Source organism: Ciconia boyciana, chromosome 7, assembly GCF_034638445.1.
Source record: "Ciconia boyciana chromosome 7, ASM3463844v1, whole genome shotgun sequence".
Taxonomy (NCBI): Eukaryota; Metazoa; Chordata; class Aves; order Ciconiiformes; family Ciconiidae; genus Ciconia; species Ciconia boyciana.
Window position 1 is genome coordinate 44875379 of NC_132940.1, and position 72089 is coordinate 44947467.

The 72089-nt window shown below is 37.2% G+C and overlaps 1 protein-coding gene across 1 annotated transcript; it reads left to right on the forward strand.

Annotated features, from left to right (window-relative positions):
- Positions 1–24934: 24934 nt before the first annotated feature.
- Positions 24935–34147, forward strand: TRIM42 (tripartite motif containing 42). Its single transcript, XM_072868490.1, has 5 exons — positions 24935–25290; positions 27290–27996; positions 29331–30151; positions 30860–31087; positions 34058–34147. The coding sequence occupies exons 1-5, from the start codon at positions 24935–24937 to the stop codon at positions 34145–34147; spliced, it is 2202 nt and encodes a 733-aa protein (XP_072724591.1).
- The last annotated feature ends 37942 nt before the right edge of the window (positions 34148–72089 follow it).

Consider the following 72089-nt stretch of genomic DNA (forward strand, 5'->3'; position numbering starts at 1 on the left):
TGATAAGCAAGAAAAATAGTTTCTTCCTACACTGCATTAGATGCACATTTTAATGCAGCTGGATGCTTTTTTCCCCTTACTTTCTTATTTAAGCAGTTTCTTTAGTTTTTGATGACATTACGAATTTTCGAAAGGGAAAACTTAAAAATGCCATGACAAACAGATGATGGCTTTTGGGCTTTATTTAAATCCATTTCATCAGGTTAAAAACAAAACAAAATCAGGATGGAAAAAACCTCACTTTCCTCAAGATCAGTGTATCTCATTCTGGCATCCTTACAGGTTTCCCTCGCCGCCTTCTGAACCATTTGATGTCGGTCACTGCTGGCAAGGGCGTGCTGTGGTAGACAAATGACTGGTTTGATGCAATATGGCAGTTCCTATGCTCCCAAGTGATACAGTCAAGAAAGGAGCAGGAGCTCTTGCGCTCACAAATGAGATTTTACTCAAATAAAAAATTCATTTTAATCCTACTGTCAACTTCTCACTGCTAAAAAACACTTCCTCCCCTCAGCCTGCCCCGAAAAGTTACACATTTATGACAATTTTAATAATTCTTTTCATATCACAAAGCTCCAATTGTACTAGATGATTTTAAATGGAGCTGTATGCCTCTCCTTAAATTAACAAATACTGCTGTTTGAGAAGAGGGATGAACATACAAGTAAGCCCAGTCTCACTTTAGGCTCAGTGTAGAGTAAAAATTTCCTGTTTCTATGTAGCTGCAGGCAGGTGAGCTCACTCAGTACTGCTGCTGCAACGTTGTCGTTACTGCTCCCAGCAGTACACAAATCACCCTCTTGTGCCTTAACTCTGCACGATCAAGCCCCTGTAGATTGCCATTGGCTCAGCTTCACTCATGCATGGCAGTGCTGCATCCAGCTCTAGAAATATATCCCTGCTTTACACGTGAAGAAAAGAGAATAGTGAGGAGGGTAGAGGTCTAGATGCAAGATAACTTAGCTTGAAAAGCAAAGGAGGAACGCATGATACTCCACTGTACTATGCTGCTGTCACCTGTAACCAACATTTATTTCTCTGCCGAATGACTGCTGCAAGATAATTTTATCCCAGTGTTCACTGCAATTATGCCAAAGCATCCTTGACATAGGAAGGTGTCTGGTTTATAAAACACTGTGACGGGGACCTGTTTTTAACTGCCTAAAACAATCTAGAGCTTACCAAAACAACAACAACAAAAAAGTCCTGCAAACATCTTGTCTGAAAGGTTTCATCCTAATAGCGAGAATTGGAGCTGATGCTTAGCAAGGGATGATTTTGGCAGAGCTTTGCTTTTTTGCACTCTGGGCAGGAAATCAATTAGAGGTTTTATTTTCCTTTTCTAAGAATAAAAATTCAAAGAATAAGTAATCTCTGTTTTAGTCAATACTAGCATTTTGAAAGAGATTTATAGCATAGATAAAACATTGCAGTCAGACCCAGAAGCCACTGACAAAAGGAATAAAACCACCACAACAACTGGCTTCTTTCAGGATACTGGGTAAACCATGTATTCCCTCAACACAAAAGTCCTCAAAGCTATGGCAGCTCTTAAATATAGCTTTTCCACTTATTTTAATTGACTAATAAGCATTCCTCCCCTTCACTTCTTGCTTAGATTCTGAACTCCTCAGAATTGGCCCAGGTTGCACATTCGTACAGTGCTTAGTCTATGCGGACATTTTCCTCTCATGATTTTGGGAGCAGCAACCATGTACAGCAGGGCAATTCTAGAGTCTAAATACTCATGCATCTAGCTTCCATTAAATGGAATTTTTTAAATCAATTTCTTGTGGCTCCCTTTGAGTACAGCAGCTACAGAAAGTGTAATTAGTGACTTGGAGAATGAAGAGGGGAATGGTCAGGTGGTTAGACTAGATGATCGTGTAGGTCCCTTCCAATTGAACTGTTCTATTCTATCCATTACAAAAACAAATTGGAATAAAATGTAGGTGGGGTCTAATTGCAGGGGTCTTCTAACTTCTTATGAGCAGGCAGGATACCTGAATACTGAAACATTTTTATTGGACAAAATAACGTACTAATTTGTTGTTTCAGACAGGTAATGGAAACAAAGGCACATATACAAAAATAAAGAACTCCAAAGATGCTACTTTTGTATTACAGTTTTGTTTTCCAATAGAGAAAGAGAAGGAAATGTATTGAGCTTTACAAGACTCCTAGAAAATATGTATAATACACACACACATGTAGGAGAGTATATTAAGATTTGGATACACAAATATAATGATAATGTATATACTTACTGCATATGCCATACAGGATACCTTTCTTCTGCTTCGACTGCAGCAGCATCATATTTTGCTACAAATGAAATACCCTTGTACTTTCACCTCTAGATGATTGATCAAATAAATGAAGATGCACATTGATCCTTTTGAAGAATAGGGATAGCGACCACAGTAATGTTTCCAGAGGCTTTGGGCAAAAGTAGACAGATATAGGGCTTTGAAACACATTCACTTAGTGTGCCTCAGAGTCCCAATTGCCTTGAAGTATGAGATACACAATTTTTTAATACATGATTTAGTATCCACAAACAAATTAAAGATATGAAAAGAATGGCTTTTCCTGGAAATACAGTTCTTACAATTGACTTTCAATTCTCATCTACTACTAAATTTTTCACTCTTTTAGTTCATATTTTTACTACATAAGTACAAAGCTAATTGAATACTGTTTTCCTTCTTAAGTATCCTACACCACTTCATCCAAAGACCCTATTTTCCAAATCAGTTTCATCCTCTCTTCCTCCTCATGTATTCTTCTCAGTTCAAAAAGCAAACTATCAGCCTTAGCTATTTTTGTCTAGGTTCTTCTCTGCCCTCACTAAGAATTCTCTTTACCTTGTCCCCTTAACACTTCTAAACACCTATAGGTCTCTACTATCCCAACTTCCATGACATCTGGGCATTTAAACCATAGGGTCTCAGTGCACCTCCTAACTCAAGTGCTTGTGAGCTGTCCTTCTGCAAATGCAATACAGGAGGTGTGAGGGAAATACTCCATTGCGACAGCTTGCCAGAGAAAACAAACATCAAACTGATTCAGTACTGCAAGAAATTCTAGACTGAAAAATAATCAGTCTCATGGTAAAAGTGCAATGACACATTAATGTAGCATTGATACAAAACAATCTCTAGAAATCAAACAATCCAGGTCTAAGCTGGGAGCTACAGGGAACTTCACTGTCTTCCCACCAGGAGATCACATGCTAGTCTCTAGCCAGCATCAATTCACTTGCTATATGCTAGACAAGAAGAAAGTAAAGGACAGTAAAAAAAACCAACAACAACAACAAAAAACCACCAAAAAAACCCTCAGTAACAATTTACATTGTAGCTTAGCTGGGTCATCTGTGGTACCTTAGTGGTACAAAATAACTAGACATATACCCTTTTTAAACAGCTGCTAGCTACATTTGCTTCCCTTCAAGAAAATGGTTGAACTGGACACAAAGCTGTAAAGTCCTTTAATCGCACCTGAACATGGATACTATAGGAATACAGAGAGAATAAAAAAGTTTTGCACATTTTACTTTCATTTTTGTTCTAGTGAGCTATGACACCTACTGTTTCTAATCCATCTTTCCTCTTACCCAGAAAATGATTCGCTATACAGATACACACACAGTCATGTAATCACAGTAATTAACTGAATAGACGTCCTTGAAATGGACAGCTTTCATCTTTGTTTCATTGAACTAGGACTTTAGATAAGCAACTTCACATACATTTTAATTTTCTCTAGGCAAATCCTATTCCTTTGCAAAATTTTTCTTTAGACAACAAAGCTGTGAGGAAGCAGGCAAAGAATTGTGTGTAACTTTTTTCTGAGTTTTGTATTATTTTGAAAAGCCTCAGAAGCATTGCTGGGAAGGAAGGAAATACCAGACAACAACAAGAAAAAATTATAAGGTTGTTAAGGATATCTGAAATGAGATTGTCAATGTTAAGGAAATGTCTTGGACGTGTGTTTTTAAAATCTCATCATTTAAGAATGCCACTGATAAATTCTCATAACTAAATAGTACTGCAGATACAGTACTTTCCAGCTAGTCTGTGCACAAACTTTGCACCAATTGAAATTTGTTTTTGATACAATAGATTTAATTAGGCAGACAGAAACTATTGTGTACCCATGAATAAATCTTTGTAATAGTGACTTTACATTGATCTTTTTTACACAGGCAAGAAATCAAGTTATGCTACATTGGTATAAATCAAATTATAGTGAAAGTCTTGGAGAATTCATCAATGGGTATGATCGATTTTTTTAAAAGTACATCTCTGAGGTGCAAGCTTGTGCATCTTAGTTCAAACTAGTCATCAAAGAAGATGTTAGAAATCGTTCTGATTTCTTTCTTTGCTTTTTGCTCTCCTGTCCTGTTTTCAGCTGGGATAGAATTAATTTTCTTCACAGTAGCTAGTATGGGGCTATGTTTTGGATTTGTGCTGAAAACACTGTCGATAACTCAGGGATGTTTTAGTTACTGCCGAGCAGTGCTTACACAGAGCCAAGGCCTTTTCTGCTCCTCACCCCACCCCACCAGCAAGGAGGCTGGGGGTGCACAAGAAGTTAGGAGGGGACATGGCTGGGACAGCTGACCCCAGCTGACCAACGGGCTATTCCATACCACATGATGTCATGTTCAGCATATAAAGCTGGGGAAAAAGAAGGAAGGGGGGGACATTTGGAGTGATGGTGTTTGTCTTCCCAAGTAACTGTTACACGTGATGGAGCCCTGCTTTCCTGGAGATGGCTGAACACCTGCCTGCCCATGGGGAGGAGTGAATGAATTCCTTGTTTTGCTGTGCTTGCATGTGTGGATTTTGCTTTACCTATTAAACTGTCTTTATCTCAACCCATGAGTTTTCTCACTTTTACTCTTCCAATTCTCTCCCCCATCCCACTGTGGGGGAGTGAGCGAGGGGCTGTGTGGTGCTTAGTTGCCAGCTGGGTTTAAACCACGAAATCTCCACACTTATCCCCCCAAAGAAATTATGGACTTCATGGAACTCCTACATCAAGAATACTATGATGTTGGCGCTGAATTGAAAACATTTTGCATTTTCTATCCTAGTATACTTGGTTGTATCCGACTATATATTTTTGGTGTCTTGTGTTTTATGTCTCCTCCATTTTGTGTTTCTTCTACGAAACTTATATTTCAATCTTGCAGCCCTTCACCTTGCAAGGAAAGAAAACAGATTGCCAGATCTATTGTGCCCTGCAATTCACAAAATTCTGTAGATGTACATTATTGTTAATAAAATCCTTATTGTTGTGCTGCCACTATAGGAAACAAGTAGGGGGACAAGGTAGCAGAAAGGGGCAGAAGGGTTAGAAATACAGGGCAAGAGCTAAAGGGACACAATTTTCTTAGAGAATAAAAGGTGCATCTCTGTGTGATCTATCAGTTCCTCCTGCCGTCACCACAAGCTGACCTCTGTGCTTTCTTTTCATTGTGAATATGCCCCAGCTAGGTCAATGTTATACTTCCTTCTGTCTGCAGGTCTCCAACTGAAAGATTAGCTACCAAAGGCAACTGAAAACAGTAGGAATATTTTCTAAAACAACTGAGACAAAATCTGGGTTAGGAAGCAGACAACCCACTTTTCACCTCAAGGTTTAGCTGCAGCTAGATATAGATTACAGAGGGTTGAAAGATGTTACCAACTTTTTTCATTCCTTTCATTTTTTAAATTTTTTGTTACTATTTGTTAGTTCTAAGGTAAAGAAAAAAAAAAAAAACCAAACACTTCTCATCACTGTGCTATACAAATGTTATAGGGAATTTGCTGCTGGGAGAAGAAAGGCGTGGGCGAGGCAGAGTACATTGTGGACAGCCATAGACTGCACACTGTATGTCTAGAAGAGTCAACACTTCCACTATTCTATCTTATTCTTGCTACTCTTCATAGAGAAAAAAAAAATAATGGTTTCTTTCCTTAAACAAACATTAAACACTGTTTGTTTCTTTAACTATGAAGTCCACAGAGTCTTCAAGTAATATCTCAGACCCCATATTAAAATTCTAGGTAATCTATTTGCCTTTACTTTCTCCTGGCTATATGGCTCTGCCTTCACCAGCTACCTTCACTGTCTGTGGTATTTTTTTAATGAGACAGAAAGACTTGAATGTTCTCATTAAGCCTGAAAAAGAGCACTTGGCAAGTTCATTGGTTTTAATGGAGTGTGTCTTTGCAACCGTCTATTTCTACTCATCTGGCACATGCTGGCATTGTTCAGCATAAAAGCGGTATTTACTCTGTGCCAAAACAAAATTAAGTGGTTCACTGTGATCTCACCCATGGTGAGGGAGTCATGGTGCAAGGCATTATGCAAAAAAATAAATTACAAGACTGAAAAACTTACAAAGCAAAGAGACAAGATGAGCTAAGAAGCGAGGAAAGAGAAAAAATGTGTTGGAAAAGATTAAGGGGTCTATTATGGGATATTGAAACTGAATTGCCAATGCCTTAACTGTATTTCAAATTTTGCTGTCTTTGATATTACCAAAACTGTTCCTTCTCCACCTTTTTCTATTCCTTACCCATTCCCCTAAAGGGGATAATTTTTTTTTAGGTATTAGGATAAGACACTTTGCTGAGAAACTCAGTTCTTTACACTTATCTCAGCATTGGCTTATTCAAAACAAAAAATATTCTTCAGATTAGGCCATTTAACATGTCCCGCATTCAGCAGCAGCAATCTGACAAACTGTAAATAATCACCCTCACTTGAGCTTGGGAAAGGGAGCTGATAGTTAAATCTTGACTCTTTCTCCTGAAACTTTTTTCACATGGGTGGAATGGGATTCACATAAAAAGCTAATAATTTCCATGGGGAACAGGTTGCAGGATCGTGCCCTTTGCCAATTTATAAGCAATTAGCCACTGTAGTGACCCAAGGTTATATCTATGCTCTGTTTGTTATACATGAAATATTTACATATGGATGTACAGGAATTAATTAGAGGATTTTTTGACTGATCAGTTCATTTCCTACTGAAAAAAATAGTAAGACATAAGTAGAGACAAACAAGTACTTTTAAGAAACAGTCCACAATGTAGGGTAGGAGGAAATAACCTAGAGAAAAATAATTTAATGATGTGTATCAACAGCATTTTTCTCTTGACAAATGTTAGTTGACTACTCAGAAAAAGCTCTTCCAAATTATTTCTCAGTTTTAAAGAATTGCTTCAGACTAAGCTTACTCACCAGGTCATGTTCTTCATTTTGTTTTCTTTTTTATTACTATTAACTTTAATATGCCTAGATAATCTCCTTGCTAGAGTATTTCTTACCATTTCTGTGCCACTCTCCCTTAGAAAAGTGAAGGTATTAAAATGCTTGGATTTTTTTTTTTTTTTAGCAAGAGCTGACAAACTTTTATTTCCTTCCTTTTCTTCTGTCTTCTGAAGGAAAAAATGGCCAACTTTACTGCAAAAAAAATCAGCTGTCTGCAAGGGCTTGAGTTCCAGGGACAGTGTGGGGTAGCAACTGATGGATTCAAAATAGGTGTACAGATCCAGTGAAATAAGTTTGCCGAACACTGATGTTCATTCCCTTCCTTTGGGGGAAGATGTGATATTCTAAAGAGAGTTAAGGGACAAATATTGTAGTTATAAAAAGAAAATATCTTTCATCAGCCACATAAGAGAAAAACTTGAGTGTTAGAAGGGAAGTGACTGAAGAATAACAAGAAAAAGTTGTATTATACAGGAGCAAAGAAAGTATGCTAAAAAGAATAGACACTACACTGTAAAGTATTAACTTGCTCTAATTTATACTGATACGTGAAAGAGGAAGTGTTTATTATTTTGCTAAGTGCTTCAGAAATCTCTAATAGATGTGGAATAGGTATCTGCTTCTATCATCTGAACAGTACAATTAATGCACCGGTTAGTCTGAGAATGCACAGCAATGGGAATGATTTGGTTATGTCTGTGAAAGGGTAGCAGACAAGTGTCCCAGCATTATACCAAACAGACCTTGCAAGTATCTAAACTCAAATGAGCCTGGCATAATGAAACCCAAAACAGAGCAACCAGTGTTTTCCAGGAGATCTTTCAGAAAATCTGCTTGTTACAGCAATGGCATGGAAGTAAATAAATGTGGAGAGCTTTTCAAATTCTTATTATACTCTAACCTCTCTAACTGGTATTGTGACATAGTTCTTCATGCACTGTATGCTGTATTAACTTCGTTGTCATAGAGATAAGTGATAATCCAGAGAAGGAAATGTTTACAGTCTGCTGTCACCTTCTAGATTACGCTACTTTATGAGGTCTAATGACTCCAAAGGTATGTCTTACATTATGGACAAGGATAGGATAATGTGAACATTTCACACTTTGGGTTTAAAATGAACCAGATTTAAACTAATCTTTATTTTGTAACTTACTGACATGTATAGCATGTAAGATAAAAAATAATGTCTCACGTCATCTTCATTCAAGATACTATTGAAGCCTTATACTTTTCTTACAGACATGCTGCTTTCTTTTGTGTACAAAACGATTGTTAGAAACAGCCATTGCAATAAAAATGTCATCTTCTGTAAAAAGTTACAACACTTTTACTACCCAAAGTACCAGCAGTTGCAATTTTCACAGTCATTGATTTCCATAAATACTTTGTAAGTTTTGTTAAGTATTTCTAAGATATTTGATATTTATGAAGTTTGTCACACTAATAACTCTGAAGACTAGAATCTTCTATCCATGTCTTTTTCTTCTTTCCCACCCCATAATGTAACTTGTTTGGAATGTTATGGAACATAACATAAATGTTTGGAACAAAGTAGACTTTTAAAAATGTGTTTCCAATATACAGATATGTATGTTTGTACGCATACATGTGCATACACACACAAATAATTAACTTCAAGTCTATAAAAAGTATTTCATCTTTTTTTTACAAGTAATTTACAAGCTTCCCATCTTAATAGTTGCAGTGAAAAGGAACATGATACAGTATTTCACTTTCTTTGACTCTATAGTTTCCTACGAATCTTTCAGGTGGCTCTCTCGTCAGCCGAACGAGATAGCAACAGGTTGACATATGGTTTCTTCCTTCCAGTCTTTTGAGATATTTCATTTCCAGGTTCCTATTTCTTAACAGAGTTATTCTACTTTTGCTCTAGTTTGATGGCTAGCATTCATTGTGGGTATATGGATTGCATATTCACTACAATCCACAGTATGGTCTTTAAGACAGATATTAAGGATAACAAAAGAGTAAATCTGGAAATTATCAGTTTTGTTGCCAGAACAAGAGAGAGGTGTGTATAACTTGGTATTTCAGAATAATGCCTACAGACAGGAAAAGAGATTCTTCATTTACTTTACTGAGTAACATGATGTTGGCACACCAGTGAGACGATCTTGCCCAGACTCAGTGTTCAGTGCTAGAATTGATTTGAGACAGTATAAAAGAGGAATGAGGAAAGTGCTGGTACGTGATCTGGTTCAGTAAGAGACAGCTCTACCCTCTGGTGGTTGGGTAGCAGCTGTTCAAGCCTGGAAGTAAAACTAATTAAAATATTGTGACAAGATGAGGAGTTCAGTGTATGGTTATTGATGTTCATAAGAATAAAGGTACATTAAACATAACACACAAAGCAAGAATTCATTACAAGAAAGTGTGTTCATAAAGGAGGAACTTCCCAATGAAAGGTTGTGATAAAGCTAATACTGTAATCACAAGTAGGCCTTACAGCGTCACTGCCAGCAGAGCAGTTAAATCCCTGGTCACGGCAAAGAGAGACTGCAGTTACTATGTAGACCTTACACCTGAATGTAAAAAGTTTACTTATGTAGTTGTTTCTTTGCAAGAGGTTTCAAGCCAGACTTTGGATAATACTGAGGCACACAGGCTTCATCACACAGACCACCATCCTTCTTCCCCACCACCCCAAATATGCACTCCAATGTACAGTTCCCCACATTTTACTAGATAAATACAGCTGCACCCAGTATGCAAGGACAGGAGTTAAATATCCTGAAATTAGTAAGTACTCCAAGATCTAGTCTCTATCTTTACATAAAAAGCCATTTTTTGGTTTGCCACACATTATGAGTGACAATGCTATTCCCAGATATTTAGGTCTCACTCCTTCCCTAAAATTTCTAGGACAGGGTTCAGTTTGTACAGACAACTTCGTGTCTACTGACTGTCTAAATGCAGTCAAGATGAAGAGTCCAGTTTAGATATCATGGAACCTGGCTCTATGCTTGTATTTTATAAACTGTTATGAAACACACTGCAGTTCACCTACCTCTTTATATCATATTCAGGAGCCAAGAAATCAGAAGTGTCAGAAATATGAAGTTGGCTCATCACTGAAGCAAAGAAATAGCTTTCTCAAGGTCCACTGCATTTGCCTACCACTTGTAGTGTTTATTCAGTTATATTTAGACTATAATTCTTTGGAAAAAGGAATACCTTCCTGTTAGTAGCAAAACTGGCAAAATTGGTCCAGCCTACACTCATGTAAAGAGACTGTTAAGTTTGCTTCTTGACATGAAAAGCCTTCACAATAATTTTCTCTGCATCTTCCTAAGAAAAACTGAGGAAAATAAGTTTCAGCCAAAATAAGAAGTCAAAACATTCTTGAAAAGAAAGTAAGCTTTCCTTCTAATCTCATTTTCTTGCATTGTAATATTAGAAGTGTATGGATAGCATTTTGGGGGAAGAAATTGTTTGTTTTTACACCAGCAGGATTTATCAATCACATGATCTACCCCTGAACTTTGCAAATTTAGCACAACTTCTTCATGAAAAGAGCTTGCAGTGATTTATCAAGAATAAATACAAAATATGACACTGGACATGTTAAAATCCGCTACCACCCACTCTATTTGCTAGATCTTCAGAACTTTGGTTTTGTTAATTCATTATCAACCCAAATTCACTTACTTTCAGTGGTGAATTAGCTTCAGGTTCATACAATATCCCAGTCTATGCCTAGGCTCCCTAGACTCTCTTGTAGTACAAACAATTACTCATAACAGCTACTTATGCAAAACAAATTGCTTTGTGCTTCACAGTTGCTTACACTGCCTTAGAGGATACATCCTACTGTAAAGTGGGACTAAGTGCTAAGCTGTCTGACACAAGCAGTATTTGGTGCCTTTAGAAGAAAGGTCATCTGCTTGCTCTTACTTGGAATAAAGTAATATCAGATTTTGTAATAATGCATTAAATGGAAATATTGCAACACAAAAGAGGAGTTCAGAAGAGGGAAACCAAACTGTAGACAGAGCTGAGAGAGCAGGAGGGACCTGCCACTTATTTGTTAAATGTAATGATTCATGGTTATAAAATTACAAAATGAGAAAACACGTAGATGTAAGGACACTGTGTGTGGAAGCTGAGGATTCAAACTAATACTTACTTTGTTATGGAACTAGAAATAATGACAGATTTTAAAATATTCCCCAGGAATAGCCTTCAATCTCCTCATAAGGTTGTCTGATAACAGGAAAGTAGTACGGTCTGTTGGTTTCATGCTGTTGAGAATTGGATGAATTCTCAATTTGTATTTGCTCTCCCCTTTCTCTATTCAATTTTGGGCCATTCTCCAAACTTTTGTATTTGTACACATACTTCAGGACAATAAAGTGACTATACCTGGTTGGCAGACATTTCCAGAGGCTACATACTCTACAGAAACCTGTGTTAAAGTTTCTGCCCCCAAACAGACTCTCTCAGCCTTATGTAAACTAAAAGGCAGACAACTAAGATTTAAGAAGTTTTAAATACGATGGAGAACAGCATCTTGGTGAGGCCAAGGAGTCCAGTTTTGGAGGCAGCTGTTTTTCCAGAGTGGAGGCAAATAGTCAAGACCCAACTTGCAATCACACACTACCTTAACAGAAGCCTGGTAATGTCAGCACAGCTCACACTCGAGCACTTGTGCTGATTCAGCAGGACTCTTCAAACGTGCTCCAAACTAAAGAGTCCATTACGCAGAAGCCAGGGGAGAACTTAAATATTATTTAAATAGATTTGCTAAATCAAACAACATGTATTTATATTCTTGCTCTAGGTGCTGACAAGACTGGCCCATAATCCAACATTTAACATATTAGCATCTACTATAGTCATGAAAGAGTAGCAGTATAGTCATGAAATATGGTGGGAAAATGTTATTCTCTTAAGTTTCTTTCTTTTTCCATGTGTTAATAGTTTTTGTCAGCCATGTACCAAGAACAAACCACTGTGATCCCAGTCTGAAGATAACATAATTACAGGGATAAATACAATTTCTAAATAATCAATTTCCTTGGTTTCTAATTGCCTGTGAAAATAAGAGAACACTACCAGGAAAAGTGCTCTTCCTTTGTTTACTTTTACAGTGGACAGATTTAACTATCTCATCAACTGTGTCAACTACTAAAGTGAATGTTCCTGTCAAGGATTTGATATACAAAGTCCTATAAAGATCACATTTTTATTCCCATTTGAGGCCTGATCATAGCAACTTCATGAGAACTTTTTGGTGCAAATTAGCTCCTGTCAAACAGATTCACTTTCATCAAATCACAGTTCACTGATGTTTCTGGCATATAGCTTTTATGCACACCAGTATTCTCATGTGAAATAAAAAGGAAACAGTATGTTTTGATTCACCTTCAGTTCTAGCTGCCATATGATCTTGTATTCTAGTGACAAAATGCTTTTAATGGACAGAAAGTGTTGAAATCTATTTGCCAAAAAGGGTCAAAAGTAAAATACTAAACCCAGTTTAAGACTAAAGATCGGCAATGATACAAACATTACAGTTCTATATGAATTAACATATTTTGCTTTATTCTGTAACATGGGTTTCCATAAAGGTACTTCAGACTCTAAAAATTAATTTTGCTTTCTTGTCCTGCAAGCTTGAACAGAGATCAAATGAAAAAAACACATCTTGGGGATGTCAGGAACTTATTTTAAATGCTGCTTTACCAATAGTTTAAGGGCAACTACTTTTTAGGGAGCCTAGAAAAAGATTTTTTTTCAATTAATAAAATATTAGCTTTTCAATATGCTAACCACTTTTTTGCAAGTAGCAGGTGAGCCTGCCCCCTAATTTCACTACTTTTTTTTTTCCTCTAACAGAAAGCTGAAATGCAAGTGTTACACTTTATCACAGACTTGTCATGGATTAGTGACACATACAACTTTCTGAAGTAGAACAGAAATGAGTCTATATTCTTAAATTGTAACTCCACAGAAATTAGCAGCACGTCTATATACTGTACCGAGAAAGAAAACAAGTCATTCTGCCTTTCCTGAGTAATATGTACATTTCTGTAAGAGACTTACAGTTAAATCTCTGGCTACTCTCTGTGTTTAAGAAAATAAAATAGCACTAGGATTGTTTTATGTTTCTCACATTACACCAATACAATGGAAAATGAGTTTGCTAGTGGCTGTCCAGCTATCTTGATGGTTTTTAGCCTATGCCGTTCAATGCTGCACTTTCTACTCTCAGAAATTGGAAAGAATTTGCTGTTCAGAAGTTATATCCATCTTAAACACTCTTGTATGGGTTTGGTTGGGGGTTTTGGGGTTGGGTTTTTTTGTTTGCTTGTTTGGTTGGTTTTTGGGTTTTTTTAAATGAAATTATACAGTGAGCAGAACAATCTACAATTGCCATATATAATTCTAGGCTTTAAAAGCACTGTTTCTGACAGCTTCTCTACAGACTCTGCAACACAATTTCCAATCCACTGTACAATCAAACATTTTACAAAAAAAAAAGTGGTGGACTGTAGAATGTACTCCAAACTATTGCAGTCTGAGCAGCTCAGTCATTTTGATACCTTGCTTTACAGTGACAGTTGTATTTCAGAGTAGACAATAGGCTGGCACGTCACATGCAGTCCAACAGCTGTACCTCTTCAGCTCAGGTTCGTTTGAACTTGCAGCTTACCTCAGTGGGAATTCAGAGACCAGAGCCTTCCACTCCCCCAACAGAAATACGACAGAGGCCCCCAACTGTTTGTTTAGAATGCAATATTTCCTCCTCACATTTTTGCATATACTTGTAGAGCACAACAAGCTTGTACAAACAGAAGGCAAGCTTCTTTGCTTTAAACAATGATTGTTTATACCAATTAAGCTTTTTAAGGGAAACACTCTAGTATAAACAAGTGACATATGCAGATACCATTGAAATCATTAATTTCTGTTCAGAGTTACCCAAGAAGCAGGTCTGCAGAATAGAAGCAAAGCTGGTGTTAACTTGTCAGTTTTATTCAAGGAACATTTAAAAAAAAAAAAAAGAAAAAAATTAATCGTATTTACCCATTTGTAAGTTCAGTAGATGGTAATCATAGTCTGAAGCCTCCAACAGTTTACGTGAGAAAAAAAGATGATTGTAACTGGTGTCTGAGTTATTTCTTTAGGTGGACCTGATTAATTTTCTGAGTGTGGTAGCAAAACTTTGCTTTCAAATTTTCAAGAGAAACCACAGCAGAAAATGAAAGCACAAGGAAAGACTTATTACAAATAAATGAAGATAGGGTCATAGGATTGACATTGGTCTGATTTTTCATCTGCTGCTATTTGGATGAAGGAATACTCCACCCTCTGTTCCTCCTTGTGAGGATGACTCTTAAAGTATTTACATTTTTATGTGGAAAGGCAACCTTTTTTTCTTCACAAAGCTCGAGATACTTCACTAAGATAATTTTCATAAAAATACGTCTGATTAGGACAAAGGAAGAATTATGTTAATTTCTTTCTAGGGATAAATACACACTAATAAATGAGAATTAAGACAAAACCCTGATCTGACATCTGCTAATTAGTCAAGCTCTAGTACCACACAAATTGCAACTCTGGGGCAGTAACTTGCCTTGTTCAACATCACATTTCCTCACCATCCTTGTGAATAGCGAATCAAGCACTCTCTTAACATGGAAAGAAGTGTCTTCTTGACAATATCCAGGCTTACACTCTGCACAAAAAAGGTTCACAATTTTACCAGCTTTAATGCCAAAACTATTCTTATCCCATTGAACAAAGAATGTCTTTGGTGTTCCTCCCACTCCCTGGGGAGTTTGCAGGAACTCAGTTATAACTAATAAGGAACTTATTTCCATTAGGTACAACAACTTTTATTCCCCCAAAAGCAAAAGCAGTGTACCTAATAAAAGTAAAGTTATACAAGGAAAGAGAGGGAGGACTTCAATAGAATAAAACTAGCTGCAATAAACCAGAGTAATTTTTAAGTAGTAAAGATCTCCAGTGTACAGTGCTCACAGACCAGGGAGGAAAGAATCCAGCTGAAAATACAGAAGGGAGAATATCTTCTACTGACTAGGACTAACTCTGCTAGGCATGAAACTGACTATCAAAACATACTCTACTGTTTGTATCTTACTCAAAAGATCTGAATACCCAGTTTTATATCAGGTCTGCATATAAAGTGATTGAATTCTTCAATTCATAGTAATCATCAGCATTCATCACCATGTAGCAGGAAAATAGACAGATTTTCTTTGCCTATTGTACTCTGCAGCATACGGGAACTTCGTGCTATTCATCCTCCTCTGCTTGATCTCCACTCATTTATTGTTGGTTGATGGATTTTTTCAGATCAGCCAGTGAACATGAAAAACGTTGACCAGCAGCTACATTGTGTAAGAACACAGAAGCAGGTTCACAAACACCAGGGAGCAACGAGGCATTTTTTATCCTATTTCAAACAAAATTATTTATACCAGCTTTCACACTCTGCTCCTTTGAGATTCCAGTCATCAGCCAAATTCTTTATTAGAATTGTATGGCAACAAGATAGAAATTGAAAGAAAAGCCAGCTGAAGGAAGACAAGTGAAAAACAAAGGGAGAATCATTATTGCTGGAAAGAAAGTGTCAGATACTGGTCATGGAAAGGAACTGAGATATGTGACACATATTTTCTTATTTAATAACAGGATTATGTAAAAAATATTGAAAGATTACAGGGAAAAAACATGTGAAGCCACATAATTTTATATGACACGTCAAGAGCATAAATTAAAGCTACAAAACACTGCAGTATAATATTGAGCCACATATCCATTATTAATAACAAAATAATCAGATGCAGCCTTCTATGAGACCGATTGTTAATTAAAAAAAGGAAAACATCAAGCTAGCCAAGCAATATCCAATATACACACAGTCAATGTAGAAAGACCTAGATTTGTGACATCTTAAAGCTCCAGTCTACTCCTTCAAGCAAAGCATTCCCGTGTTGCACTATCAGTATTCTATTGCAGGTTGTTCCAGTAACATCGAAAGCAGTGCAACCTCCTGTGGAGATCCCCTGGAAAACAACATGTGCACCTCAGGAGGTGAGCTCAGTGCCTAACATCTTCATTACATGGAACAGCTTCCAGTATTCATCGTTTAGCAAAAAAAGGTAGGATTCAACATAAGGAAATCTCATGACTTAATTTACTAAACTAGCCCTTTGCATGTACATAACCTTCTTAGGCCTATGAACCTTGAAGAGGTTAAAGTATTAAAAATTAAGCCTTGCATCCAATATCCTAAAAGAAAGTTATGCATCAAATCTATAGCAGAGCAAGGTTAAGTTACTTGCTGAGGGCCATAGATCAAACTGCAGTTTGTTTTTCCATTGCTCACTTTGAACTACTGAGCAGCTAACCATAAGAGAATAGAGGAATCATTGACCATTGTTTAATATTTTGTTCATTTATAATCCAGTTGTTATTACAGTATGCCTTCTTTAAATGCCTCAGCTATACACTGTTGTTTCTACTCCCGAAGCTTTATAACAACTTAATCTCTCTCACTGTTTGATACAGTTATTTTTAACCTAAAAGGGATTTCATCCTGTTATATATTTACCTCTGTCAGTTCTTCTATCTCAGTGTCATAATCATGCTTTGGAGCGGACTGCTCTTATACCAAAATGTTGTAGACAGTACTGAGATCAAATTAAACCTGAATTCATCCCATTGTCATAATCTTAATAAGTCAACACATTTAAGAAGCCATATCTTCTAGCATTGCTATTTCAGTGAGAATATGGTGGCAATCAGGAAAACTGCCATAATGGGTCTTCAAATGCAAGAACCAAATGCAGAGCCAAACACAAATTTCTTTTACACACTGTTATTATCATTCAGTAGAGCATTTGTGGTTTACCTGCTGTTTTAGAAATACCTCGTTTTGTATCAGAACAGACTCCTGTGTAAGCCAGACTGTATGCTACTGATCACTTTCATTTATTTAGAAAATTGCAGATTCATTTTCCTACTTGGAAAGTTTTATTATTCAGACAGAGAAGAGAGGGAGGGAAAAAAGCTATGACTTATGTGACTCATTATGTATTCCCACAAGTAGTGCCTGCTGCAAGTGGACTGCTTGTAGATATAGCATACACTGAAGTTCACCATGCAAGCCTTTTGGCAAATTCTTATAAATTAATTTGAAGAAAAGAGAATTTGTTCTATAAAGTTTCTTAAATGGAAAGTGTACTACATTGATTTACACCAAGTAATGTGGGGACATTAGTAAAAAGTCTTTCAGAAAACATGCTCAATTTTTTGATATATACTTCTGAGTATTTTCCAAGGGATGTAAGTTCAGCTTTTAGATCCCAGCCTATGAACCTGGTGAGCATTGCTATGTCTTGAAGTACCATTTTGCTCTGATAAAATAGTCCCTACAATGTGCCAACAGGTGGAAGTTTTTATTTCTTGATGCTAAACTATCTTGCTACAGCATGGATGATATTATCCTTCTATTTGAAGGAGGTATAGGCTAAAATCCCCAAGAATCAACAGCAACCACCACCAAACTGAAAAGTCCACGATGTCTATGGATCAGGTATTGAGACAGACATGGAGCACACTAGCTAGTAATTACACAGTTATTTTCTGCAGCCAACAACGAAACAGCAAGTTAAGTTAATTCCATTATAATCACCTCTAACTATAAGCCCAATGATTGTAAATGCTGCATCATTTTTCACTTACAACAGCACTGATGCATTTAGGTCCCCTACCGTACTACAATAACGAAAATACGGAAAAAATATTTTAAATAGTTGGTATAGCAATCTAAGCATTTAGGCAGGAGCATTCACTCTGTTAAATAATTGAATGAAAAACCGTCAACAATAGAAAACTTTATTCTCTCCTGTTGTGTTATGTAAAGTAGGACACAGGATATGTAAAGAGAGTCCTATACATTTCCAAAACACCAGACAGAGAAATATCCAAAACTTAAATAGGGAACAGAAGAAACAGCATAAGGAACAGTCTGTTACGCTATAAAAAGTGGGATTTCCAGTGAGAAACACTATTCATCAGACTTGTGCGTCCTTAACCTTACTACTGATGAGAAAACTGGTAGGGATGAGCCTCATGCAATTACACAAACTTTTCTCTGATATTCTCATAGAAGAGGTGTATTTAGTTTTTGTGGCAAGGTTTTGGTATCAGGGGGCTACTGGGGTGGCTTCTGTGAGAAGCTGCTAGAAGCTTTCCCCATGTCTGATAGAGCCAATGCCAGCCAGCTCCAAGACAGACCTGCTACTGGCCAAGTCCGAGCCCATCAACGATGGTGGTAGCGCCTCTGGGATAACGCGTTTAAGAAGGGGAAAAAAACTGTGCAATTGCAGCTGGAGAGAGGAGTGAGAATATGTGAGAGAAGCAACTCCGCAGACACCAAGGTCAGTGAAGAAGGAGGGGGAGGAGGTGCTCCAGGCACCAGAGCAGAGATTCCCCTGCAGCCTGCGGTGAAGACCACGGTGAGGCAGGCTATCCCCTTCAGCCCATGGAGGCCCACGGTGGAGCAGATATCACCTGCAGCCCATGGAGGACCCCTCACCAGGGCAGGTGGATGCACCTAAAGGAGGCTGTGACCCCATGGAGGGCCCGTGCTGGAGCAGGCTCCTGGCAGGACCTGTGGACCCACGGAGAGAGGAGCCCACACTGGAGCAGGTTGCTGGCAGAAATTGTGACCCTGTGGGGGACCCACACTGGAGCAGTCTGTTCCTGAAGGACCGCGCCCTGTGGAAAGGACCCACGCTGGAGCAGTTTGTGAAGAACTGCAGCCCATGGGAAGGACCCAGGTTGGAGAAGTTGATGGAGGACTGTCTCCCATGGGAGGCAGCCCATGCTGGATCAGGGGAAGAGCGTGAGGAGTCCTTCCCCTGAGGAGGAAGGAGCAGCAGAAACAACATGTGATGAACTGACCGCAACCCCCATTCCCTGTCCTCCTGCGCTGCTTGGGGTGGAGGAGGTAGAGAAAATTGGGAGTTAAGTTGAGCCCAGAAAGAAGGGAGGGGTGAGGGGAAGGTGTTTTAAGATTTGGTTTTAATTCTCATTACCCTCTTCTGATTTGATTGGTAATAAAATTAAATTAATTTTCCCAAATTGAGTCTGTTTTGCCTGTGACACTAACTGCTGAGTGATCTCTCCCTGTCCTTATCTTGACCCACAAGCCTTTCATTGTATTTTCTCTCCTCCTCTCCAGCTGAGGAAGGGAGTGGTAGTGGCTTGGTGGGCATCTGGCATTCAGCCAGGGTCAACCCACCACAAGAGGTAGGCATACAGCAAGCATGGGGGCATAAAGAAGAGTAAAAAGCAAAGGGTTGCAAACCTGAAAGTATAACTGAAAGTTAACAGTCCATGACACAATAGTTCCAGCACTAATTCAAGTGCAAGCTTAGACACATAGCAAACAACTTTGCTCAATAAGTTTTTTCACCTCTGCAGTGCATGTAGGCAGGCATATTCCCCATCCTCTCTGCAGGGGTGTATATAAGCAGCAAGCACTGTTTTCAGATTTCAGTTAAAGATGAAGTGTTTACACTTGTTGTTTTCCTTGCCAGGAGCCCTTTTTTTCATCTTCACAAGTTCTTCTAAAAAGCACTTATTTTATTTTTATATATATATTATAATCCTTCTTAGCTGGTGAGAAGGAGAAACTTCACTCCTTCCCTGATTGCAAGGAACTTCTGCTTACCACAGCTTTCATTCCCTATGCTATCCACTGCCTAAATCCATAAAGCCTTTTCTCACCTCTGCCCACTTCATTTGTATTTTCCCCTCTTCCCCTAGGCAGTGTAAGTGATAGAGTGAAATTTTTTTTCATTTTTTTTTTCCTTTTAAGCAGAGCCAAGTTATTAACACATATTTCACTGCTCAGCTGGACCTCCTAATAAGCTAGTTACTGCTTAGAGCCAGGCTAATCAGGAGAGGAGTCAGGATGCCCAGCAGAGAACCAACACAAGAATGAAAAATAGACTAAAAAGTGAGGCTGAAGCTAGGTACTATGGTCAGGAAAGCAGATACACCAACAGAGCAGCCTTAAGGAGGGCAAGTACCTCATCACCAACTCGCCTAATCACAACAGACCAGGACAAAGATTTGGTTTTAACAAGCTTGGTATTATTAATTTACAATTTTATAGTAGAAAAGGATTTTTATTGTTTTTAAACAAGCTCAAAGAAGTTTGGCTGGTTTGTAACCACAGACAGTTGTTTAACACGCAGTCCAGCACCTTTTAATGTAGCATGGCCTTAAATTTTAAATGTGTTGGTTTGCAGCTGCTACATTTGTTCTGATTAACGCTGCTTTAGCTGAAGTGCTCAAGCTAAAACATTTGAGTTAAGGAGATGAACGCCCTTATTCTGGGAACAAGCAAGCTCAAAAAGTCAGAGCCTAAGGAAAAAGCACCCAGACAGGGGGTGCAAGGGGAACCGAGCATGAGCCAAACCAGCAACAAAACCATGTCAGGCAGAGGAAACGCGTGCAGCCACCAGGATGAGGACAAAGCACACGAGGGCTGGAGCAGAATCAGCCAGAGACAGATAATACATGCCTAGTATTTCAAATCATTCTGTAAAATGCCCAAACTTTTATTTGTTCCAAGGAATGACAGTTCTCGCATTGTGACAGTAATAAATAAGACAACAAGGCTTCACATAGCAGGAATAACAAATAGGTTGTGAAAGACCATGCATGCAGACCCATAGTAACAGTATGCCATTGTAGATTCTTAATATCTATGACAAATAGGTCCTCTGAAGCATGCTGTAGTGATTCACTTAATACCTTTGAGATCTGTGCAAAAGGGCATGAAAAGCCATGATTTTTCTGGCACGCAAGCACTAGAAAGCCCTTGTTCTGTGGGAAATGTGTCTCATCCAAAATGAGATTTCTTAGATTTTCTTCTAAATTGTGTAATCTTAAATTTCATCTAGTCTAGTACTTTTTCCAACATCTTTCATGTGTTCTCAAAAAAGAACTCCTAAAACCACTGTGAATATTTCAGATATTTCTCTATATTCCTTGGGTGAATTTTATGAGGCCCTGGTACTTTGAAAATATTAGGTTTATTTAAGTGTGATACAGCTTTTTCTTTTCTTTTTTTTTTTTTTTTAATGCTAGACAGTTCTTAGCTATATATTTCTGGTGCTAATTGTGTTACTATATGATCTCAGTTAAGTTTTTTAATGAAGAAACACACAAAAAGTCATTAGTGAGTCATTTCCTTTGGCATTGCCTGCTATTAGTTTTCCCTCTGGCTCAAAGAATATACCCCCCAAATATAATATTTTTCATTCCCAGTCAATCATAACAGTTGTAGTTTTTGTAGCGTACAGTGTTTGCCACTGTACAGTACATTGCCACAGTGTACAGTACAGAAATACTTCGGAAGTAAAAGAGAGTTTGAATGACTATAAAATGTACATTAGCATTACCTAGTCAAGAGAGTGACTACATAAATAAATCAGATTATACTCTCTTGTATCTATAAGGAAAAAGTCGTAAAAGAACATTTATTATTATTTGTCCTCCATTTCTTTATCCATGGGTGCAGGCATATGGAGCTTAGTGTGACATACTTCTTATACAGCTTTAGAGCAATGAAGAAGCCTTAATTTTACTATGTGTTTGTTGCTCTTTTGCTTTACCAGCTGCTAATCTTAATAGCAAACCGCCACCCCAGCTCTGGTCTGGCTGCTGTCTCCAGTGTGCCTCCACGGCACCTAAGCCATCTCAAACTTTCTACTCAGAAGAGGTGGAAAGCAATTGTGGAGATTTGTATACCAGCTCTGCCTTTTTTCAGTAGAAGCCATCAAAACAGCATTAGCAGACATAGAAAAGAAGAATGGAGTTACGTATTACTTTGCTGTGTTAGCAGTACAGAATACAGAGAAAAATTGTGAATTATTTTCATTAGTTTCTGTCTCTCTAATTTGAGCATGCCATCATGGCCTGTGTAAATAAGGAAAGAAAAAGCACTTTTACAAATAATAAATCCGTGATTTATGTAATGTTACCACATACACTAGTCAAGGGTTAAGCCACTGATAGCATATGGTCTTTCTTCAAACTTCTTTCTGCATATTACTTATCATTGTGCAATCTCAAATTTGTGTTAGAAATATCAGTGAGATACCTGGAGGTAGAGCAAAAGGGGAAAGAAAGAAGAAAAAGACAACCATCTTAGCTTATCTTGCAAAACAGGATAAATCGCCAAGTAGAAAATGTTATACTGAGTTCTTTGATAGCTAATGGAAGTACACCTAACTAGTTTGAAATAATTTCAACTGAACCTGTGTTCCCACCACACTGTGCTTTTCTTTCTCTCTCACATGGGTTTTTTTTTCCTCAACACCTTGCAGGGTCAAGTTTATTTGTAGGTGAAGTCAACCACAACACAGCCTGGCTATCGCAAGAACTATGATTAAAATGACAATCAGATCAAACCACAACAAAGGCATGGGGGAACATGTTTGCAAACACTGTTAAAAGTCTGTCAGTTTGGTTGCAGCTATTGCATCTAATTCAGTTTCTCTGGCAGCCAGTCTGATCTGATCTTTCAATATCTGCTGGAGAATAAACATGTTAATGAAAATGAGACCATCTTAGAATTGGCCGTATGCCTACAGGGAGTTACAGAGAGGGCCACCTATACTGCGAGCAGCACAGGAATGAGGCTGTCCATGAAAGAAGTTTTGCTAAAGCAAAAACTGTAGCACTAAAGATAGCAGGAAATAAGTTATGGGAATTATATGGGGCAGAAGACAAAGTTGTCCAAGACTCATTGGAACAAACACAATTCACAGAGAATCCAAGAAAAAGAAATGTGTGGCTGAGGATGATATATGCACAAGTTGCTATTAACCTGTGTTATGTCAAAATGGAAAAGAGTGTCCAGTAATCAGCACGTGGCACACAAGACATACTTTTTGTTTCTTTCCTTAGTCCCCCAACTTTGCTTCCTCAACGCCCCCCCCCCATGTATTCATGAATGTTTTGCAAGAGAAAAGCAGACAAGCATCACAAGGTGCATTTTTTCTAATGATTGAATTAAAAAGCCTTTCAATATCCCAAAATTAAATATGCACAATAAAAAAGCATTACCATTGATTAAACTGGAAAGACAAATGAAATAAATAACATCCATTAAAAGTCCAGGTTATACTATGGAAAGCCGTTCAGCACACAGATCTAGTACTTATGCATGAAAATCCAATTGACACAATAGGCTATAAGCATTCCAAAGAACCTATTACAGCCCATCATGTAAATGGTTACACATAATGACACAGCCATTATGGTCTGTAGGGCTCTGGATCAGTGAACTAAAATTTCTCTAGGTGGAACAGACTTTGAGCAAATAGTTTATTATAACAGTTCCTTTGAGCCTATGTCAAGACCTGTCTTAGTAACTCCCACTTATACATTAACCCATTAACTCAAGTTGAATTGCTAACTTTTGGAAAAATTTAGTTACCTACAGAAAAGAAGCCAGCACTAAAAGTCAGTATTCTTGAATATGTACCATATAGATATCACTGTCCTTTACAGTTTCAAGTAAGAGAATAAGCCATTTCAGATGTCAGTCGCAGATAACTCTTAGTAGAGGGTAGATTTCTTTTTTTAGAATCTTAGAATCAAAGGATCATTTAGGTTGGAAAAGACCTTTTAAGATCATTGAGTCCAACTGCTTACATATAAGCGCTATAGTAAGCAGGCAATATTGAGAAGCTCATGTATTCTTTATGCAAATTTCAACTTTATTTAAAATTATCATATCTACAAATAGGTAAAAAATTCTATATAAATCTTGGAATAAATCAACTAAATAAAAGAAAAAGGTACCTCATGCAAAGCAACTAAAGAATAACAGAAATAGTATGTCTGATATTGCATTTATAGGAGAGTGGCCAGCTTAAGGAAGGGCAAGAAACACACTTGGACTCAGTGGGAAAAGAAGCAGGTCCACAGCAAATGAGCAACAGCACCGAACCTATGATCCAAGTCTAGTTCTTTTCTTCAGGCTTTGGGGGAATGAATGCCATATATTGTTCAAGAGCACAAACTGTGGCAGACAAGGGCTTAAAATATTTGACAATTACAAGGATATGCTTCAAGATGCATCTCAATTGTAAGGTTCTTCCACGTGTGCTAGTTATGCTTAAAGCCTTACAGAGGCCTCTCACTATCACTGGTTACGGCCTGATTCAGGTGGTTTGCTTACAGCACCCAGCTGAGCTGACAAAATGCCTATGAAGTGTGTGGTCCTAAAAAGATAGTGGCCTTAGGGTATCTAATCCAAGTGTATAAACTCCCCATACAATTAATGAAGAGTGAGGTAAATGCTTTCAAGGAGTTCAGGAAGAACAATTATAGGTGTCGTGATGTATAGATGATGTAATCACTATATCAGGTACCTGTGCATAAAATTCTGCCTGTGTCCTCATTTGAATATCTCACTGTGACATCACTTTCCGATTAGAATGAAGCGCATTGCCACAGCAGAGAGGTTGACCCAACGGTCAGAGCTCGTGCCTTTTTGGATCTCAGTTGCTGTAGTGTGCAGAGAAGCTGAAAGGATCAATGAACTTTCTTCCAAGTATCTGACAGAGGGATGGATGAAAATGGGCATCCCTGTTCGATCTGGCCATGCTGCTCAAACTGCTGTTACCTGACTTGCCACAGCAGAAAGGAAGAATGCTGCTTGTGTTGGCGCTTCTTGTTTACCAGTGAGCAGAACTGCAGCTGTTTCCCATGTCCGTACGAAGAAGACAAACCTTGCCAGTGCTGCCACTGCTCATGTGCAGAACACGCAAATTGCTGGTGGTGCTGCTGCTCTTGTTCAAATGACCCAGACTGCAAATGCTGCTGCTTCGGTGGAGAGAATTCAGCATGTCAGTATTATGAAAGCAAGTGCTGCAGAAGCTCTGTCGATGAACCACATCACTCAAGAACACCAGGAACTGTTCAGTAAGTGGAGTTAAGGGCTCTTAAAATTTCTTGGGGTTTTGTTTTTCTAATTTACATTATGTCTTAATGGATGTGTTGCATTTAGAAACATACGATCTGTTGGCATGTTGGAGCTATTTTGAATAACCACAGGATATCATTCTTCTGAGAAACAGAAAAAGTAGTTTTATCTTGATATCAGTGAAATCTTATGCTTATTACTCTGACTGGGGCAAAGACTACTGCAGAATATCACTGCACTTGTAATTAGGGCCACCTGATTTCCAGATAAAATCCATGAATGGCTAATATATGCTTATACATTCTCACAGTGTAAAAACCTATGTAGTGACAAGAACGAAGACATACAGAGAACCTTAAAACAAGGAGGAAAACAGGAATGTATTTGTAGCAAGGGGGCTGCAGGCAAGGATACAGAAAAATCTAGGCTAAAACAAAGAGCAGTAAAACTGCTGTTAACTGGAAGTGGAAGGAAGCAGTTATATTGAGAATAAGACAAAAAGGAGACAAATAATTATAAAGACTCAAGAAATGCCACACAGAGAATGGAAAGAAGGCAGAAGATAAAACTGGAGACCAGAAGAGAAGGGGCTGATTATTAACTTTAGAAATGCTATACCAAAAAGCACTCACAAAAAGGTACAAGAGGGTAGGGAGAAGGGGAGAGCAGAATTGAAGTTATCAGAAGAACTCCAGACTAGAACAGTACCAGTCTGAGAGGGATTGACAGGACCTCTGGAAATGAATGGTTAATTCCTACCTAGGTAAACTTTGAAGACCAGAAGGAATCCTCATAGAAACAGAAGATTCTATTCTCTTTAGTTTATTAGGGTTTTTTACTGTTGTTTAGAGTGACGGACAAAGCAGATAGCATGGTTGAACATTTGGGAAGGTGGGAAGGAAAGCAATAACAACATGGATACTAAAGAGAAGCACAGCAGAGCGCCAGATCATAGAGGCCTAGAACCAGGTGTCGATCTTGAATAATGATGTTCATGTCAAGGCTATGAAAAATATTCAAGGAGACATTATAAAATTAATATTGTATTTTTAAAAGGATAATGTCCACAGACTAAGAGGCAGGTTAGGACTATCAAGGTTTGAAAAGAACAGGGATTAGCACATCCTGAAAATCAGTCCTCTTCTAAAATAAAATAGTAATAGTAAAAAAAAAAATAATCCCCATTTGAAAGTCTTTGCAATTAATATAAAGAATCAGTTATAATAAGGCTGCTACTAACAATAAGAATAAAGTTAATTCATTCTAGAAATCAGAAATAATTCAGAGGTGAGTGATTTCTTAAATGACTAAAAATTAGGATGATCATATGTAAATGTGTGTTATGTTAAGCAGAAATGTCTTCAATACTGTTTCATGAATAGTGAAACACTTAGATGTGCTACTTTCTTGAGGAAATATTCCATCTTGAAAATGCAAAAGAAAAACATTTTTACATTTATGGTCTTAAGTTTTCATTAAAGAGAAAATATTCTAAGAATATTACCAAAGTTGTTGTAAAAGAGGTATTTAATGCCCCCTGAAACTAAATAAAAGATTTAACTTGAATTGCACAAAATGCTTTTCTTCACTCTAGTTATTTGTTGTTTCAATTTTGAAAAATAATCAAACAAGAAAAGGAGACAAAATACATTTCATTTTGTACTAAACCAAACTGTATTCTTCTTTTTGTTTGGCCACCAGCAATAACTCAACAAATTCATACAGACCTACAATGACCAAGATCTCTGTTTATTGTTGTTGTTGGAAAGTGTTCAACGTATAGTGAAATAATTATGTAAATGAACAGAAAAAAAATGGATTCTTGATAGTGATAACCCAATTGTTTAAATAAAATATCTAGTCAGAATAAAAGTATGGTTCGTATGCAAAGCAGAACTGTTTATATTATATTTTTTTGTCTTAGATGGTACCCTAATATTCACACATTTTTGTTTGAGTTCTTGAGGTGGTTTTTTTTTCTTTTCCAATTTTATTTAGATCAAAAGATGTCATGTCAAGATTTAGAACTAGGAATAATGCATCTGTCTCTACACCAGAAAGGAATGTCTCCAGCCACGCTTTCCGTGACCAGCTTGCCTGTCCACTGTGTAAGCAATTGTTTCTCCAACCATTTATGCTGCCATGCAATCACTGCATTTGTGAGAAGTGTATAAGTAAAAGCAAGACCAAAGCTGAAGTAACTGAAGACTTTTATATCATCGTATGCCCAGTGTGTAGCAAAGCACATTGCCTCTCCTACACAAATAAAATTCAGCTGAGGAAGAATTACCTCAGAGCAAAACTAGCCAAGAAATACATGCGCAGACATGGCTTTCTGAGGTGGAGATTCGACCATAGTGAAAGACCAGTCTACTGTGAAACTTGCAGGGAGAGGAGAAGAGTGGCAGCCAAAAGATGTAGAACATGTGGAATTAATTATTGTAACGAATGTCTGCATTTGAATCATAGTGCGAATGGTGCTCAAGACCACATTTTCACCAAAGCACATCAAGAAGATCATGACCAGTGGCGTTGCTTACTGCACAGCAACTCAAACCTCTCTGAATACTGTCTAGATGACCACGAACTGATCTGTGGGTTCTGCAAGAATTCACTGCACAATGATCATGAGACTATTCCCTTGGCAGTCGCATGTTCAAGAGAGGCTGCTTCTCTCTTTGATACAATTGCAAAATTTAGAAAAGGTTTGTATTTCTGCTGCTTCTCACGCTTCCCCATGCCTCCTTGGGAAAGAAACTTGAACATATGGTTGACAAGCTGTATTAATTCTCTGCACAGCACAAGACTCAGAAAGGTGGTGTGTTCCCCCTGTAGAAACACAAAAGGAACAAGCCCATAATTGTGGCATTGTAAGCCAGACTCAACTATTAGAGAATGAAGGATCTGTATGTGGGATGGGAACAGAAATGTGCATCTAGGGAGGGGAACCTTCATTTCATACTGGGTTTATTCCATACTGGGTTCATGCAGGACCCAGCATGGAATAAACACCAATTACATCTGCAGAATAAAATGGTGAATATTTTTTTAATGAGAAATATATGCTTGAAGAGGAACTGTTTCTTCCCCTGCAGGCAAGTTATGAATTGTCCCTCTTCAGTCAGTTTTATGCTTATGCCCATGCTGACTAAGAGGCAAAGCGGTCATGTTTTTCTGAGGTAACACAGCAATGTCACTCCTTTAACTAAGACTTGATCCATAGCAACTAAGGGGCTGAACACAGACTAGGATTTTATGAATTTGTTTTAATTTTGATCTTTGCATATAACTTCACAAATGCTGGAGACATAATGAAGTTGCATGGAAAATAACATTCAGAAAGGTAAAAGTGAACCATGCACAATGAGAAACAGCTGGAAGCATTAAATTCTCAATTTTGAAACAGTCTTAAGTTTGAGAAAATAAGTGATGTAGGATATTTGTGCATGATTTTGTAATGTGACATTGTTTTCTGATGTTAGCTGAATGCCACTGGAATTTAGTATCAGCCTTTAGTATTTTTGATTCTGTTCCTTCACAGTTCACAATTTTTAGTGTCAGAAGAGTTAATCACACCTTCACATAATGGCCATCAGAGGAATGTACCATCAGCCACAGACATAATGTGGTCTATACAGGCACATTTGCTGCCATTATTTTAACTTCATACTGGCATAGTGAATTTTCAAAGATAACACAGAGCTACGATAAATTAAGCTTCAGGATTTCCCATGTAATGAAGTAAAAATTATCAAGCCCATTTTGGGGGAGATAAATTTGAGTAACTGAGGAGATAATAATAAAGTAGCAATTAAGTGCCAGATTTTATACACCCAAATGTGAACATTTTAACCCAAACAACTTCCCTCAGGGCTTACCAGCAGCAGACATGAGAGAAAAATACCAGAATCCTTATTCTTGTCCCACTTTCTACCAAACCTGAAATTTTTTTAAGCTAAAATCTGTCATTCTGCCTCTTGTAACCACTACATTGTAATATGAATTTGGAACTACTGACCTGATTTTTTTTTTTTTCCAGTACGCCAAGGAGTTGATAATGATCTAATGGAAGTTATCCTGTTAAAAAATAACTTCAAGACCTGTAAGGACACCAAAAGGAAGGAGATCAGAAATGGATTCTTAAAATTACGTATGGTTCTTCATGAACAAGAAAAGGAGATGATGGAGTTGCTTGAAAACATTGAACTTAAAAAACAGAAAGAAATTTCAGAATACATAAACTATACATCCAGTCAGCTATCATATATGGATGGCCTTATTCAATACTCTAAAGAGGCTCTTAAGGAGGAAAGCCAAGTTGTATTTTTGCAATCTGCACACTGCTTAGTGAAAGAAATAGAAAATGCCGTTCCTTCCATTTTCCAACCTAGTCCATGTCTACGAGAAGACCCATTAAGAAAACTTCAACTCAACTTTGATGAACTTTTCTCTGTTTTACAGGGACTTGTCCCATCCCTTAGCAGAATAAAGCAGTCAGAAAGTAAAGCAGAAAAATATCCCTATTCTTTTAACCCAGAGATAATGGTTCCAAGGCACATTTCAAGTACTCACGAATCCAAGCAAGCAACGTTGTTTCGAAGCCCATCTTTAAATTCTTTGTTTGATTTAGGTGTGCTGTCTAAAGACACTGTCAGAAGACCAAGCTCTACACCTCCCCATCATCCGACACAGTGTAATGAAGTGTGTGCATACCGGGATACAGCTTGTGAAACTCCAAGAAAAGAAAGAAAATATCAGATTGTTAACTTTTCAAGTCCAGAACCTATAGACAAGGAATCAGTACCAGTCCCAGGACCTGTTGTTATATACCAGACTTTTGTTTACCCAAGGTCTGCCAAAGTAAGACATCAATAAATTCTAAATATATACAAGAGACCATTATATTTTCAGGCTGTTATAGAGCCTGAACCCATAAGAGTTTGAGTAAATAAGACTACAATATCAGTTCAAATACTTTATTTGTAGGAGACAATGCATTTCAAACTCGCCTTTCGAGATAAACTGAAGCATAAGCTGAATCATAACACATTCCTACTGTAGTCAGTAGGGTTGTTATATTATTATAGATGTGATATAAATATGTTACATAGAAAGGTCCAATGAAGAAAGAAATAGATGTACCATGTTTGTATTTAAATATCTGTAACTCAGATCAAATAATTCGATCCTGGTCTTGGCCTTCAATGTGATTACATCATATCCATGTAATTTTCCTCATTATACATTTCATAGATGCTAACAAGATCAGGATGCCAGTTGCATGAGATCCCAAGTGCATGTTGCAAAGTGCTGACTGCTGTCAGCCTGCCTTACTTTTAGTGTGTTAGAAGAGGGTACTATGAAATTCCCAGGAGGAAGCTTAGCATTTTCCAAGTAAGACTACAAACTGCATATCTTCCACATGTATTTCATGCTACAGTTGGAATTTCAGCTGCATTGGCATTTCAAAATTAAAATCTGCCAAACAGGGGCCTTTCAAAAAAGCAAAAATGAAAATGAGCAAAAATAAAGAATACTTGTGTACTACAGATTTTTGTCTCTTCACAGATTTACTGGACTTGTCCCACAGAAGACGTGGATTTCTTTGAGGTAGAGTTTTATGAAGTTGCTGGTATTGGTCCTGATAACATTGTCCAGACACAACTAGCTGGCCAGCTAAGCAAAATACAGCAGCAGAACCTTGAGATACATAATCTGGATGCAAATACAGAATATCTTTTTAAAGTCCGTGCTGTCAATGCAAGTGGTCGAGGAGAATGGAGTGAGATCTGTAAGGTATTGTAGATTCTTCCTATACTTCATAAAGTTGCCTTAACTTTCTTGCCTCCACAATTGTTTTTTACCCCATCTATTTATGAGGAAGACTGCTTAAATGGAATATTGCTATCCACCTATCTAGGTAAGTGATACTAATAGTTATACTGGATTTTTCCATACATTGTTCTTTCTAGCTCAGTTTGCAACTGCTTGACCTACGTAGAATGTTTCTCATTTTTTCTAGCATGGATGCTGTATCATGACTACACCAGGCAAGCCATTGTAATTCACACTACTTCAGGACTGAGACTGTCTTTGCACTAATCTCTCTGAACACACAGAGTAAGAGTATGAAGAGTCAGATCCAAGAACTTTCATGCTAGAACAAGGTGGCAATCATTAAAAGAGAGGAAACAAACAGAAAATTAAGAATATTCTTTGACATCTTTGGACATGAGTCTCCTTTACTGTGGTTTTAGAAGAGGAGGAAACGTGTTGCAAAGTTAAAAGTTAAAAGGAGTAGGAAGTTATTCAAAAAGGTGTCAAAAGACAAGACATTTAATAAATTCACTTTAACACCCTTTAGGCATCCCAAATCTCTTGCTGACGTCACCTTTAGTTTTTCATGCTTTGCTGAAAAAATACATCCTTAATTCATGCTTTCTCCTTGATAAATTTTCAGTAAAAGGTGTCTTGAGGAGCTGTAGTGCATAAAATGCAGATAGCTTCCATGAAAAGGGTAGGTGCTGTTCTCTGGTTCCAACCACATTTCACAGCCTTTTCCTCTATCAATTGCACCAAGTGCTGTCTCTTTCCAGGCCTCTTGTCCCTTGTCACATTTAGAGTAAAAAAGTCTTAACTTTGAAACAGCATTCAGACATCCCACCCACTTCGCAAGTTTTAATGACAAATGACACCTGCTCCACTTCCTACACTTAAAACACTGAGCACAGTAGTTTCTTTTTTTAAATCTAACACATTGGAATGCTATATTGATTTTTCTTCTGAAAATTTTTCTTTCTGCATGCACTACCGTCATATTAATATTCCAGAGAAACACAAACTCACTTAACATCTGCTATAATTTACAGAAGTAAAGCATTTCATAGCAAATGAAAATGAGACAACTTATATGACAGAGTTTTATAAATCTTCCTTTAAAAAATAACTACTTCTGTTGCTTTTGCATAATATCAGACTATTTTACTTTACCAGTTACACTACACAGAAAGCTTGGAAGGACTTAGTTTAAAAGAAAATATGGCATTTGATTTTAAGTAGGGGATTTAGTCAGAGCAATGTCATTCTTCATGCGTAACAGTTACTGAGTCTGTGAGGCAACGTAACTGTGATGGCTGTGACAAGTCACAGGAGCCCAGGCACCAAGCTATGAAGAGGAGAAAGGTGACAGAAAGTTCTGTTAGACAGCAGCTACTATTTCATTCTTTGAACTAAAGCTGATGCCATGCCACTGATACCCTGAAATATCAAGTCCCACAAAAAAGGTTATTCAACCATAGGGTGTTATTTAGCATTACAAGCAGACTTCCCAAGTCTGTATGCAGCCCTCATAAGCAAAACAGAAAACTGTAATCTCTATGGTTTTAGGAGTGAGGGAACTTCTCTCTTCTTAGCCCAGTAGCATGATTGTTGGCTTACAGCTGAATCACAGCTTCCACAATTTCAGCCATTTGTCAGTGTGTGAAACACCATGGAAGTACCACTATATGCTTGTTACATGATCATAGAGGCTGCTACAGATGGCATGATATCTTTGCCCAAGAAAAGTTCAATACCATTGACTCAATATAGGCTCCTAATGCCTCAGGAAGTGCCCAAAGGTATCTAACGTATCTGCACAGGACTGACAGGTGACACAAGACTTGGAAGATGCACTGCTAGAGCAGCAACTAGGAAGAAGGCAGGTTACCCTTGAACATCTAAACTGGCAAAAGGCATTCATGATTTTGGCAACTGGATACTAATTTAAAAGTCATTTGAAGGAATTACACTGCACTACCCTGGGTAAGGGAATGAACAATATAGGGGATATTTTAAAGTATTTGTTCAGGTTGTGGAAGATCCTGGATGAATGACAGAAACTGAAGGCTACCTTGTCAACCAAACTGCTGTATTACAGCCCTGGCAAATCATGCAAAACTGTGCCACAAGGCAAGTGACAAGGAATCCTCTAAGGATGAAATTCAGTGCTCCCTAGAGACTTTCAACAGAGTAGGCAAAAATTTGTTGCCCCAGTGATAAAGAATTTAGCTGCATCTGCCATGGAAGGAGGAATGAGAAGCACTAAGGATGCAGTTAGAAAACCAGGAAGGAAAAATGCTAGAATTCTGCAATCCTTGCTCTAGTTGCTGCCAGTACTACCACTCTTGGAAGAAGTGCTCCCCCACCCCTTCTCAATGGCAGCAGCAGCCTGCAGCTGTTCACAGTGGCCTGACACACATGCCAATAGACTTTGTGTTCCTTAACCTGTCTCTTGAGATTGTCAACCACAGAAACAGTGATAATTCTAACGCTGGTTTTGTTGCTTTTTATCTTTTCATCGTATTCTTGTAAATTAAACCTTTGGAAGGAGATTTTTCAAAATTACCTTGGAAGTCAAATGCAAAATTACTTTTAATAGGATGTGGGCTTCTAAATCCTGTGGTCATATCTGAAACTCTTTCCCTAAATGACCAGCTGCCAGAACCTAATGGCTATATATTGTATTAATCACTCTAATGTTTGCCACCAGACAATTGCTTTCCTCCAATGTAAGGTTTTTTTAAAGAGCTCATTTCCATTTCGTCTCCAAAATAAGTACTTAGACTTTCCAAAGTTTAACACAGATAAGACAGTTTGACTGCTTTGAAAATACATCTGTAAGTGGTAAGTTCTTTTGAAAACAGATGCTAATTAAATCTTATCCCCAAAATAATAAATACATGTACCTCTTCTGTACTTTAATACATTCTTGTTTTCTACTTGTAGATAATCACTTCAGATGAATATGGAAAAATTGAAGACAAGCGGGAGAAGCAGAAGAGTATTCAGGGTGCTCTGCATACACTAAATAGATAGACAAAGAATGAAACCAGGGATTCTTCTTTTTTTCTTGAAGAACTGGAAAATGTGCATGCTTTCTTATGCAAGATCCCATTTTGCACTGAAGTTAGCAGGCAAACATCTAACAGTGAGCTCTTCAGACTATTATTGCTTTCTGGCAAATAATAATAATAATTAAACCCCTGCCTTTTCATTAGCTTTTCTTTTTCCAGATGTAGCACCGAGACCTAAGGAAAATGCTATGCCATGCATAAAAATATAGCATAAAACCCATTATACTTGAGGGACCTTTGCAGCTTCAAAGGAAATAAATGACATACTTGCATTGTAAGTTAACATTCCTATTACTATTTCCTATGAGACCATTCAATACCAGCTCATAAAGAGCTGCAGGAGCCTATATCACACTTTGCATATTTTTAAAGCGCAGAATATGTTACTCTGTACATATACAGTTTTGGTCTCAGCCTCACTCAGCTGAAATACAATGTGCATACACACATAGAAGGACACTGGCAACAGGCAGGACAAGAAGCACAAGAATGAGGGCAGACAAAATTTTATCTCCTTTTGCACTTAGTAATAGTTAGCTTTACTTGACTGTTGTGAAGGTCACCTATGTGAGTTGCAAGGTATCAGTTTGTTAAAAGTAGATGCAAGTAAAATCAGGAGAAGTCACAGCAGTTCTGATCTACTGAACAGGAGTTACTAGATCCACAACAAGTTACTGTGTTGACATAATCAAGAGTAATAACTAATATCCTTCTCTATGCAGGGATGACCTTGCATGGTTCCTTTCTTTCACTTCAGCCATACCAACCAGGTATGCATATCTAGATATCTATTTATATTTTCACACACACACACATATATGTACTTATACACATCTCTCTCCGTACATGCTTGCACAAATACACACACATATACATATATGCATTTAAACACATTTACAACTCCCTTTGCCCCAGTCCTATCAAGTAGGGCATTTACATGGGAATGGAAATAGGATCAGGGCCACTACTAGCTCTTTTAAACCCCTTCTGTGCATTTGTATGTTTGTGTCCTACCTTCAGCACAGAACAAATCTGTTCATGGAAAATCATGTATTATGAATGCTGCCCATGAAATCTTGGACCTCCTGGTACCTTCCTTAAGGCAAACAATAAAACTTAGGTATATTTATTATTAATATATCATTTTTCCATTACACCTTTCATTTCTGAAGCTCTGGTTACCTTCACATAGTTGCTGCAAGGTAGTAATATTCTACTCACTTTATGGATGGCTAATGTGATAAAAGAAGAGTCCGAACAAAAAGGCAACAAAGCCAAATCTGAATGCTGAGAGCACCTAGTTCTCTATCGTGTGCTAGCTAGTGAGCTATTAGTGATGCTTCAGTTAATATGTATGTTCTTGCCAGGATCTCTGTGCAGTCTTTGCTTTACAGCATACTTTTCTTTCGGCAAAGTCTCTAGATAGAGGTAAAGGCTATTAAAAGTAAAAGAGATTTGCATTTTCAAACCTGTTGAACAATGACAGCAGTGTCTGATTTTGAGAAGCTTATTTTGAAACATTTAAAAGGGGCCTGATCATCACACATGAAAAGCATCTGCAATCTAAAACTTCTGCTAGGTTTTTGCAGAAATCTGAATGTCTGAGCTCTCCAGATAGTGAAGCCCAATTATTCCTTCAATACTCATGGCTTTTTAAACCCCTTCCACAGACAGCAACGTTTTACACCTATTTCAAGGACATGTGAGTTTTTGCTGATGGCCTATAGTTCCCCAGAAGCTCATCCATCTGGTATTCCTTTTAGTGTATTTCTCTGTAGATGGATAAGACTGCAATTTGGATCAACTGTATAAAATCCCTTTGCACCCCCTGGCTATCCATTGATAATAGCAGTCTTCTGTACCCAGCAGTTCTTAAGAGATGCAATTTGCAGTACACAGTTCTGTGCAACAGCCAAGCAAAGCTCCAATTCCCATTTCATGTAAACAGTGACTCAGATCACTTGAATAGGGCAACATTTTATCAGTATCACTAAGAGATCAGAATCAGTCCAACCCTGCAAGCTTTAAGATCCTTATTAATTATTGTGGGGCTGCTGGAAGCCTTTGTTTCTTTTCAAATGAATTACCTTTCAGACATCTCTATCTCAGCGTGCTTTGCTTTTTTCTCCAGAGTCGCCTCTTTATTTTCATGGGAGAAAAAAAATGTGTTAAGTTCTTTACATACAGTTCAGTGCCTGTCTATTGTGAGAACAGCCAAATCCCATAGTGACTGGATGTCTACAGCCCAATTTACTGCACTCCTCCTTTCAATAAGCAGGCAAGGCAAAGAATGGAACAATTTTGCTTATCTATTGCTTGCTGCTCAGCTGCAGCAATGGGTGGGGAGGCAGCACCTTCTCTCACCCTGTGCAGGCATTTTTCAGCTGCATGCCCTGAAATTGAAATTTTGAGATGTTTATAAATAAATAAGAACCTGCCTGTATTTAATGCAGTGTGATATTTGCATAATTACTTTTCAAGGTAATGAGTGTAACAGAAGCCAAAACACAGAAGGTTGAATATCTTTAGAGCAGCCTGTGCCAGCAAATAAACACAGAACTCTTGTAAGTATCAAATTGCAGAGCAGTTTAGAACCAGTGTAATTTATTTAGGGAACAACAAGCATCTATTTGTGCTGGGCAGGTGGCCAAGGTGAACAAATGAAAGACGTATATGTAATTGAATATTAGGTGAGCCATCATTTCATTTCACCACCATTTGTCTCTTGGAATATCTGTAACCAACCCTGCTGAACAAAACATTACAAAATAAATGTTTAACTGACAATTCTTACTGAAAATATTCCCAATGTTTTCTGACATAGCTACTGTTCGTAATGCAATGAGACTCACATTGCACTCCTGTACAGCATGTAAAAGTGACTTGATAGCTGAACTGAAATTCTGAAGTACACAACTACAGATAAGTATTATTTTAAGTCACAGCAGTTTAAGCAAATAAAGCAGAGCAAGAAATACGTAAACAACTATAAACACAGCCTGTTAAAACTGTTCTGTTTTGGACTGTAAAGCTGTGATTTAGTGCTGCTGAGAAATACGTTCTAAAAGCTAGGAGGTTCCGCAATCATAATTAGGAGAGAGAATAAAAATGAAAAAAGAACTAAATGGTTTGAAATTATTTGAAACCATCAAAATGGTTTGAACCAAGTCCCTTTCCTATCTTATAACCCCAAACCCACAACTTTTAGTCCCCCAAAATGCTTCTCAAGTTAAAATCATCTCGATAATGGAGAGTTTGAAAATATAAGTAGAACTTGAAAAAATATGTATAACAAAAGACAGACTAGATACTAGCAAATAAAAATTAAAAAAATAAGGGAAACACATGTCCATAAACATAAAGGGTTTGGCTACTTGCTCCTGCCATAAAAAATAGAATCAGAAGTGATATGTAACTGGAACAAAATTCAGGCTTAGGCATCTCTTTACCTGAAAGTTAATGGTAAACAGTTGATACTTAAAGACATAAATGAAATTACTGGAGATCAGAGAGGATTAATTTACACAGAAAAATTAACCATAAGCTGCTTCTGTTGTGCTACTGAGGACCTCTAACTTTCACTAACATTATCAGGAATGTCAATGTATGTAGGAGAACAAAGTACTCCAGATCCAGCTAAGTGACAGCAAAGGAAGAATAACAGCCTGCCTGAAAGGTGTAAACATCTAAGAGGAAGAGGAATAACTTACCAGGTAGTATCACGTCACAACAGTGTTCAGAAATGACTGCTTTGACCTAAGCAGTTGGTGTTATACAAAACTTAAATAAACTGTGAATATGTTACATATTGCAAAGCTTTTTCAGGGACAAAACTGATTCCAATGTAAAAGCAGTATTAGAGAGTCCCCAGGACAACAATTGTCAGTCTCATCCAGTAAGGTACATTTCAGCTTAAGAAAGAGAAGGAGGACTTTTTCTTCAAAAGGACATTTACTGGAGCATGCAGGTCACAGGAAATGTAACCTATCAGCTTGGAAGCTCAAAACAGAAATATCTTGTCCCAGCCAGTGACTCAACAAGAGAAGTGACGACAGTAGTTTGACCAGACTCAACTATCATAGTCATATAGCCTACCTATAGCTCAAATACCTAGGAAATATTTTTGCTTTTGTTTCCTGGCATGAATTCTAGCTTTGTAAGATGTGAATGTTGTGCTTTCTCGGCTGCACAGAATTTGTGTTTCAATCATTTCATTATTTTGCTAGATTCAAAGTACTCCAAAAATTCGTAAGAAAATTTGCTTCCTTCCCTGCATTTCTTTTGCTATACATATGTTAAACAACACTTCAGAGAGAAATCTCAATTGTCAAGAGCTCTCGCAGCCTTGCATCAATCTTTTTAATAGAGTTCACTGAGTTTTCCCCCCTCTCTTCACAATAGTAACTAAGACAGACTCTATAAATTCTGGGATTTTGGTCTGCAAATAAAAATCTCCTGGACGTGCCCTTGCATTTATAAATGTGTTAGTTACTATGAGATTTTTGCATTGCTTACTTTTAGCAGCTCATGGCAGGAAACAGATCATAGTAAATCTAAGATCAAGTCATTAATTCTACTGCAACTCAAATGCAGTAAGAATATTTCACAAAACTCACAAGCTGAAGGGGAAAAGGTCTCATTTTTTTAAAAAAAGATCATCAAAGCTTGCATTCCCCAAAACATTTAGACATATCAGTGACTTCCCTGGGATTTTTTTTTTCCCCAGCAAACACTTTGAGCAGAAATGACATTGTATTTGTTGGCAATTTCACCCTTTGAAATGTTCAGCTTTTCATCAGAAAGCCTGCACAGAAAGTATTATTTCTTCATTTTAATGTTACTGAATATATACCTGATTTGCACAGACAGCTCTGAATGGACTAACTCTAGTTCTCCCAACACTGTTTATCTGAAGGTTAGAAGTCAAAATGGGGGTCATAAGAAAACCTAACCATCCAGAAACCAATTTTTCAAAGCAATTTTTGAACCTCATAAGACAATACAAACTAACGATGCAGAACTCGATGCTCCAAGAACTAAAGAAGCAGTGGCTTTTGGTCATGAATTCTAAGCACTGTGGACCCAATCTCCAATAGGTGTGCTGAATGAATTGTCTCTTATTACAGCTCACAAAATGATCTATGTAAGAATAGTCAGGTTAGATAAAAGCTCTGCCTAGTGTGCTATCCACTGTCTCTAAGAGTGATCAGCAGCAAACAGAAGAGGATAAGATAAGAACAATGATATTCTCCAAGCCTTCATAAGGTATGGCTTCAGGGTTTCATCAGCCACAGATAGCCTCTTGGTATCCAATAGCTCACAAGTATTTTCTTCTTTGAATTTTTCCACTCCCATTTTGAGACCCTGACAACTTTTTGCCTGTATTATATACCTCTAGGGCAAGGCGTTTCATCCTCTTCAGAAGCAAAATCAAACCTGAGTTTAGAAGTTCATCATACTGGCCTTGTGTTTAAAATTTCTTTCTACCAGATAAAGCATCTAATATTGCCTAACTTCTCTATAAATGTCTACAATCAAGTAAAAAATAAAATATTTCCAAAAAATAACGCGCATGGTACTAAAGTAAGACATCTGCAAAGCGACTTTCTAACAGAAATGCCAAGTGAATCTACGTGAATCTTTTGTTAAAAACATGTGAGGGGAAATATTTGGAAACTTGAAAGTAAACAGGTAATATTCATTATGAGAGTTAAGCTTTTCCATTATGTGCCTGGGTTGATATATTTACACATGCTTGGGTGATCTTTTAAAATATTAGCACTTGCCTAGCTTTCTTTTGGGCAGTTATAACTTTCCAATTTTTCCAAGATTTATTCAGAAGTAGATTTGTGGACAAGAAAATGCTTTAGATAATTCTTTTAAAAATTCTGCAATACAAGTTATGTCTACCTGCTAAATTTTAAAAATTTCATTTTGGTGAATGTTACTTATCATCCTTGTTATCACCAGTGAAAAATAAAAGAGAAATCTATCTGGAGGATAAATCATGGAGTAGTGTCTGGGAGTCAAGCAGAAGAAGGTTCTGCATTTGCTGCACTTCTATAAACTGACTCGCCCCTAAGGGTGCATTGTGGTAGGGGGTTAGAAGCAGATGAGGCCATCACACTGTGGAGCAATTTGGTAAAAATTCTGGTGATTTTCTCTTCTAAAGCTCTTTCCTCATCAAACAGTTTCCTAGTGAATTATTCACTGATGAATAAACTTCAAACAACCGCTCGTTCATTTCCTAGCTGTGTTATAAAACTAGGAATAGAATCATCACAAGCTTATCCAGCCAAACAAATACATATCTACTTACCTAAGTTAGTCAAACACATTAAAAGTAGCTAAAACAAAATAAAACACGGGAAAAAAGCTTTCTCAACTGAGTTTATTCTTAATTCAACACAAGAAACCAACTGTGCTATGCACCTCGGGAAACTTCAGGGGCTACCAAAAGCTCCAGATTAGATTACTGTATATCATTCAGAAATCCACCAGGAATTTTGCCCGGCTACAGAAATGTTTTTCTTTTATGTTTCCACATGAAATTTCTTTAGATGGTCAGAGACAGAAAATTCTGCTCACCATTTTCTTACCCTTAGACTCTTCTGAACCTTTTTCACCAAAGTAAAAAAATGAGTTATTTCTGAGTGAGGAAGTGAGATTGAGAGAGTGATTTAAAAAGTCCAAGGTAATATATATCCAAAGGTTGGGAATGTTTGCCCTCTCTCAAACTCAAATCACTTCCTGTTCTCTACCGGCAAATGTATTTGACAAACAGATGCATTCATGATATTTAATGCAGCACTTGAAAATGGTCTTTTGAGGACTACATTATAGAGCTTTTGTGTCCCAAGCACCACAGGTTTTAGAGCCTGCTAAAACAGAGGTACAGGACAGCACCTTTCCAAGGTTGAACAGGGGATATTTAAGAGGAGGAGGTACATAAATTGTTACTTGTGTGTAGTTAGGGTAGAGGTGTATTTATTCTCGGTGTCCTCAGACACACACTGTTAATACAACCCTGAGAGTGGGCTAATAAACCAGCCTATTCAACTGGATTTTCTAAACTCGGTATTATGCTAATGCAATAATTCAACATTTTATTAACATGGGAAATGGCAGAGTTCATTTTTGTCTGCTCAGACCAGAACTCTCTCAAGTCTCTTGGAACCTACTTGAGGACAGACACAACAAACACATAAATAATGGAAAAACATGAGCTCATCTACTCGGCCAGTGGAAAGTTTACTTATTTCTTATTTCCCAGACCTGGACTGGAAAAAAAAAAGTCAAGGAAAAAACAGACAACTTCTGCTATGATAGTACAAATTTTTCTGATGACTTCAGGGTGCTGTAACCTCTGCAATGCTACAGTGCCCTTCTCACAGTAACATGGAAGGAGGGCAAAGTAATGACCCTTCTTTCTTTCACACATACCAGAAAGTCTCACAATTCAAGATCTCAAAGTTGCAGAAGGGGGTAACTAGTGCTAGACTCTATAGTGCAAACAATTACAGAGGAATAAGAGGGTTTCTGCATCCTTCCTTGTCACTATCTGCACAAAGACTAGAGCTAATCTGAGCCTTTAAAATTTGGAAAAGCTACATTATCTCTGGCAAGACCATACAACTTTTATATTCAAAGTTTCACTCAGACCTACTTGTAAATTATTTTAATACATTAGAGGAAAAAAAATCTTTTATGCACAGTATAGTCACGTTCCCATTATTTCAATTTTCTTCCCCGCTTAGATGGAAATGCAACTGGAAAGCTGAGGACATTTTGCAAAGTCCAGTATTTCAATGAAAAGTATTTTCAGGGTAGACCTTGAGCAACCTTAACCACAATTTATCTGATCAAAAACCTGCAACTAAAGCTTTGCACAAAGGGCTGGATGGAGCTAAAGATAAAGCATATAACATTAATTTCATCACCCAATAAAAGCAGTTTCTAGCCAGCTGTATCATTAGTCCAATTTCAAATGCAAACTTTGGTGCTCAACAAATAAGAGTAATTCTTATTTCAAGGGCTGTTTTCTCACCTCCTGCCAATGTAAGATTGGTCAGCACAACATTGATTGGAGGAACTGAAAGTGCCAGAGATTTGGAAAGGGAATGGATGACAATTTCATGATAATTGAAGACTAATTATACTTACCTAGCAAATAATCACTACATGTTCAATGTTTCATTAAAAAAAAGGGGAATGGACAAAACCCCCTTAATTTTCCTTATCATAAAACCTGATGAAAACCTGATAAAAATATCTCCTCCTAGCTACTTTATACAGTCCTCTCTTCCTCAGGCTCCTAATTCCTGCCTACAGGTTACATAGCAGAATACATACTCACTGCTCTGGGCTGAGTTCTGCTGGGCACAGGGTACCTAAAAAGCAGATGTTGCAATATCTGCACCTATTCTGTGAAATGTGCTGTTCCATTTATTATAAATTCACTTATCCCAGGGACAGTACGTGTTACCCAGGGCAGATAGAAGTTAAAAAAACCCTGTATGTGCCTTTCTTTTCGAGGGGCAGGCATAACCTACTTTGTCTCATTACTTTGTACTTTTGAAGGTAAATAACCTCAGCTAGAAAATCTCTCAGAGCACGTTGCTTGGCTCAGTTTCATTGGCTAGCCAGGCTTGCTAAAGAATATGTTTTAATAGGCTACCATCTGCAACCTTCCCATTATAGTCTCTTTCCAGGATGTGCAATATGTGACAACTTTGTTAAATGCATAAGGAATAATCTACCATGCAACGTTATTTCAGTGACACATGCTGGAATTCAAATTATGCCATTCCTTTCTAGAAAGCAAATGACCATCACTTCAAGGAAGAAAGTAATTCTGAGAGTTATGATGTATCATGATGTCTTTGAACCTAACTTCAAGTCCTTAAATTAAAGCCAAATTAATTTTGTAGCATCAGGGGCACTCAGAGGAAGGAGGTGAAGCAAAAAGAAACAAAAATTTCCATGCACTTGGATCTTCCCTAACAAATCTTTCTCACTGTTGCAAAGGACTAAGAGCTCAGTGTTTCAATCCTCTTCTTCCTCCCACAGCTAATAAGAATGGGGATGTCCATTAATGCGTAGAATCATAGAATGGTTTGGGTTGGAAGGGACTTATAAAGATCACCTAGTTCCAACCTCCCTGCTGTGAGCAGGGACATCTTTCACTCCTTCCAGCCTGACCTTGAATACTTCCAGTGATGGGCATCCACAACTTCTCTGGGCAACCTGTTCCACTGTCTCACCACCCTCATCATAAAGAATTTATTCTTTTGTACTTTCAATGTTATTGCCATTTCTTCGGTATCTTGGTTTTCAGAAGTCATGGGACTTGACAATTCTTCCCAGAAGTGCACCAGAGCACTTCATTAACAATATGTAACATGCTTTTTTACTGTCCTGTGAATTAGAGAAGCAGAATGGGGAAATTCTACATTCTTCCTCAAAGTCATTCAGGATACATCTAGGAAAGGAGATATATCACCTCTCCTCTCCTCTTCCCCCTAGGAGGATTGCTTTGCTTTGCTTTGCTTGTGCTCTGAGCTCCCAAACCTAGAGGTAAACTGCAGAGGTGTGGCACAAAGTCTAAGACCTAGCCCTGTTAAACCCGCACTCCAGAGCTTATTCACTCACACCACTGTTGTCATGTGGCTATTGGTGTGCTTGAAAATAGAAATAATAACAAATACTAAGTAGATAGGCTTTACTGTAGAAATAAAATCGCCATTCTGATAAATGGAAACTAAACTGATTTGTACCTACTGAGGTCTTACTGTTCTCAAACTTGTTACTCAATTCAGTGACAAAGATCTTCTAGCCTCCCACAAAATTAGGTAGATTTCTTCACCAAAATAGTTTTGTATTCATTTTTAAAGGTTAATGTTCTCTTTTGAAATACATATGTTAATGTGGCCTAGCACATGTTCCTCTGTTCTACTATTTCTAAAACTTCAATCCTGAGTTTCATTGACACGACAATATTCTACCATTGCTAAAATCTAGATGAATAAGCTAGAGGTATTTGACAACAATTACCAAATGATGAAACAAGTCATCTCATTGTATTACACAGGAAGGAAAGCAGATGTAATTAAAATGTCATTCCTTGGATATGTGCAGAGTTTTCTTATCACCCATAGACCAAAATAGTAGTTTTGGAGTTCCATGAAAGTAGAGAAGCTAAGAATGTAAGATTTGTACAACATATGAGAAGAAAAAGGAAAGAGAGAAATATAACAGCAATATGACATGTTGCTAAGTTAGTACAAATATTGGACTGATAAGATGCTTCATATTTAAATGTTCAATTTCCTTCACAATAGTATACCAAGGCATACAACATTAAGCATTCACTGAAAGGGATATGTTCATATGATTATGATACCTGCTTCAGAACTAATTTCTCTGAAAAAGATAGAACATAGATATTGGAGCAATCCAACAGGTCTAGAGAATATTTAAAATGGGGCATTTGTGGATATGTGATGGGGGAGAGGAGGATATGGATATGTGAAAAGAGGATAGGGATAAGTGAGAGGAGGGGCTTGGGGAGGGTTGTTTTGTTTTGTTTTAAGAACTCCTCTAAAATGTTAACCACTAACTAATGAAAGCGAGAAATCTCATGGAGGAGGTTTTGCATGGATGGAAATACCAAGCTTCGAAAAAGCAAACTGAAAGGTGTTTACCTGAAAAGAAACAAAGATATTCAGCTCAGTGCACAGGCAGCAATGATTGACAAAATTTATTTCAACCACTTTTTCAAATTGAACAGAGCTTGAGGCCAAATTTCCCACTTCATAAATAAATGGACTTGGAGTAAGAGAGTTACACTTTGCTGTCTTTTGGTCATGAAAGAACTGATCCAGTTCTTATCTTTTTTTTTTTCTTCCCCTCAAGCTAAAAATCACAGTTTCATTTTTTATATATATGTATATGTATTGAAGAGCTAAATGCTTTCATCCAAATCCTGTTGCTTTCACTTTGGAATCAAAGTGAAAACTCCCATCTCAATCAGAATTTGCCTGTCCATTAAACATTTCACAAAAATATGTTATTGCTAGCATCCATGTGTTAGAGCAGAAGTTGTTCCAAGTTTTCAGTACTTCTTGTGATAAGGTGTGAATGTGACTTGAAAATCCATTACAGTCTAGGCTTCTTACTAGATAATGATGTTACAGGCATTGACTTAGTATCTTCAAATCCTATTTTGTAACATCTCGTTCTTTGAAATTACACTTAGGTTTCTGGTAGTCTTTTCCTTTCCAACTTATAGAAAACAGCTTCCTTAAGAGCTTTAAAAATTATTTCCTTAATAGCTCTATTTTCTTCCTTCACAAATACTAATTAATTTTGCACTGGCTTGCAAGCATGATTATTTCATTGCAGAAACATCAACAAGTGAATAATCAAGCACAGAGAATCTACTGTGCTAGGTGCTGTGGATGAATAACATGATGAAACAGTTTTTCAGAAGGAAAAAAGAAAGTGTAAAGGTCAATATAGCACTTCACACTGACATTAATTTCCTCATCCCATTTAACTATGCAGATCTCAAAGTGCACTGGGGAGATAAAAGTAGGATTTGTGGTGAAACTTGGAGTTAAAGCCAAGGACCATACTAAGCCAAAACAAACTCTGAAGCTGAGTTAAAGATCTGTCATGAAAGAAAACTAACAGTATAAAACAAAATAAAAACTACAGCAGGCCAGAATGGTACCTGACCAAACAATAAGCTGCCCTGGGAGAACATATGTTTTAACATTAGCTGGACAATTAGCTGGACAAAACTCTTTCCCTTAGAAGCTCTTCCCCATCATATGCATTAAAGTATATTCAACATCAGCATAGGCATGAGCTCAGAGTTCCGCCTGTGAACTGCTAGCGGAGGAGACTACAGGCCACAGGTTAAGAAAATGCATGTCCTTATGGATCAATGAATAATAGCAATGTGATTATCCTCACAAGATGTAATGAAAGTTAACACTTAGAAACATGTGCAATTGATTTTCATTACCATTCCCCATTATCATCAGTTGTCAAAAACTCACATTTTATAATGGACTTCAAACAAATTTTCCACCTACAATATCATCACTCTCAGAGAAAAAAGTAACAGGTATGTAGTATTTCACCATACACATAAATTATCTTTAACTTCTAAATTAGAGAAGTTCCTTGAACAGTTTTTTTTAGGCGAAAGCTGCAGTTCTGATTAGTTTTAACTGCGTGGTGAACACTCACTGTTAGGATGCCCAATGTTCATTGGAACCAAAGACATCTAAATTAGAAACTAATTTTGGTTTACTTTAAATTTCATTTGCATCTCAATATTAGATGCAGATTAGATGTCAAACTTTAGGCACCTGAGGAGAAAAAATATGAACTTTCAGTAATATTGATACTAGAATATAGTCTTGCACTGTTTTTATCTACTAACACTTCAATGAAATGCAACATTACCTGAATGCAAGCAAGGATTTTTAAAGTGTTCCTAGTTCTGTTAACCTATGCTGTTAAGCCTTAATGCTAACTGAATCCTATTCACACAGCTCTCTGAACGCTTCTTTGTTTAGCCATATAATGACTGTTTTTGTCAATAGACATTTAAGGGTACCTAAACAAATAAGGCAAAGTCCAGAATGAAATGGAGGTAATATTTAGGGACCTAAGAATCTAACATGAACCTGATAAGCACTGATGAGTTCCTGTACTCACGCTGCTTCCTTCTCTTCTCCATCTAGAAAAAGAGACCAACTACAATCTGCTGTTAGGTAATCACCAACGATGAAGATGCTCCAAAATACATTTCACTTACACATGAAAGAAGAGCATTGAGAGAAAAATGTTAGACCATCAGAGCCGGCTCCCAAAAGCTTGGCTCAATATCCCATATCTCTGAGGATATGGGAGGGTAGGCATGAAAAACTGAGAGCTTTTTCTTCTATCCCACTGCATAATAAGGAATCTCTGGTTAACATTAATCACCAGAAGATACATTTTCCATACCAGCTCTCAGTGTTACTGACACTTGCATTGTTTATGCACCTCAGTGGAAGAATACTCTTTTATGAATGGTACCACTAAGGAACCTGTATGTGTCCAGGCATAGTGAGAACAGACCACTACTTTCATTGCAACATATGGTTTAGGATGAAATGCTATCCCAGAAACTGGCATAAACAGCAGATGAAGTCTAGGACAAAAATGAAGATAGAACGTACTGATACAATCCAAACATAGACAATGCTGTCACCACAGATTTAGAGACAGGCGTATAGAAAATAAAAGGAAAACTATATGTTTGTTTATTCTATATTTTCTTATATTTCATAGCTATTATGTCTTTCTGTCACCAGCTATTAAACTATTAGGACACCTAGGCCCAGGAAAGTGCAGCTCAAAATCCTGTATCCTGGAACACTGCCTCTATGGGAAAAGTATCTTAATTTGGGGTACCCAAATCTTCCTTACGGTTCTATTCAGATTCATACCTTTGCCCTCAGCCTTATGGATTTTTTAAAACCTCAGTTTAGCCAGTAGTTAGTTTTAACTCTTCTTCTAACATATCAATAACTGTCCTTTCTTCTCTGGAGAGGTAGTATTTTATGCACCTCTCAAGAATGAGTCATTTTCTACACAGATGAGAAACAAGACCCTGTTAACACTTTATCTATTCTTAATTTGTCTGTATAAGGTAAGTGTTAATCTGAGAAAACTTTTATTCTGTTCTGAAAGAGATGTTCAAATCTCAGATTTCGGATGCTGAAACTATATTGCTATGTAAACATAGAGGTTAGCAGCCGTAACTGTACAACCACATAAAAGGGATTCCTGTATGATGTTAAACATCAGTCTAATTAAATATGGTAGCAACAAGATACTTTGCATAAGTAGAGTAGACCTTACTCTTAGTTCAAGAGTACTGAGTTTAAAGTTCCTGTTCAAAATCAGTCAGAATAGGTATTTCAAAACTGATACAACTAATACAATTGCATAAGTCTTATTGTTTAATGGGAAAAAGATGTTTTGTCAGAGATGCACATCTGAAAAGACTTTCTGTCCAAAAGCTCTGAGTTAAGGTGCCAAATTACTCCTAGGTACAAATTATTCAAGTCAGGCAGGAATTAAACTTGCAATCTTTTAATCAGTAGTCAGACACTTTATTCATTGCATGGCTGGCAGAAGCATCCACCTCCTTGGCAGTCACTCCTAGTTAACTTTGATATCTCCTGCTCTCATGATGTTTCTGAGAAACCAGTCCTATGCATTCATTTTTTTCAAGTGTTTTAAAAGGACAAACTAGAATCTTATTCAGAGCTTTTAATTCTGCTGTTTGGTAGGAAAGTGCAGGGCTCGCAGTTACAATGGCTGAATCTTTCTGTGTTTCAAGCCTAAGGTTGCCTGTATACTACACAAATATCATGGTTTTCAGAAGTGCAGATGGAAAAAATACAAAGCTGCTAACCTAGCATTCAGCTAGAATTCAATTCATGTCCACTAGTCCTCATTAAATAGGAATAAAAATCTCAGCTAAACTTTTAAAATTGGTTAATCCATTAACTGATGATGTTATAGATTGGTCTTACAGAGAAAACAAAAGTCTTATTGCCAAACAAGTCTTCCAAAAGGTTAGAGATCATACACATGCTATGGTCCTCTTTAGACAGCAGAGTTCAATGTAATGAAGGGCTTGTACAGTTCATGCTATTCAACAGATACCCAGCTAGTTTCAGCTCTGCTTGCTGCTCAATACCATGCACCTCACTAAGCAATACTCAGCAGCAATTAAGGCTGAAGAAGCAGCAGCCACTGAAACGGACATATGAACTGCTACACAATCAATTGTCAGATGACATTGATGCAATGGACCAAAAGCACAGAGAGATGTGTAGGAAAGCTACTGTCTAGCAGTCAGCAGTGCAGGAGGTGACAGGACTTGCAAGTATAAGATAAATCGCATGAAAGTAACAGGACCCTGAATATTAATGACCAGATCAACGAGTCACCCAGCACCCTGTAGCAAAATCCTCCTACTGATTAGCTGGAGATACAACTTCTGCTCCTCTTTAGACTAAGAGTTAATTCTATCTATTCACAGCAAAAATGCCACTTAATGTGTAGCTATTCAATCACGCATGGCATGACCTGAGCAAGAACCTGTCTGCTTGCATGACAGTTTCACAGCAAACAGGCTGGAGGAAAGGTCTGTTGATGTTTTACAGGCAGCATAAACTGCAGCCTCTAAATGGGTTTATAGTTTGGTAATTTTGGGTAATTTGATATATTATTAACATAAGTAGGCTGCACCACTCTTACATTGATACGCATGTCAACAAAATGGATCCCTGAGATCTTCCAAGGTTTGCAAATGTTTCAGCAACATTTAAGTTATTCCCAAAGATCTAGCAATATCTGATTGAGAAGAGTTAGTTCTGTCAGTGGGCAGCTGCCAAACAAGGACAAGAACAGCTAACTTTATCAGAACACCCCTCCCCATTTTAAAAACTTGTTTCAGAAAAAGAAAAATTCACTCCTGTTGAGTAATTATTCGTTTCTGCAGTAAATTCCACAGAACTGGCTTTCAAAACTAATTTTACAGCCTATACACATGGTTCTGTTACAAATTAACTGAATTTAGTATCTAAGTCTTGACAAACAGTTACTTAAGTAGAAAGCACAACTTCATGACTTCCAGGCACTATCGATTTTGGTAACACGCCATATATCCTTGTATTTCTCCCTCTATTCTGTCTTAAACTAGAATTATACAACCTCAACTAGTAACTTAACCTTGCCTTTAGAAGTAGTGCCACCTACGAGTTACCTCAGTTTATTTCACATACTGCATTATTGTTTTTATAGTGGGTTCTCTACTGTAACAGGCAGTATGTTATAATGTTTTTTAAAATAGTATCTATAAAAGGAATAACTTTTGCTAGACTTTTTCTCAAATAAGAGCCCCACTAAGATGCACTTTCTCCTTGAAATCAGGTTTGGAGAATTTATCGATTATAGATTAAATCACCCAAATTCCACCTTAATTCAAGTATGGCAATGTGAATATACATTTTATACACATCAAAGTGATCTTTTAATTTTTATTTTTATTTTAACTGTCTCACTTTTTAAATAGATTATAAATAATTCCTAATTCCTGCAAATAAAATACAAACATAAAAAAAATTTCCCAAGTGTTCTCATAACCCAATTGTATCTTCTTTTATAGCATTATCTTCAGTATGCAAATTAATTATATTGCACAAACTCCTTTGCAGTTTCTGAGTTGATCTCTCTCTTTTAACCACCTTAGTTATATCACCCCCTAGAAGCAAAAATAGGGTCCCAGATAATTAAACTGAAAACCAAGAATACTTCAGTGTCAATGCAAGAATGGCAAGGTTTGACTACCCTGGTGATGTATCACAAGAGGTCAGATGGGATGATCTTCCCTTAAAATCAACACCTACAATTTTCTCCAGAAATCAGATATTCAGAACTAGTCATGCATAGAACTATAACATAATCTAGGCAACAAACAGCATTTAATCATGTGTTTGAAGTGTGTGCTTAGGAAGCATTCTTCCATGAAAATAGGAAGAAAAAAATTATACAAAATGGTAGCTGCATTAACTATAAACCAAGTGCTGGCAATGGGTTAGAGCACTGAATTAAAATCAATGGATCCATTTACTACCACAAAAAAAGGTGTCTCACTGAGCACTTCCTTGGATTATGATATGAAGTAATTTGAAATTCTTGTTTAAGTCAACTACTCTATTTACTATAAGCTCATATGTTTAAGAAACTCCATAATTTTAGATAAATGTAGCAATTTATTATAGTCTGACATGCAATACTAATTAATATGTCATCACAGGTCAAGTGACATTTATGATTGTACTGAGGTGGTTTGGATTAATCCACTAGGACTAGAGAAATACAATTATAAGTCTCTCTTCAGTGAAAGACTTGCTTCTAATAAAAGACAATGAGCATGTAGAACCTGGATGATGTCTTAATATTTTCTTCAATATTAAGTTTATAGAAAGACATCAAAATATCACAGAAGACAATACTATCCTGGCTTTCCAAATACCACAGCTTTTTCATTTCGCCCTTTTTGCATTTTTGAAATCCATATATTTTCTAAACTGATGCTTTTTCTCTGTTTTATACTACCTACAGACTGTACGCAATACCTCCGGATCGAATGGAGAATATAGCACTATAAATGTTTAAGGAAACCATATGTCAGTAAATTCAATTAATCTACTTCAGGTATTCCACTATTATTTCACAGCAAGTTATGAAATTGTATCATGAATATAGCTGTAGCTGGCCAAAATACTAAGACGTTTATAAATCTGGAAACATTTTCATTGCATTTTGTGAAAAAATGAGAAATAAAATGCTCAGGGAAAAATAAATCTTCAAACTTACAACTTTCTTAGAATTGGGATGTAACTGTGTTAATACCAGACAAAATTCTAGAAATAGGAAGCAAATCAGACACCTGTTTTAATACTAAGAAAGATATTCACAAACTCCAAAATATGAAAGACTCATAGGAGCTAGTGATTACTATAGCTGTCTCATCTGACCAGCACTATAACACAGTCTGTAAAATGTGTCTCAATCTTCTTAGGCATCAGTTTTTATTTATAAGATTTCAGTGGGATCCTTCAATCACTAAACATCTCTGGCATTTAATTACATATACTACTGATGACAAACTTGATAAGGTTTCAATGCTTAGCTGCAAAATCTTGAGATATTTTTTATCCAGGAGGATGAAAGTCATCATCTTTCTCAAGACTGATATACTAACACACCTGCCAACAAATACTTGTCACGAAAGGCACACATGGCTTTGATGCTTAAATCATGTCATCCTTTACCTATCATGTATTAGATTAAACTCAAAGCCTCATCACAGTAGTGATCATTAAGTTCAAACTAGCTAAAAAATTGCCACTGTCTCCTGGCTTACATCTCCCAAGGCAGCTGCTTTCTTTGGGCAGAATGAAACTCTGAAAGGATGGGGTAAGGCACATCAGACATAACAGAGTCATCCAATCAGTTATTGCAGACAACCACATGAAATAACTCTGACCATAATAAAATCCATCCTAACACCAAATGTGCTCACGTCTCCTCTGCTCCTGTGGATGGCTGCTCCAGAACTTCATTCCATTCATAGTTCTTAATTTCCACCATAAATTTATTCAGAGGCACTGTATACTCATTTTTGTTATGCCAGCATCGTTCATCATCTTAAATAGCTCTTCCACCTCCACAGTATTTATCCCTGACGTTTTTATAGAAAATAATAAGATCTTCCCTCTACCTCTGTTTTTTGGCTTGGCAAATGTCAATTTTAAACATGAAGATACTGATCCCCTTACTGCCCCTTTCTGCTGTTGTTCTGTTAGAGGGGAAGAGAAAGCAAAGTCTTTTCAACAGCTGCCTGCAACTATAGGAGGCTCTTCTAAAATCATCCCCTCTGGGAACAAACTTGACTCCTCTAAGGACAGAATGAAAGATGCATTTCCCTATCATATGCTGTAAGAACATATATGCATGCACAAAAACTGTAATGCAGCCTTTAAGAACTAGGCCATTTGCCTAAGGTGTCTTTGCTGCCCTAGCTTGAAAATGTCGATTATCACATTTGTATTTTGCTATGAGCTAGGCTATGCTTTCAGAAGATACTATGCAATCACAGGGAAAGTAATTAGGATGGATATTGCCACTAGTGGTTCAGATCACTTAATCACACTTTTCTGCTTTGAGCTAAGACTGATTTATCATAATTTTCTTTGACAAACTAAATGTAATACATAGTGTTGCTCATTTTAAGAAGCAGGCTTTTTCTTCCACGTATTTATCTTTGTTTGAAATGTTCCTGTTAATACTGAGTCTACAGATGAATCAACTTATATTGACAGGGATAATATATGATTCAAAACTGAAGCTACTGTCATTTTGAATCTTTAGAGAAATATTTTATTCTGAAATACTAATACTTTCAGGATTCTACTCCTACAGTAATTTTGCAAACTAATTGGCAGGTCACGTTTTCATTTCACTGCAATCTAAAAAGAAAATCATTTTGCGTTTTTGTAAATGTGTTTTTAAAAATAATTTCTAAAAGCTTAAATCAGTATATATAATTAGTTAAACCTTGAATCCAGCTGGCTCCTTTCTGTAGTATAGAAATGACACCCATCTTTCTGAAGCATTACGTTGCTGGGTAACTCTATTACAGACACATGAGTGTATTTTAAATTAATTCTGTCTGTGTGTGAAAATTAGTATTTGTTATTTATATATACTCCTTTTGGTTTCCTCGTCAATACAGTCATGCCATTTTTCCTTCCAAACTGCCTAGCTCTCTAACATATTCTTCACATAAAAAGCTCATATAGTTGAGTGCATTACACAGTCCATAGTCACATGGTACATTAAGTGCCATATTCACTGTAGTGGGTTACCTTTTCTTCATGTTGAACATTTCAGTAATTCTGGCTCCCAGTCTATGTACCAATGTTTGCAAATAACATTCCTTTTCTTGACAATTAGTAATATTTTCTCAGAGCTGTGATGCTTCAGGGCTTACTAGGAACCAAAAAGTACCTCTACTTATTCCTTGCCCAAAGGACGTTACTGCTTTTGCTGATTGTTCTGCCGGATAAAAAGCATTGCCTGGCTAGCCAGCCATTACCACAGCATTTGCCAGCCCTTACTATCAGCCCCCAGCTTCCCTGCACGCGCCCCAGGCACTGCTGCCCCTGCACTGGTTGTGGCTGGACACCACTGTGCTGAATTCACACCTGTGAGTGGCATAAATTTGTCCGTTTCCCCCAGTCCATAACAGTTCAGTGGCAGAAAAGTTTAATACTAAAATAGACATGAGAGTTACTTGGCAGCCTTCAGAGTTAGGCTTTTAGGTATAAAACTGAAAAGGAGAAAGGGTTGTTTTATAGAATATAAGGAATATCATTCCCATCTCCATCTGACAACAGGGCTCATTCCTACCTTCTTCAAATATACCTCAGGCAGGAATCCCTTGATATCACCCAATACCTGGGAGGAGTTGCTGGACTCATCTGACCTTCTATATTTTCCCTAATGCCTGGTCATTTTTACTTCTTTATAACCTTTTACAGATATATTGGTATATACAAATACCGTTGAATGCTACTACTACATATATAAAGAATTTCTTCTGCCCAGTTCAGACCTAATCATCCAGGAGATACAGGAACTGTTAAATACCTTTGCACTCTCCTGGGAGCAGTTTCTTCTGTTTGTCTACAGAGTAATTTTCTATTTGTCTTGTTCATCCTAACAGCAAACAGCTCTTATTAAATAGCAGTTGTTCATACAGTTTCTTACATTGGTCATTTCTTTTATATTATTACTCACACAGCATATCAAAGCAACTTTCCTTACTCCTCTAGGCATGGCTCCTGAGTTTTGCTGTGGAGTGCCTGTGATATAACGCTATAGCAAAACTTATGATAAAAATCTACACTTCAGAAGAGGGAAACCAAAGATTCAAATTTGTAGATTCTCTCTAAATTAATTCCCCATTTAGCTCTCCTGCTGGAGAACTTATCAGCTGTGTTACTACCTAGCATTTAAGAGAGGAAGCTTTATAGAAACACATCCATGGGAACTCTTTTTGGAAAAGAAAGACGGTTTTCAGAGGATCAAATCACAATCTAAGTTCAAAGCTGAACAAAAACTAGAAAATTGGAGAAAGCCATCAGGCTTGAACAGGTAAGTGATTATCATTTCAAAAGATTTTGAATGGAATTGCAGCCAAAAGAACTGCTTTCAAGATGATTTTAAGATTCAGCATTTCTGTTTGCCATATTGACTGGAAGACATTACTGTAAATTAAAAAAAAAAGGTAAATCAAAAAATCGTATGGATATAGCCTTTCCTTTTTTTCCATATATGGTTACCAAAAGCCCTTACATACTCAAATTAAAGAATAAAATTGTAAGATATGCAAAAAACCCCCAGTATTTCCTTACTTTTTACATCCTGCATGTCTTCAAATAGCAAAAGGACTACAGAAGTCATATGTGAAATTTATGCTAGAATTCATGCACATCTTAAAATAAATTAGAATGGCTATCTATCATAATACTTATTTTTTAAAATTTTTGGTTTTGTGAGATTTTTCAATGGTAACCAAAGATGTGTTAAGGACTGTTAACAGGCCTAATAATATTTAGATAGGAATAATATTTAGATTATTGTAGAAATAATGTTAAACTTAAGACAAGCTAGCACAAGAGAGAACACTTAGATCAAAGACAAACATGTCACAATTTACTGGATCTGATTCAGTCAGCTGGGAAGTCCATGGAAAGATTCCCATTATCTTATAAATAGGCTTTCGGTCAGGTCAATGGATAGCACATAATGTACTAAGACCCCTTTGTGACAACTTCATTCAGTGCTACTATTGACTGATTTTTTGCCCCTGGCATTTACTAGTTTTGTCAAAATTGTAATTTTTCCCATAGGTTTATTCATGCATCTGTTTAGTCACATATGCCATGCATTTAATTTGAAACTTCTTATCATTAAAAGAGCATCTTTGCAGTTACTTCAAAGCAAAGAACCATCAGAAATGTTATCAGATTTAAAAATAAGATTACTACAGTTAAGACATCACATAAAACTACACCATACTGTACCAGTATTAATTCAGAAGCCATTCAAAGACTTATTTGTAGCAATTTCAAAGGCCACAAAAACCCCATTACTTTAAAATATCTCCCTTTATCTTTTTCCCACTCAGCATTATTATGTTCACTTGAAAATTTTCATAATACATTTTCCAGTTGTAGATATCTTCTTTTAATTAATTCACCAACAACTGATGTTCTCTTTTCACAGCACTGGACTGCTCTAGCACTCTTTGATAAACTGCATTTATCCAAATTAAGGGGTGAAACTCTAAGTAAGAAAGGTGAGTTTGGGTACCAGGCAATTTCTTAGAAAGTATTTATCAATTGGAACAAATGCTTGATGTAAAAACTGCATAACGAATGGCACTATGCACCAACATTTGTTTGTATTATGTTTTGGTTTATTTGACTGACTCAGTAATAACTTAATTTCAATTGTAGGACTGCTGTTTTGATAATAAAATAGTTTCATGTCTAATTTAGGCCTGACCTCAGTTTTGCCTCAGACATATAAAGCACATTATATAAAAGAAAGAAGATCAGTTTTAAAAATAATCTTGTACTGCTATCTTGATGAAGTAATGTAACTTCCTAATTGATCCAGTAGCTCATTACACACTTTATATCACTCAAGACTGATTAAGTGATAATTGCATTTGATGTAGGTCTTATACCACGAAACAAATGGTTCATCACATCAAAAAATGATGAGGCTGCAGACTGGACAATCGATTGATCCTTGCAACATTATCTCATGCTCTAAAATATATCTCATACTCTAAAATATCACTAATACCATATTCCATTAGAAAACTGCACTACTTGGGCTGTTATTTTTTAACCCCTTCCTGTCATATTTGTAGATAAGAATATTTACATGATTAGTCATGCTGAAAGAATGACTTTCCTAACACTTTCCAAATATCATTGAAAAACAGCGGTTGATCAGGCCACTGAATGCCCAGGCACCTGCATTTGGGTCTCATTTGAACACATGCTGAAATGTCAGACATCTTTACACTGCCTTTTGTGGACCCTGGATTATGGGGGGTTTTTGTATTGACTGTCAAAGTAAGTGGGTAAAGTAATAAAACAAAAACAAACAAAAAATCTGATTTTTTCAGTTACTTCTCTTCTGTTTTTGTTGGCAAATGGTGCTCCTTCAAAGTCAGCATATGGGTTGTATCAGGAACAGGAATTTGCCTTGTCTCCTGACTGCTGAAATGGTACCAAAAAAACCCACAAAAGGCAGTTATACAACTGTCTCCTCTAGCTTGCTTTAATATTCCTCCATCGATTAAGTGCTAGGAAATAAAGTTCAGCACACTAGATCTCTTTCCCCTCCCTCAGAGGTTGCTCTAAGCTTGTGCAGTGCAGCCAGTGCTACATGAAGCAACTACAAAATGGGAGTTATAAAAAGTGAACTATTAAATCACTTGCATCTTCCTTGATTTGCATGTAGTTTGACCATAACCATGGATCCAGGCAATTGTTCTGATTCCATGAGACTGCAATCATAAGTGACTTATTTTAGGACGTTAGGTAGTTCAAGAAAAAGAAGGAAGTTCAAAAAAAAGAATTGTTCTGATTCCATGAGACTGCAATCATAAGCGACTTATTTTAGGACATTACATAGTTCAAGAAAAAGAAGGGGGAGGGGGGTGTTGCACGTTAAATAAGTGATTGTGAAGAGACCTGTAAGACACAATGGAATTTTAAAACAGAATAATTAACCATTGTATATGGTATTTCATATACCTGTTCTACGCACCTGCTACATCCGAAGTATTCTTTGTGCACAATGATTGGTATTGTCAGCGTCTCAAAGCTTCCATTCCCTTTGAAACATTAAGATCAATGGAATGGGACTTAAAAACACCAGCTGAGAATTGGACCCAAGAGCTTTTCAAATAGCTGATTTTCTCAAAAAAATAAACAGTGTATCAAGAAACTACTTGTTGTAGGATCTCATTGATTCTCAATGTGTTGGTATACTGCTTTGCTGCAGATGAGAGACTATCATTGTGTCATTTAAAGCATGGACTACCAGTCTAAATCCACTAACGTCAGTCAATAACAACAGCTGCTCTCAAAGCATGTTCTTACCTGCAGAAACCAGTTTTTTGAAGGTAAAAGTACATTGGTGCTGACTATTGGGAGCAGCTAGCACCCCTCATAGAATAGCAAAAAACTCAAGAGAGTCTGTTACAGAACAGACATGAAAAACAGAAGCAATAGCGGAGCTAGAGGAACTGAAATTATTTATTCTGCATCCTGGGCCTATTTATACAGTAGTGAGTCTGCTTCTTTTTTTTTGGAATATTTTTCCTGGTCAATGTTTATACTCTATGATATATTCAGACAACTAAGCAAAAAGGGTTTGCTTTAGTTCAACTTATTTCAACTTATCTCTAGGTCCAGAGTTCCCAACCGGACTGCAAAATGCTTCCATAAATACCCATGGTCTTTGTTAACCAGGTCAGATGTAATAATCCTAGTTTTAGAAAAATCCTATCACTATGTGAACAAACTATTCCAAATATTCCAACGTTAAAAAAAAACCAACCAAAAAACAGCCAAACCAAAACCCGGGACATGTTGCTATGAATGCCTGGCTATTGCTAGGACAGGGATAGGGAGAGCTACTTGCCAGGCTCCATCTCACAATCCTCTTCCCAAATGATCTCAATAGCCCCTCACTTTCTTTGAGGACAGCACACTGGCAATTTACCCACAAGTAAAATTTGGGTAAAAAAATTGAACCAAGCCCATCAGAAAAACTCCTGGAAAAGAGCGTTGGCCTGTTTTCCCTTCTAGGAAAAAGCTGTTCCTCTGTGGTGTTCAAGGGACAGCCTAATCCATTATAACCTCTTGTGAAGTGCCACAAATGTGGTCTCGAGTACTGGATTACTACTTTTGGACTCAAGATTTCAGAGAATTAGGTATTGTTCTATGCTGAAGGAACTCATTTTAATGTATTTCTTAAATTTCCCAAGCCCATGGATTAGGCTGACCCTTGCTGGACACAACTCTGCTAGAAGGCCAATGGCCACAGTTTAAACACAAGTCTGTAGTTTTCTTTCCTACCTATTCTGTGATATCAATAAGGGTTTAGTTCATGTTAGTTCTTGTATCATTACACTAAGCCAGATCAATTTTTAGATGCAATTTCATATTAATTACACTGACCAAAAAGCCTGCTGCTTCTCCATTGGAACCCTGCCCTGTTCATTTCACTTTGAATACAAAGATGGACAAAATTAAGATTTCATAGTCAATCCAAAATGGTATTTTCCAAACTTTTAAGTCTTGCCATTGCAATCTGAGTATATTTTTATTTATATATATATAAAATATCTATATCATATCTATGTAAAATATAGCTATGAATATATACACCATTCCTATTAACATATTGGGACACCCATGCCTTCTGTGACCTTTATTCCAACTTGAGATCACATTCCTCTTTGCTTTTACCTCTTCTAGTTTTGCATTTTTCCCTCTAACACTGCCTTTTCCTGTGACCTTTGTCACACTTAACCTTAGATACTTCTGTTTCTCCTTTCTTTAATAATGTTGCTTTAACTCTCCCGTATCTTCAAATGAAAAACTCTAAGAGCTAAATATCAATTTCTGCTGGTATGCAAAAGCTCCAGCTCTAAGTTTGGAATTGAAAAGATGAAAGAACTTGCAGGATAAGGTATTTTTCATTATTACAGTCTTTGCTTGAATATACATAACAAATGTGCTTGACAATCCAAGTATGAAATTGCTACAGGCAAAGGGCATTAACAAATTGGCAAATCTGGTGCCTTAGGGAAGTAACCAAGATGAAGTTGCCTATCTGAAACTGCTGTTCTGTCACTGTCTAAATATACACTTTCTTCAAGTGCTGCAGGGTGTAAATGGAAAGTTGTAACTTGCTGAGGGGATGCTGAAAATGCTTTGAAGGAGACTTCATTTGTGATGGCAGAGCAGTACATCAGTGTACTCCAATGATATATTCAGCTGAAGTTTTCTTTGTTCTTAGGAAAAATATTTGTGAACCCTGTATCATGGATCTATGGATCAATGGACTATCTTGTCAAACTCACTTATATCTAGTATAACTGGAACTTTAAGGCCCAGCACATTGAACTATAAATTGTCTACTTCTGTGCAGTCCACAAAAGGGACTTCATGGCCTTTTCCTGCCTCATTCATGGAAGTATAAACTAACCTGTTCACGTGCTTATTAGTTTTCCTAATAAAGGATATTTTGAGGTTGATACCAGATTGATATGCAAAGTACTGAGGCAAAAGTATATTTTCAGACTGATATGCAAAACTTGTCCACCTGGTAAGAAATGGCATAAGGTGGAAGAGTTTTAAGAAAGTAGTCGATGGAGCAAAGTTTTCAGACCATTCTAACTAGAATTTTGGTTAGCAGTTAATTGTGCTTATAGCTATGTATGGTAGAACATCATCCCTACTTTAGCTCTAAAAAAATAAATAAATACTTTACGACTACTGCTGGTGGTATTAGCAAGGAATGTAGCTGCTGTCTGCCATGCACCATCAAAGCTGACAGAAGCTACACAGCCACTCATTTATCATAGATTTCTGGGAGACTTTGGAGTGTCCTGGTGTTCAGTCTTACAGGTATCTGGTAAATTTGCAACTTCAGACAGATTGCAGCATTAGTGTTACTGACTTATAATGGCAGAAAAATTCACACAACTGAAGTGAGAGCACAGACAGTTTCCAGGACTTTGTGTGAATTAACAGTTAAAAACCTAAGAGGCGTATTTCCTGAGAAAGGCGAGAACTACTGCATAAAAGATTTCAGACAAGGTTAGGCACAGCTGAGAAAACAGGGAATAGCAAACACTATTGAAACATGAAAAGAGAAGCATATCAAGGTGTGATGTAAAAGTGCAATTTCTGTAAGTAATAAACTGTGCAGTGGGAAGCCAGGCAGCAGCAATCTTCCGGCACTTGAGGATATGTTCATTTGTGATTTGAGCTGTATAACCTGGTGGTTTGCTGTATTTTGATTCTTTCAGAACTTGCATGAAATACCCTCATTAGGCAGTATTCCATTTCCTAATCTGATTGTTGCTCAGGCAGACAAAGTAGCTCCTCCAATAGGCAGAAAAACAGGATGTCTGCAAACAGACCTTCAGAGATAAAGTTTCTCAAAGATCGATCCAAATGGCCATTGTGTCTCCAGTTTTAGAAGTTATAATGTAGATAATGAAGTCACTTTCAAAACAGAAGCTACTGACAACTTCGTAACAAGGGATGTCAACCACTAATTGGAATTTGAGGGTGTTAAACTCTGCTCTCATCTGTACTGCAGAAAACCAGAAGAAATTCCACTGCGTGCTATGGTATTCTCTCTCAGTGAAACCAGTGCCACCGAGAACACTGGCAGGTGACAATCAATTGCAAGGACTCTTACTCAGGTATCCAGTGGTTAGTGCATTTCAGGTGCCCATTGTAACCCTAAAAATAATACTCCGAACACGATTAAGTGTCTTGAACAAAATCATTATGATAAAAAGTTGCCGTACACATTTTGTTACTTCCTCCTTTAACCAGTCAGATCTCCTACTGCAAAGGGATCCAAGGAGCCAAAATAACAAAATAGAAGAAAACTTCAAAATTACGTTATACTTATTTCCACAAGTATAATTTCTGGCATCTCTGGAATACTTCACAGTGTGACGCATGTTGCCAGTGCCAATCCCAAAGCTTTTCTAATTTTACATCCTTCAAAATTTCAGTTAATAGAATAGTATTACTTCCACATTGTTTTCACTTAGTCAGAAGCCAAGCCAGATTTTTTGTTTAGTCTCAGTTCACCTCAACATGATGCCACAGCTCAGCATCTGACTTCGTTGAAGTGGTCAATAATAAACCTTAGCAGAGCTAGCCCATTTGTGACACAGTAATAGGTACTATTACAATTCCTACTAGGGAAAAGGATTCATCATTGAAGCGTCAAATAAACAGCATAGTCATGTTCTAATGGACCTTGGGAAAAGGAAAACTAATTAATGAAGTTAATCTGCACCATAAAGTAACTGCTGTTGTCACTGATGCAAAACTGCAAGCAGAGGTAAACTGTGCATATCCAGAGAGCAAGAGACCAAGAGGGTAAACATACAGAACTATGGTAAAGAACAAACACACGAAAGTTATGTTGCCTTTGCATTTTTTAAATTACTTGTATGTGTGGTTGAGCAGTTGCCTATTAAAATCATGATCGTAAGCCAACAGTTCCAGTAATGATCCAATGATCACCTTGTAGAGCTCTGAATTTTGGAAAGTGCTGAGTATCCCACCCACTGGAAAATAATCAGACTTCAAGATACCTCACACTGGCCGTAAATTAAGGTAATAAAAATCCTTAGTTTCTTTGTGGAAGAAAACTGTTTTCAGCATGTATCTGTAGAGAGTTTGATAAAAATCAAAAGCAGCAGCTGCTACTGCCTCAGAGCTCTGTGATTATCATATGCAATTAACTAGTAACCTCAGTGCCCTTACTGGATAAATACTCACATTACAATAACCAAAGGCATATTTGGCATTGTCAGTGGCAGCCATATTAAAGGAGTTGATTAAATCACCAGAGTTCTATTCCCTATGTCAAAAACATTAGAATCTTATTTGTACATGGGGAAGTACTTATTGAAGAATATGTGAATTCTGGCTAAATCCATTTCAAATGTTTAGATCTGTGCAAACTCTTATTTCCTCTTCACTGGGTTGCAATTGCAGAAATAAATCTGAGAATGGTGATTATATTTTTCTTTAACTCTCTGACCTTTTTCCTCTGTCCTGGTGCTCAGCACATTTGGGAATCATCTGTTGGAAATTCTGGTGTCTAGCTAGGTCCCTGATAGGGACGTATATATCCAGTCAGTTTAGGTGTTTGGTTTTTTGGATGGAATATCTAGAAATGAAAGTGCCACTTATGAGACTAGATATAGATAAGGCAGCAGTATCTGATATATTGTATTTCATAAGGAGATGTAGAGATCGACCTAATCCAACAAAAAATGGAAAGTGTCAATTGGACTCATAGTTAGAATTTGTGGCAGGAATAACAAGAGATTAATTCCCTCAGCAGTTTCTGTTTAAACTCATTTCCGAGTGAGCTAAAGAATTCCATATTTCTTAATAGAACAGGATCATAAACTTTATTTTTCAGAAATACTTACTACCTTTAGAGATATTAAAGCATCAGTGTAACGTCTTACTCATACAAGCAAATATATGTGGCTTTCTAGGAAGGATGTCAGAGGTCATCTATTTCACCATTTTCAAAGAATTAACAAAGTCCATGTCACTACCAACTGATACTGTTTAACCTGTGCTTGAAGAACGCACATATTCCTAGGTACATTTTAAGTAATCTTGCTCAGAGAATCAAACAAAAAGTACAAAACAAACAAACAAACAAAAACCCCCAAATTTTTGGGCCTCTCATGTGAAAAATATTATTTTGATTCTAAGCTAAACATAATCAGCTTGTTTATTGAGAGTCCTGCACAGTTACTTCATTTCTGTAACTGGCAGTATTTGAGTGGACCAATTACAGTGCCTTTCAACATAGTGGTTAAAAATGAATAATAAGCCATAAAGCAAATGTTAAATATGTAAAGAGTGCTCAATAAACCATAAATAATAAACCATTTAAATCAACACAAATTAAATGGTGACAAGATAGATAGTGTTCAGCACTGCAACCCTGGCCCATGACCCTTTAAACAACACAGATTATTCACAACATTTATGTCACACTGAGGAATAAAGCTCTCTGAACACATAAAATCAGAGCAGTAACAACCCACATTCTTACTGTATGGGCAGAAGACAGGCAACAGGATTTACATTTTAATCTTGCATAAACAGAACGTAACATTTTCCAGCAATCCTCAGTAGAAAGTCACATAGGAACTGACACACAGTTGAAAAATAAAATTTCTCCTTGAGATGGTCAAGCCATTTATATTAGGTTATACACATGTTCCCTTCAGGTCATACCTACAACTATTGATCAGCAGTTGAAATACTGACTGGCAAGTCTAAAAATGACATTTTAAATACCAGAAGCTATGACTTCCTTCAGGAAATGTCCAAATAAGTTCTTTATTAGTTGAAATACTTCAACAGATGCAACAGAAGGAAGAAGATAAAGGCCAGTGCAACCTACTTGTAATGATTTCAGGAATCAATCACAAATAACTCAGAGAAGCTTTATGAAGCAGCATGATGCCTTCAGCTAATCCTTCTATTTATTTAAATAAGTGAACCCCTTGATTGGTGAAATCAGAAATGGAATAGAGGAAAATTCAGCTCAACCCTCTCCAACTTCTTAACAATTAGCAAACAGCATTCGAAAATGTGAAAAAATGCAGATTGTGAACATAAATGTGTGTGTATTACTGACAACCTTGGCCTGAGTGTTTCTGCTGCATCAATAGATGGCTCTCTTGAAAAAAAACTCTTATTCATTATTGAAATATACCTTTTTATTGAGCTTCAAGTATTTCAAGGAAGTATTATCAGTTTTGACAGACTTATTTGGAACAGAAAAACATTCAAAACAGTTAGAAGATGTAATAGTTTAGGCACTCCGGTAAGCAAGGGAGGACCCTGGTCCAAGTCTCTGTTCTGTTATTCAATATTTTGGGAGAAGTGTTAATTTTGTTGTCAAAAATATAAAAACATCTATTTTGCCTGTGATTGTACTGAAAACACATCTTTCATTAAAAGCAATAGTCTTTTTCCAGCCACACTCCATTTCTATTGAAATGATCAATGGCATATAGCTGGATCAACATTTAAGTTGCTGCCAGCCTTCCAAATCAACACTCACTGGTATAGATAGCATAGTAATATTAGTATTGGTTTAATCTTTTTGTCTGCTTTCATTCATTCAACATCACTGCTCATATTTTATATTTTCAGCCTTTTCTTTGTTTTTATAACTAGAAAGTCAATTTTATGTATTTCCCATATTAATCAACTGACAAGGAACATTTTTAATTACCCAAAAAGGTCAGTATAATCTAATAGTTTTCCTGATGATTTTGACCCCAAGTTAAAGAAAAAAATTTGGAAAACATAGTATCAAATAGGTACCAAAAGCAGATGAAACATTGATATGATGGAAGAAAATATTACAATTTTGTAAGAGACCTTTGGGACAGTCATACATCTTGCACAAAAGCTTGGCTTTGGGAGAAAGCAGCAGATGTTTTTATCTAAGAAACAGCCAAACTGAAGAAATGAATACAGCTATTCATAGCTATAACAGGCCCGTATGTACTGAAGAAGGAAACAAGATCTGTAAAGATACAAGTAAGGGGCCAAGAGATTAGAGCTGCAGCACCTTAGAGGTTAGGTCACTGCAGCAGCACCTTGACCATACTTCTCTTCAGTGCTGTCCTCCTTGGTTTTCATCTCATTTTGACTTACAAGAAACCAGTTGGTGCCAATAGAAATTACACTGTTCTCACCAGTTCTTTGGCTTTTTTTTTCTAAGCAATAATACTTTTTTAGCTGTATAATAACCCCATTTTTCTCTACAAATTAACATTGAATTAGAGTACTTTCAGTCACAATAAGACAACAGAGTAGGGGAAGATGCATAAGGCATCATAAAGTTGAATCACTGCAGGCCATGCAGTTTTTGAGTCAGCCCATGAAAAGCTCTCAGAATAAAGCACATTTCCTCCTTGACCTTCACCTGCTGCTGGGCTCTGACTCATAAGATTGTGTTTTCCCTTGTGGTGAACATTTGTTAAACCTCAGCCTCATTTGTCATGAATGCTCATACAGACCTTTCACAGAAAAGAGCTAAATGCCAAAAATGAATCGGTCTTTTTGACTAGGCACCCGGGCAGACATTACAACAATGACACCTGAGGTGGACCCCTCCTGTTATTTGGCTTTAACCATGTTCCTCTTCCATCATCTTGTCGTAAACAGAGTACCTGCCTGGCAATTTACTGAAGGTGCCACTTAAAATAAGGGATTGGAAAAGTCGTTAAATACTGAAGACTAAACTTAACATAAATTTATTGTGGTTAGTTTGTTACAGCGATATGAAGTGGTGATGAGAATAAATGACATAAAAATTTAGCATAGAAAAATAATGCTGTTTCTATATGCTAGTAGTTCCCAAAGTATAGTCTATGATAGTCCCTTTCCAGCTGGTTGCCCAATAGGGCAGGCGTTTATCTTCATTTCTAAGTGCTAAATCACATATATGAGGAGCAAAGTTGCAGTGTTTTCCAAAAATCATCCTTCCAAATAGCATCAGAAACAGAGAGTTAAAACAAAATGGAGGCAATGTCTGCTATCCAGACTTAGAAGTGCAGCACTGAACACAAGCACAAGTAGGAGGGAATCCTGGTCTGTGAAATGTTCACCTTATCAAAGAGTGAACCACTCAAAAAAGGAGGTTTCAATAAATTTTTTCCTCATCAAAAGGAGCATACAAGGCCTCCATTGCATTAGAGAACGTTTACAACATTCAGAGTTTTAAAAGTTCTAGCCCTACTCAAATACTCTTGCTTGATCTTAAGTACAACCAGCCAAATCACAGCATCACTTCCTTTTGTCAGGCTGGTCTTATCACCTGCACTGCTCTCACCAACTATGCTTGAGGTTCACGATAGCAGCCAGGGAAATGCTTACAAAAGGCACATGCCGTGATCACTGGATCCTCAGTACCAGCAGCCTCACTTCACAGATCTGCTCGTATTATGCCACAGTCATGGTAACATAGATACAGCCTCTATCATCCTTCTGACCCCTGGCTCAGTGAAGTAAACCCAAGCCTAATAATTTCCTAATGCATGGTTATCTACCAGCACTTAAAGCCTGGAACAGATTAGCCATAAAACAGATTGTCATAGGTGACACAGACTGGATTAGAATAGACTTTTGCAGGCTGGAAATGTGAAAGGCACCATGAAAAAGTCAGGCATAGCAATTGGAGCTTCTTTTCAAGCAAATGGAGAGAGAAAGCTCGGTTCAGTCACAGGAAGTGCCTGCTTCGGGCAACTGCAATAAGGAGGGATAAATCACCCTAAGGAGGCATGTATTTCCCATCAGGGTCTGTAGAAGGAATAGGTGCCTAAAGTTGGGTGAAATACATAAACCTTTTGCAGAATCTAAAATCTTTGTCTTTGAATCCTAACATGCTGTGTGTTTAATTTGTCCACTTCAACCTACCCTTTTTTAAGTAACTTTTTAGTTTAAATGTATACACAAAAGCAATGGACTTAATTAGGGGAATTAAGAGCATAAAGCAGTATCCTGAGACAGTTCTCAAATGGAAATGAAAAGCAGAATTCATCAGCAAATTAGTTATATGAAACCATCTGCCGAGTTTTAAAAATAACATGTAACAATGTTTCTCTACTCTTTCACATAGCTCATACACCACGCATTCCGCTCGCTTTGCGTTCCCTTGTTTTGTGGTCAGCATTAAAAAAAGTCTTCCTTTTTTGCTACTATGAAGCTTCTGGGGGTTTTGTCTGGAAATCTTGTGTTATGTTGAATGCCACTAGATTCAGCCTTCCAAACAGTGGTTTTAGAGCCTAAATGTATAACTTACAAAAGTGATCAGTTACACGACATTCCATTATATTGCATACCTAAATTGGATTGTTCCCTATTATAACCTACACTTTCTAGTATCTAAATTGCCTTCATGCTGACTTGCACTGATTTACTGGCATATAATTTACACCATTTATGACACCACTAAATTTGGCTCAAGCAAAGTTCCTGCAAGTGGCAGCATGCTGTGCTAGAGATAGATTTGCTGGGCTGGACCAGATGGTAAAATTCTGTTTTGCAATTGTACTGGGGAGTGGGGGTGGGGGGTGGAAATGACAAGACAAGAAAACAAAAAGTCCTCACAAGAGAGAGACTAGGAACCACTAGGAACAAGGAGGCACAGTTAGAAGGCAGATTAACCATATTTATGGAGCCCTTTTAAATAAGGAGATCCTGTTTCCTAAAATAACTCCTTAGAACTAAGGAGTATTATAACTTAAGTAGAAGGTATACCAAAGCAGGTAGTATTAGTTCACTGAGGTGATATGAATAATGGCTATTAGGCAAATCCTATCTTTCACTGAATAACTATGGGAAAGAGGGGAGAAGAGACCACTCTGGCTTAGGTCACCTGCCTAGCACAGGGGGGTTCTGATTCCTAATGGACAACTTTGTATACCCATTAAAATGTTTAGAATGTACTTATTTGGTCACACAAAGTATGCAAGATCAATGATATAATTGGGATCTGAAATTGTCAACATCTGAAAAAAAATGCAAAACAAAGAAAAAATTCACAATTAAAACAAATCAGAAAATAAATTGAGAAGTCTTTTCCCTTTGTTAACTGAAGCAGTATAGCTATTCTTATCCACCTAAGTAAAAGGATAACAGATTTCCTGTTCCAGAAGTTAAAATTCTTATTGTATATGTGTACTTCAAATATCCAGAGTTCTTTAAAAGCAAGAATGAGGAACTTTGTGTGTATCTTTCAGGGCAAATTCAGGTGAAGGTGACCCATGGTGTTTTGTCTTGGTATACAAAAGGTATAAAAGATTTTAAATTTATCATTCTTACAAATAAGAAAATAGGAACAGGCTTGTGTTTTCATTCTTCTTGTAAAAGGCATAGTTCTACCAACTAAAAGTACAGTACCATGAAGTAACCCATGGCTAGGGAAAAATGCCAGTTTGGAATTAAATAAATAGAGCTTCTACACTGTTGGAATCAAAGAGCTATTCATGTGCATTACAGTGCAATACAAGTTTTGTTGAATTTGACTAATTTCTCTAAAAGAGTATATACCACAAAAGAAGTGTTTTGTTTTGTTTTTTTTCTTTTCTTCAGTGGAAGAGATAACAATTTTGGACCAGATTCTATTGAGAAGTCAGGGTAGTTTCTCAGTTCATCATCTGAAACAGGTGCACCTCAAAGCGACTGTGGCTGTGGATAAGTCTATGCCGCAGCAGGTATACCCCTGGAGAGACTGTGGCTCATAGATAAGGCTCTGCTTGGAGCAGGTGCACCCCTAAGGGACTGCACTCTGGGGATAAGTCCAAGCCAGAGCAGGGGCAAGGGGAGGAGTTCATTGCAATGTTAAACCTGATTGTCTGGTCCAAAGGGACCAGGGGTGGAGACTGTAATGGAAATACCTTTAAATTGTTGTAACCTGGGATTTGAGTTGCATGTTATGGGAATTACTATAGCAGGAACCACCGGAACCAATGGAGGAGAAGCCTTACAAGAAGCAGTGCAAGTGCAGCAGTGACCCAACCTGAGCTGGCTTTGGTGCCCAGTAACTCCATGCAACACACCACCTCTCCTGTCCTGAGTGACCACCATAAGAGATGGAGCCCAAAGTCATGGACTAAATGAACTCAGTGAACACTTTGTAGACATTTATGGACATCTTACAGACATTTTACAGGGGTGGTCCACAGACTAAGGGAATGATATCTGTGTATTATATCAAAGGATGGGAAGAGTGATGGTGGGTAATGAGAATGTATTGGATAGTGTGAGACCTGAGCATGACGTAAATGGTATGGAATAAGGGGTGGAGAATGTGCTGGTTTGGGCTGGGATAGACTTAATTTTCTCCATGGTAGCTAGTAAGGGGCTGTGTTTTGGATTTGTGCTGGAAACAGTGTTGATAACAACAACTAAAACATCCCTGTGTTAAGTAGTGCTTATACTAAATCAAGGACTTTTCAGCTTCCCATGCTCTGCCAGGTGCACAAGAAGTGGCATAGGGAGGGGAAACAGCCAGGACAGCTGACCCCAGCTGACCAAAGGGCTATTCCATACCATCTGACGTCATGCTCAGCATATAAAGCTGGGGAAGAAGAAGGAAGGGGGGGACATTCAGAGTTATGGCATTTGTCTTCCCAAGTAACCGTTACACGTGATGGAGCCCTGCTTTCCTGGAGATGGCTGAACACCTGCCTGCCCATGGGAAGGAGTGAATGAATTCCTTGTTTTGCTTTGCTTGCACGCACGGTTTTTGCTTTACCTATTAAACTGTCTTTATCTCAACTCATGAGTTTTCTCACTTTTACTCTTCTGATTCTCTCCCCCATCCCACCGGGGGGAGTGAGCGAGTGGCTGTGTGGTGGTGCTTAGTTGCTGGCTGGAGTTAAACCATGACACACTATCATCAGTATTAAACTCATTTTGTAACATTATGCAGTAAGCACTAAATGATGTGTGAAATAAAAAAATTAAAAGAAAAAAGAATGCCTGGGTGCTCAGAGGAGAGAGTTCACAGACAGATGGCTGCTGGGGTGGTATCCTGCTGTGCTGGACAACTCACTGTAATATTCTTTTCCAATAAGAAGAAAAAACCTATGAGGTTTAGAGGTCACAGAACAGGAAGAAACTCCTACACTAATCAAGTTTCCACTTTCAGAATATTTTTTCTTTTTTGCAATATTCTCCCTCTGTCAACCTTCTTTTCCCCCCATGAATTTATTTTTTCTCCTCTTTACAGAATTCCTTGTAGTCAGTGTACTTGTTTACCTGAATGCATTAGGGTAGAAAGGTCTTCCATCTGTGCGCTCAAAGAGCTTTGCAGCTAACAAGCACAGAACCTATAAATAGCATGTTTTAAAGAAACCTCTAGGAACATCAGTTCTCTTTCCTTGTTTCTTCAGTCACAGAGACACTGAACTGCTGTCTCAGAAGAACTGAAGTGAATTAAAATGGCAATGCATCACTGCCAGGATTCATGGCAGAAGCATTATCAGATAGAGATAAATTTGCTAAACAAAGGAAGTCACAGTCTCTCTTTTCCACCTACACTGGTTTTCCCAGGCTAAAAATTAAGCAGATGACAAAATGTGTATCCTATATAGTGACTGTTAAAAAATGTCACTTATTTGGCAGAAATGTTCACTCTGAAATTCCTCCCTGCAAAGTCATGTTATTTTGACAAGAAAAAAAACTCATGTGTTAACTTTTTCTTTCTTTAAGGGCGGTAAAATGCATATACGAAAGATAAAGGCATGTTTATTTTCCATATTGTGCAGGACAAATGATATGGACAAAGTCATCAGCAAGAAACTCTTTCCAGTAATTCTGCATTTTGAGTAAATTTATAGGAGCATAACAATAATATAGTGGTGCCAGGTCCTACCATTCTACCATAGCTCTCACCCTCTTTGATGGAATTTGTTATTAAATATCTAAAATAAATATTTATTGCATTTATTGTGATATTGTTATTGCATTTAAACCATTTTAGTCCTGTAAATCAAACAGATTTTTTTGTGGAGTCTAAGGAACCTGGAACTGAGAATACCTTTTTGTTAAATATATAAACAATCGCATAAGTTAAGGTTCTGGACGTTATATGGCTGTTTTAGAGAAAGTGTAGAGTAAGTATTGCTTTTTTTTAATTAATTTTTTTGGTCTTTATATTAGTAGATAGGAATCTCATCTTCTTTTTCCCCGAATGTCCTGAACAGGCTGCACTGATTTTTGTACAGTACCTGGATAATATTATGGTGATTGGAGCTCTGGAAATTAAAGATCAAATGTAACACATTCATGATCATAAAGCAAGTACACTATAATTGTCTAAATTATTAATCCACAAAAAAAATATTAAAGACTTCCTCCACTTCCTGCCGGAAAACCTGCCAAGATGCTGAACTGATCAGAATACATTGCCATACTCAGACAACTGCTCTGAACACGCGACTTTTAAATATGCCTCTAATGTACAATGCAGCCTTCAGAAATCAAAATGTCATTGTGGCTGGGTTGAGCAAAACTGATAATAACTCTTCTCAGTAAAAAAAAAAAAATATTGTACCAAGAAACCTGAATGAATCTTTTCAGAAACAGAGCATATCAGAGCAAATAATTGAGAATTATTTATTGTAATTGATTAAGAACACCACACATACACAGAGAGGACAGGAACACAGAGAAATGCAAAGAGCATATTCTGAATTTACATCATGATTTTTACTTTTCCCTCTCATTCCAGAAATGAAAAAAAAAAAAAAAAAAAGTGGTCAATCAGGCACAAAATTAATATTTTGCCACCAGTTCCAACTCTATTAGATAGATACTATAACCTGTGCAAACTTTCTGCTCCTTTTC

Excerpts from the sequence above, each read along its gene's own strand:
- TRIM42 (XM_072868490.1), top strand. The coding sequence starts at position 24,935 with ATGGATGAAAATGGGCATCCCTGTTCGATCTGGCCATGCTGCTCAAAC. Across the intron at positions 25,291-27,289 it reads AGAACACCAGGAACTGTTCA|ATCAAAAGATGTCATGTCAA; the intron begins GTAAGTGGAGTT and ends AATTTTATTTAG. Across the intron at positions 30,152-30,859 it reads TTTACCCAAGGTCTGCCAAA|ATTTACTGGACTTGTCCCAC; the intron begins GTAAGACATCAA and ends GTCTCTTCACAG.